This window comes from Ornithodoros turicata, chromosome 1, assembly GCF_037126465.1.
Source record: "Ornithodoros turicata isolate Travis chromosome 1, ASM3712646v1, whole genome shotgun sequence".
NCBI lineage: Eukaryota > Metazoa > Arthropoda > Arachnida > Ixodida > Argasidae > Ornithodoros > Ornithodoros turicata.
In genome coordinates this window covers 61,394,627-61,466,715 of record NC_088201.1, presented here as the reverse complement: position 1 = coordinate 61,466,715, position 72,089 = coordinate 61,394,627, and the positions used below count along the sequence as shown (strand labels likewise).

The 72,089-nt window shown below is 45.5% G+C and overlaps 1 protein-coding gene across 1 annotated transcript; it reads right to left on the bottom strand.

Moving 5' to 3' along the window:
* Positions 1 to 30,311: 30,311 nt before the first annotated feature.
* Positions 30,312 to 48,309, bottom strand: LOC135399320 (uncharacterized). Its single transcript, XM_064631179.1, has 7 exons — positions 48,144 to 48,309; positions 44,919 to 44,995; positions 43,583 to 43,627; positions 40,992 to 41,063; positions 40,147 to 40,191; positions 30,538 to 30,576; positions 30,312 to 30,426 (listed from the first exon to the last, which is right to left on the bottom strand). Exons 1-7 carry the CDS (start codon positions 48,259 to 48,261, stop codon positions 30,334 to 30,336), a joined length of 489 nt encoding a protein of 162 aa, XP_064487249.1. The 5' UTR covers positions 48,262 to 48,309; the 3' UTR covers positions 30,312 to 30,333.
* Positions 48,310 to 72,089: the final 23,780 nt, after the last annotated feature.

Here is a 72,089-nt window from a genome sequence, read left to right as displayed (position 1 = left end):
ACCAGCAGCATAAGCGGCAGACAAAAGGAAACAACGAAACACATACAAAATACATTACAAGGAAGTATATTACTGAAAGTTAGGTAATCGTCCCTACCAATCTAGGAATATGAACATACTGCTGACTACAATATACAATAGCCGATACTTGAAAATTTACATAAGTGTAATTTCATAATTCCCTTGTAAAACAGTTTAATTTGTCGTGATATAGATGTCCTTTCTTTTTAGGCTATATATAGGTTCTTCAGTAAGACCATACCTGTTTAATGTACTCGGGAGTGGATACTCGAGTGACTGGAACCCACAATTTGTTGGTGGCCGCGGAACATACCAATACTCGGGATCCCGAGTGGCCCGGGTGATATTCTTTCTCCTTAATCTAGCACAGCCAGCGAGGGCACTTGTTTTTTTTACGCGACTGAGATGTTGCAGAGACTAAAATCAGATAGTCATAAAGTGACGGAAGAGTCGGAACCTTAAATTTACGAAAGAGGTGAGAACAGTGATCTGTATACTGAAGACCACCGACAGAACGCAAGGCGTTTTTCTGTAGTGTAATTAGGTTCGGAGTGGTTGTCTTGCCGCCGTTTCCCAAATTAAATAGCAATAGCGTAAATGTGAATCAAATAGTGCGTTGTACAACATAAGCTTTTGCTGCGTGGGGAAAAGTTGCATTTTCTCAGTATCCCCATGGCTCTACACAATTTGACACGTACGCTTTCACATTGATAGTTCCACAACATGTGCTCGTGGAAGAAGACACCCAGTGTTTTAACATCGCCCGGCATCGCGGTATCGCCCCCAAAACGAAGAACGGGTACTACGCCCGTCTTGCTGAAGGACACAGGCAGTCCCACGGAACTGTCAATACCAAACATCCCTCACACGCCTTCATTGGGATCGCAATCGTCTATGAACCAAAAAATCTCCAACCCGCTCCGAGAGTACAAAGGAACGAAACACTTTCGTGACGGTGACGGCCATACGCCAGAGCAACTCACAATGCTTGCAGCAACTTGAAATCACCTTAATTTACAGAAGAGCCATCCCTTCCTATCAGACATTGTGTTTTTTACTTGACCTGCCGCAATTGCGTTATCATTACAGCAACCAGCGACATTTACTTTTAAGACCAAGGTCAAGACACTTTGTCTTCATATGTGGAACCCATAGGCCACCTACCTCCCGCTGCGGGCTCATGCGGACACGCGACACCCATTCGACACTGCCGCCCCAGATGAAACGAAATGCGGTGCGGATCACAGCCATCAAGATCTGACGAGGGGGATAGTGACACTGCCTTGGTACCAGTACTTGCTGAGAAACCATGAGGCGGCGAGACGAGCTCGACACGTCATATGGAGCACCAAACCTCAGAGGTCAGCGAGAACAGGGAACGCTGGTGCACCCGCAACCACGAGGACGGCGAGAGTCCACAACTGTTAAACTTGTATCCCAGTATACGAATGTCGTCCTTAAGAGGACATACCACCCACTGTTTTCTATGTGAACTTCGCATAAGTTTTGTGGCCGAACTACGAGACAGATCGGAATGCGGAAAGTTTCACTGGAAAGGTGACGTCAAGATCTCTTAACTCTGGGAACTGAAACATCGCTCGAGCGTTGTAATTTTTTTTTGTAAAAAGAAAAAAAAACGAATTTTGTCACTACAGCTTCAAAAAATCCAAATAAATAAATGAAAGCAAATAAAAACAATCCGCTTCTGAGGTTAACCGGGGACATGTTTCAGGATTCAAATGACCCGTCTTTTGTGTGTTTTTAGCATTCTGTTTTTCCGAAAAAGAATTAAAAGTGAGTACAGGCATGCATCCAAGGCGCGTTTACCACTGATTCCGGAAGGTGGCGCCGTCCGCTCGCAGCGCCGGAACGTACGTCGTCCGTGGTTTCGGTTCGTCCTGAAGTTACCAATTCGTGGCTAAGTTACGCGTTTTTTTCACTTTCTTGTCCTGTTCATTTGCTCTCTGTCCTTGTGTGTTTTCTGCGTGTTCATAGTATTTACCCATTATGGCTCGAAGTCACGTCTACGGACAACGGAAACGTAAGAAGAAGGACTTTGCGAATTTACGTGGTAGATGCAGGCATGTGACGGAACCTGCGGATTTGAGAGATTTCGGTAATGCAGGATGCTCCAGCCGTGCTGTTCCAAGTGGTCGTTGCACTTCGACGACTCCACATCGCGCAGATACCCTTGTAGGCTCAACCTTTGGTGGTAGTGTTCTTCCTCAAACTGTAAGTGATGCCGGTCGGAATGCTTGTTTCGCTTCGAGCACAAGCGAAATTCGTCCTTCAAATTCGTCATTTGCTGATTCAGCTGGGGTAGATAATGTAGTCCCCTGCAGTTCAGGTTGTGACGAGCTTGTCGGTTCAAGAGCAAGTCCCGTTCCAACCACTGCCGACCACCACCCGTTCCAACCACTGATCCAATAACCGTAACGGAAAACCAAAAGCGTGCAGTACCTGGTACATGTACACCCAGTCGAAAGCCTTCTATTGGTCAAAACTGCGGGGTGAACGCTACTATGAGTCCAATAAAGGGCATCACGCAACGCAGAAGAATGGAGGTGCAGGGACCGTCCGGGGGACAGAGCAGGCCTGCAAAGGAGGAATGACAAGGCCCAGAATGGGAGAAATTGGCAGCAATAACACATTAAAAATAATGTTAGAGTCAGTATTCGGTATATAAGCGGCGGTCTATAAGCATTCCGATCCTGCCTTCGTGGCGCGTCCTTGTAGAGCAGGATAATACCGCTATCTAGCATGGAAGGGCACAAGCGGGCGCCCGCCAAACAGCTATAGCAAAGAATAGTCAAAGGACGGGACAATGTCGACCAGAAACATTCATAGAATTCAGCCTGAAGTCCATACGAGCCTTGTCGTCTCTGTATTGGCATCAGAGCGGAAGACCAGCCACACAGACTGGCTCCCTCTAACGTTTCACACGGACTAAACTAAGGCTACGTAGATGCCAACTCTAGAGCAATATGATCTCTAGATTAATATGTGTGCTGGACATCACCATGCAACGAACGAATACTCGCGGAAAGCTGCGAACGTGACAACGGCACACTGTACTTGGCCACCTAAAAATGAAGCACATACGTACCTCTATCATCTTCAAAGAGGACCGAAGATGTCTGCCACCGTCTTGCAAAGTGCACAGCTCCCAGCACAGCCCTCTCTCTACGAAGAGCGCGACGAACCCCTGCTCGAACAAGATTTAGCACTTCTGCTACACTACGGATGCGGCCACCCTGTGCTGCAATGCAGCGAGAAATCCACACCTGGTAGTTAATCTCAACTGCCAGAAGGAGGAACTGTTTCCTATCGCGATGCGGGACGGGAGGCTGAAAGAGCGTTTGAATGACAGCCCACCGAATGCGTGACACACCGAACAGGACTTCAACTTTGTGCCATAGCGTATCGGGCATAAGGCACTGATGAAACGCGTGTTCCGCAGTTTCGTGACAAACACAGCATGGACAGAAAGGAGTGGTGACTCCGTACCGAGCCAGACGGTCCCTGTCGTAAGCGCAATGAATGTACGGTGATCGCAATAGTTTATGCGCCAAATATTTCCAACCCGCTCCGAGAGTACAAAGGAGCGAAACACCTTCGTGACGGTGACGGACATACGCTTCAGCAACTCTCACTACCTGCAGTAACTTGAAAGCACCTAGCTTTACAGAAGAGCCATCCCTTCCTATCAAACATTCTGTTTTTCACTTGACCTGCCACAATGCAGTTATCATTAGAGGAACCAGCGACATTTTAGGAAGCGTTATTGCACTCAAACCACGACCTACTCTATACTAGAGACCTGGACAAATGGCAACCGCCTATGGGAGAGCCGGGTCATGAGTTAGTTACGCTAGTGGCCGCTGCAAGCTACACATAGCATTATTGCGGAAGAGGAAACGACATGTGGACTATCATCATCATTGCCGCCGTCGTTCATCTGCTACTAGGCTGTTGCTAAGCACGCGCTACCCTCTTCCGTACCTCTTCGTCGTTGTCAACACAGCCCATGGGACATTGTCGCGGTTTCGGCAAATCACGTGGTAACGAATAGTGCTAACTAGCGCCAAATCCAATAGCACAGCGGCGATTGCAAGAACTACTACCCCGGTGCTCGGAGCTTTGCGGACGTCCAGGTCTCTAGTATAGTTATGTCGGAAACGACCGCGCAAGGAGCCCGTGGTAGTCACCCGTCGGCGGGACCGTCGTCCCGACCCAACTTCATCCTTCCTTCATGCGATCCCATTATAGGTTACGATAGTATAATAGTAAGTCGGGTCGACCGACTGGCATTGGCATCACGATGCAAGATGGCAGCTGCTTCTAGCAAGTGAAAAGTTAAGTTATTGAGTTCTAGTGAATGCTATAATGGGATTGCCACGTATGTTGACTGTTTCGAACAATGTGTATCATCTACGGGAAGTTGTTGGATGTAACGACGATTGAATTGGGCATTTCACACGCTTCAACGTCCACTTTTGTCGTCGTGATGTTTGGGCATTTGTGCAACATGGGTACGTATCATTTTCTGCATTTTCAGTCAATATGGTACGCACACGGGCAATATGGGGCCCATATTGCCAGGATTTTCCCCGTATAAGCTCAAACTGGGCAATATGGAGCCCATATTGCCAGGATTTTCCCCGTATAAGCTCAAACTTTGCAATATGGGACCCATATTGCCAGGTTTTTCTCCATATTATCTCAAACTGGGCAATATGGGGCCGATATTGCCCAGTTTGAGCCAATATGGAGGAAATCTTGGCGAAACGGGTCCCATATTGGACCCGTATCGCCAATGACCAGCCAATATGGGCCCAATATTGTGTGCTGCTTGGCTATATAAGTAATATAGTTACATGTGCCTGTGTCAAATATTTGTGTGGGATAATGTCATGAAATATACATATAGAAAGCTATTAGCGCCCCTTTAATCCTTCACTATTATTAAATAACTTTGGAAACTGTTCATTTAATATATGGGTCATTCCAAGCCAAATTATCCAAAGGTCCTGCTCGACCTCCCGCACTTCTGGACCAAAAATTATCGTGGATGCCCTATGGTATGAATAGACATTTCCCAAAGTTTTACTGGGGAATATAGAGCCCCTGTCATTTTACGCGGGGTCAGTTTTCGGTAAGCACGAAAACCATAGTATGTTTGAAATAATTGGGCGGGTGCATCGCTCGCATTACACGCATAATTATGGAGCTGAACAGAGGACTGGGTTCGGAAAATGTGCTGAAGAAGCAATTTTTGTGAACTTTCAACTTTTAGTGCCCTAAAACGCCCCGGCTATCGGCGCTTTTTCTTACGATTTTTGATTTTTTAAATATACTATACGTAACAGCTGGAATTCTTGAAAACTTTGTGGCCGTTCACGAGGACCCATTCTACAAGCCAGCTGGTTTTCAAAGCCGTCAGTGCAGTAGTTTTTGCCATGTATACCTTAAACCTGGCGATTTTCGCAAAGTTTGACGCTTTTACGGCCGATTTCGAAAAGGAAGCGGTCGTCATAGAGCAGTCATTTGGTATACATTAGGTAAAGGAAACGCTCAGCCAAAACGTATAAAAAACTAAAGAGGTACTGTTTACTAAGCGCGAGAAAAAATTTTTTTTTCGCTGAACATACTACGCGGAGCCGCACGTACTCTCCGGTGGAGGGAGAGTGTTGGTGAGCATGACGGGCCAGGCGCGCTGCAGTGCGACAGCTCAGATACGCTGCTGCTTTTCCCTCGATGCCTAAAACGATAATTTGGACTTGTGGGCACCGGTCTAGTGCATGCAAACTTACTACCAACGTCGCGACAAGAAAGGAAACTGCGTCCACCGGTATAGCAACGCGAGATGGATACCTTGCCTTACAAACGGGACTGGAACGTAAAGCTGGGTGAAAACATTTTTAATAACACGTTTCTAATCATTTTCAAATGTGTTGTACAAAAACGAAACCTCTGGAAAACAAATGATAGCAACAAACAAATGAAACAAATGAAAATAAATAATGCTCAGCACACTAGCACGGTGAAGGCGCTCAAGATTACGTCCAGTAGTTGATGTTGTAAAGTCGGCTCCGCGTTTCTGGCTATTCTTTCAACACCCGGAATACCCGATGTTGTTGGGAATGGATGTTGTCTTGACGGTGATTTCAGAGCGGCTAACGGGTTTGAAGCAGTGATACCTCCTTGTTTCATGCACGGCCATTGCGCTGTCGTAGCGGTTCTTCAGTGGCCCGTGCTGCCGCACTACCTGTTCCACCGGCATCCATGTATCCATGTATCCATCGATGTAATGACGTCGACATTTGCCTCTGCCCAGCTGTACAGATCCGCGGGTCTCAGTAAGTGACCATCTAAGGGCCTCTGAATGCTGGCTTTAGCAGCAAGCCTCTTCAGAGTCCCAGCTCCATCGCACGGCCCTTCCCCATGTCAGGTCGCATAGAAGTGCCATGATGGTCTTATGCTCTAAATCCGAGTAGTGGTCACAGTGGTTGACCAGAGTCACTAAATAAATTGCACAAGTGTACGAAGTTGGGGTAGTTGGTATCTTGACATATTGTTGAATGCAGCAATAAACAACACAGGGAAGACACGAAGTTGACGCCACGCCTGCTTACTCACAACTGACAGAATATTTATTTCAGGGCGGACAAGGAAAATAATAGCATCTACGATGAACAGGTTTGAAAACCCGAATAAGATCCACTGCTCCCCCCACTGTTACAACACATACTTAACAGATAACCCGTCACTATCTAACCCATTCACACTTGCCACGCATGCCTGTGTTGTTTATTGCTGCATTCAGCAATACGTCACTAAATAAGCTTCGCTTCAGAGTATGGGCACTGAGGTCCAAGAGAGAGCAGGAGCCCCATCTTGTTTCCGCCCCACACCGGTACCATCCCCAGCTGATCAGCTGGGGACCAGCGGATCAAAGACGGCTAACATAATGCTCGCTGTGGGACAGAGAAGTGTGTATGATTATTGTGCGATAATCCATGTATTGTCCACCAGAGCGTCCAGAAGATGTCAAGGTGAGCTCTATGCCGTCAACTGCTGCTCGTAAAGGTAAGGAACATTTCAGCCGCGCACGATCATGTGGGTCAAAGTCGCCATCTTGCCATGTATTTCGGCCCATTCCCCGCGTAAAACAACGGGGATCGCCATCTTGTGGGACGGTTGTTGCCAACATCGAAAAATCTGCCACCTAGATTTGTACCGAAGTAGAAATTATCTGCAAACAATGTGCACCGAGCATGCTATTTCTCAAAATAGCCACTTCAATCCGTATCCAATCCAGCGTGAGTTATGGCTGCCGTCGCTCCTCAGTGGGTGTGTGGATGTGTTCACGGTATTTCCAATCACTGCGGACGCACGATCCTGTCCGTTCTGTGCAGTTGTGTCTGTGGACTGTGATGTTCCTTAAATATTGTGATGCTCGCCAGCCAGCTGAGGCTGCTTTGGATGATGTAGGTGAAGAAGGTGCCCAGCGTAACTCTACGACGCATCTCTCTACGACGACATTGTGCGAAGAAGTGACTACATTTGTACATTCATGCCCGTCGTCCTGCGTATGTTGGCAAAACACTTCTTCATTAGTGCGCAGATTATGTTTTGTGATTGCCAATGAATGGCAGTACTTGAAGTAGGCAGCTTCGTTTTCGCTTTCGCAAGTGAAGAATGTTTTCTGTCACAAGTGCTTTGTGAAACAATTTTCTTCTCCAACGACCCTGAAAGCTATGTTGCGAAGATTTGCCAATGAAAATTGTTTCAAACGCTATTCGTAACTACAAATATTTTTGCGACTGAGTTGTGGAATAATAACACACAGTGTATGATAATGGTAGACTGGATTTATTCGCAAATATATATTTGGTAATCGGTTATATTTGATAAAGCAAGTTGCATAACCACTTCGAATCCCTCGCAAGTACTCCATGAATCAATTTTAACCACCATGTAACTTTTCTCTTAAAAGTCTGGTTTGGAAGTGGAACCGCTTTCATGCACCTCTTTTTGCAACCGTATCGTTCACGTCATCCCCTTCCACACTCAAAGAAAGGGGCTTAAGAACGGTGTGTGTTTATCTGTATCGTAAAAGACCTTTCCCACCATCCAGTCTGGTGACATTCCTATTCACACGTAGCATATACCTTTCAGTTTTCCACATATGCAAGCATATTGACGTAACATGAAAAGAGATTAATTGGTGTTGATTGGTGATTCACATGAATTAACAGAAAGCCTGATTGACTAGATATAACATGAAAAACGGTTAAAACTTGGCCTGGTTGGTGATCACGGGAAGAAAGTTGCAGAATGCCATATTCATATAGTTTACTCTATACCACGAAAGTGTGATAAGGTATATATCGGGGGAATCATCAAGGTGCATAAACAGAGCGAGTGTTTTGGCTGGTTGATAAAGCACTGGGTTTTTTTCATAGATGAGTAGAAATTTTTTCAGTTGTTTTTAATTGAAAGGTGCATGAACACTCGTTTAAAAGAACATTCAACTAATACCTCTAATAGATACGGTGCATTGGGGGACCACTTATTGACATGTGGATGTGACAATGAAAAAATGGCTAGGAAGCAAGCGAGCTGGTGAAGATGATGCATAATGTAAAAACCCCGAGACTAGAGAACAGGAAGGGACAGACACAAACAAACGTGACTTCGTGTTTGACTTGTGTTCGTTTGACTTGACTTCATGTTTGACGTGTGTGACTTGTGTGAAAAGACATCGTGTTTGTGTCTGTCCGTTCGTGTTCCCTAGTCTCTGGGTTTTTACATTATGTGTGGGATGTCAAGCAGAATTCCCAAAAACAAAAATTTTGTTCAGGTGTAAAAAACAAAGTAGCCTTCTCTTTTGAGAGGCGCATGAGATAAAAAAGCAGGTAGTAACTGCGTCAGTAACCCCTGTATTTATCTTTGTGGTGTAAACAGGAAGTCCAACATGAGGGGGAGAGGAGGTCTCATGTATTTAAGGCTTCGTTTCACAAAATAAAAATGCTTTGGTTGGCAGTTCAGTGTGGTGTCCTCATCGTTTTTGGGTTCCGTTCTCGTCTTTTCCTGCGCAGGGGTCTTTATCGTTTTTAACTATATTAGACGTAAGATGTGAAACAGTGATTACGTTCACAAAGCATATGCACAAATGAGGTATACTTTGTTGTAGATCACTGATTATAGATTTCTTAACAAAATTTTTTTGCTTCGCTTTCACATGAGTTGAGGCATTCATACAATTAAGAAATCTGTGCAGCTGTAAAAGATAAGTAAATGGTTCGTATTACACGTTACTAATATCTGCAAAATTCATATTCACCCACCCATATGCTTGTTGCTTTTTCCACACAAACTCTTCCTACTTGATAGAAGTGAAATGTGGAACACCGTCATTGCGTACACAAAATGTGTGCACACATAGTGGCATTACTGTGCTGGACGTAACTACTTATTGCCTTGAAGTAAAATTTGTTTATGTATGGACATGTACAACATATCTGGCATGAGCTCTGTCATGTACCATGCTCGTTACCTGTGTCTGACTGGCACGTCGTTCCGAGGAACTTTGAAATCACGCGCACTGTGCCTTCAGTAAAATATCTCACTTGTGCACTTCCGAAGCGTTGTCTCTATACGAAAATCTAAAATGCACAGATGACAAGTGGTTGCAAAGCAACATATGCGCTTTGCCTGTATGTATGCTCATCACAGTGAAGAAGATTTTCTCCAATAAGGAGGGATAAGCTATATTGAGACTGCTTTCCATGATCAGAAGTATGCTGTTCCCACCGTGATCAACCATCATACCAATATACGCTTGCTGTAGGCTACTCGTTTTGGTGCAGGAAGAGGGTGAGAGTTCGTCACTGCTGTACCTTAGAACTGAGCCGCTTGAGTAATCACGATAGAGGAAAAGAGGAAGCATCATGTCAATGATATGTAACGTTTTGGTAGATGTCTTGTTTTTCTTTTTTTGATATGCCTTCTCTCTGGTCCATGGAGGCTTCACATCAGGATTATGCCATCGAGGTGTGGTCACATTTCGTGGTCTTTGGACGTCTGCATTTATGAATTAGGTTTTACCCTTAGCAGTATTGTAATGTGGAGTGTTGAACGTTCCATCCTCCCCCTCCTTCGCAAGTATATGAAAAAAATTTCAGACAGACTTTGGCTCAACATGTAGTTCCAGATGTGCCTGCATATGATAGATATGTAGCACGCCAAAACCCGCAACCACGAAAGCGAAACTATCATTCTAGCTTGTGCATGCGTTACAATGCAAGCGTTACAACAATCGCTAAGAATGTCGAAAGCAACATGGGTTAGTTATTACTAACTTTTACGTGTTTACTGCATCATTTTTCAAGAAATTCGTTTGTTTAAGCAAATATGACAAAGAGACAACAGCGGCGTTTTTTGCCGCCGTAACTGGCGAACTTCGGGTTTCCGGGTCTGGCAACTGCGCTCCACAAGATGGCAGCCTCCGCTGTTTGACGCTGATTTTACGGCAGTTTGACCCACCTGCGCACGATAGATGGCATCGTGTGCTAAAGTGCGCTTTGCGCGTGGGCAGCCTGGCGCGGAAACAAGATGGCGCACGCTCGCTCTTGGAACTCAGTGTCGGTACCCTGAAGCGTTGCTTATTTAGTGACTCTAAGGTTGACGAAACATTTTTTGTTTTGTTTTTTATTGCGAGCCTGCGCCGTCCGTGAAGTAGTGAATTTTATTTACATGGGGATAGTCTGCTCTTATTCTGCGTGTGAGCTCTGTCTGAAAGGAAAGGTATAGACCGCGGCTGTGTCGTGCCGTAAGCGCAACGAATGTATACGGTGACGCAAGTTCATATCACCAGAGAAGCGGTTGTAAAATAACTTCGGATAAATGGTGGCATGTCCTTGATCCCAATAGAAAGATTGCGGAGCGTCCTGTACGACAAAACTGTAGGTTTCGGCAAAATCTATTAGGATGACACCTTCTTCAGGAGGGAGGGAATCGTTTACATTCCGAAGGAACTCTGATTGTTGCTATGCCGGGTAGTGGTGGTATTTCTGTGATTCCAATTTATGCGCCAAGTGATGGACAAAGTCGTCACGACAGGGTCTTTTCTGTCAGCCACAGAGCAATAAAACGTAGGACGCGTATGCTCACGTGACGTTGGGATTTCCATCCCAGAGAGGGAATTTGTATCTCCCCTAAAGCCATTATCTCCAAAAGGTTCTCACCTTGCCATATCTTTGCCTTTTACACGCGCAATAAGCTGGCGGTGTATGCCAAGCTGACCAACGTGTAGTGCCTGTGGCATGCTGCCACCTGCACCGCAGGCTACTGTCTCCAAAAGCAGGCAACTGTCAATGGAGGACCAGGAAAACAACCCTTTTTCCACTGATAAATTTTCAACTCTGTAGACTACGTATATGATGCACGCAACTATGGGACGTCATCTTGGGTTCCTTGCACATACTGGGGTACTGAGCAAGACCATTCATTTGCGTTGCAGACGTTTTGCTTTTGTACAACTCGTATGCGAATGATAAGAGGAAGGTGTAAGTAAAAGTGTTTTCACGGCGGCTATACGTTTCGGTTGGGGTGTAATGCAAAGTATCCATCTCGCGTTTGGTGGAGGCTGTTTCCTTTCGAGTCGCGACATTGGCAGTAATTTGTGCATGCACTATACCGGCGCGCACAAGTCCAAATTATGGTTGTTTGGCATCGTGCGACAAGCAGGGGCGTACTTGAGCTGTCGCGTTGCAACGCGCCTGGCCCGTGATGCTCACCAACGCTCTCTCTCCGCCGGAGAGTACGCGCGCCTCCACATAGTATGTTCAGCGAAAAAAAAAAAGTATTTTCTCGCGCCTATCAAAAAGTACCTCTTTAGGCCGGTTTCACGTCAGCTCAGGCAGGGAGGTTCCATCGACCTCCTGGATTTTCATTATTTGTTTATATTTAGAAGCTCTTCGTACATGATGACCAACAGCGGTAAAATGAATAATTTCTGCGGAATAGTTTTCGCGCACAAAATCGAGAAAATCCGGACCTGAATTCGAGTGTTTCAGTTTTGCCGTGTTTGCACGCGTATATCTCCCGAGTCTTAAAAGTTACTGCAGTGAAATTTTTTTATGCTTTAGTATGCGTTCAGGCAGCGGTTCCAGCAGTTCCAGCAACTGCAGTTCCAGCAGTCCGAGCGCAAATTTTGGCGCGCAGGGGCAACGCTGTGTGATATAAAAAATGGCGAACATGCTCTCTCGCGCAGTTTTGTTCCAAATTCGACGCGTGATTTCTCTGGCTGTCCTCACTACCATATTTGGTATCACTACACTCACCTTTTAATGCTTTTTTTATCTGATATATATATATCGCGTGTATAACTCCTACAGGTATCTGCTGAAACAGGCAAATGTTAAGGTGTATTTCGAAAAAACAACGATTTTGAGCGTCTGTTTCTCGAAAAGGCACCTTTTTATTTCATTTCATTATTTATTATTACTTATTATTTCATTTATATTTTGCCAGGACATGGCCCGATCGGACAAGGACCTTTCATCTTACGTAAAAAAAAATCTGCTTCAAAAGGCGCAGACTGGCGATTATCGCGTCTGCGTGCCTACGTGTCGGAGCCCGGCTGCCGGTACCGCGGGATGGCGGGCCTCGTGTCGATGCTCCCTTTGTTTGGGCAAGGCTGTCTGGTCTTAGCCCTACCTGAGCTATTCGTCGGCAAACTTTTGACGTCCTGCTGAAGAAATAATTCACGCCTGGGAGTTATTTCCAACAAAGCATCTGAGTGAAATCCGACGTTGCCGTAAAGCCGTATTTCAACGGCTCGGTCAAACTCGATGGTCAGCGAAGGTAAAACCTTACTCTTGCAAACTCCGTACATGGTGATACCAATACCGTAGAAATAAATATCGAGTTAGGTATTGCTTTTTCCAGGGTTCCCGCAAGTTCCTGCGAAGCTTGCTTTACTTCATTTTACGATATTTTTAAGTTATGCAGAGGGGTTTTAGCATAAAACACGTGTTCTGTGCTGAACTTGCAGCAGTACATTTCTTCTGAGAGCTAGGGAAGTGGGCGGGTGGGCATTTGTCATAGTTACATTAGAGACGTTCAGAGCAGAGCCGTACTGGAGACGCACGTAATGCACATCGATTTCGCTCAAAATTGGAGAGTAACCATGCCTAGCGAAATACAAGCGTACCACTGGGGAAAACAGATTTCCATATTCACATTTGCGCTAACAACTGGCACGGAAACGCACAGTTTTGGTGTGGTGAGCAAAGACTTGTGTCACGATTCAGCACAGTCTCTGTTAGCTTTCATAGCTATTGAAGAATGGCTTGACGAGACTATTCCTCTTGCAGCTAATGATTTACGTGTCAGATGGAGCGACGAGCCATTTTAAAAATCGGCGTAGGCTCTATGAGCTCTCCAAATCTACTTTTGCGAGCGCGACATGGCTGTTCAGGAAGAGGCCACGACAAAATTGCGTGTGACAAGATCGGTGGAATAATCAAGCACCATGCGACGACAACTAACTTGCGTTCACTCGAGCAAGACGTCATCTTAGAGTCACAAGACATGATAACGTGCTTGCCAAAACATCTAACGCGCGTCCATTTGCTCCATGTACGGGCTGAGGACGTGGCTTCTTTTCGAATGCAAAAGGAATGGGTAAACGTATACCGCATCAAAGTGGAATACAAGGTTCGCATGCGGGGCAAAGCAAGACATCGGAAAGTCGTGGCCGAGAAACATTCATAGCAAGTATCGTGGACAGTGAATGCAGAAGAGTGACGTTTTCATTGAAAGTGAGTGAAATCATTTGTCGCTGTCATAGCAAAATACTGCTTTTTCGCAGACTTGTAAATATATCGACATAAACTACCACTTTTGATTACACAAGGTTGTCCCTTTCTTGTACGACATCGACAGGAGGCCCGCCATCCCGCGGTACCGGCAGCCGGGCTCCGACACGTACGCACGCAGACTAGGGCCGCGTTTTAACGCGCTAATCGCCAATGTACGCCTTTTGAAGCAGAATGTTTTTACGTAAGATGAAAGGTCTAACATCGGGCCATGTCCTGGCAAATTATAAATTAAATAAAAAGGGGCCTTTTCGAGAAACAGACGCTCAAAAGCCTTGTTTTTTCGAAATATACCTTAACATTTCCCTGTTTCAGCAGATACCTGTAGGGGTATACGCGCGATATATATATCAGATGAAACAGCATTAAAAGCTGAGTGAAGTGATACCAAATATGGTAGTGAGGAATATCTACAGTGAGAGAAATCACGCGTCGAAGTTGGAACAAAACTGCACCAAAGAGCATGTTCACCATCTTTTATGTCACAAAGCGTTGCTCCTGCGCGCCAAAATTTGCGCTCGGACTGCTGGCCTATAGGCATACTAAAGCATAAAAAAATTTCACTGCAGTATCTTTTAAGACTCGGGAGATAACTGAAGCACTCGAATTCAGGGCCGGATTTTCTCGATTTTTTGGCGCGAAAAGTATTACCGCTGTTGGTCTTCATGTACGATGAGCTTCTAAATAAAAAAAATAAAAAAAGAAATGAAAATCCAGGAGGTCGATGGGACCTCCCTGCCTGACCTTTCTTTTCCTGGCCTTCTTTCGTGGCCTGGCTTTCCTTTACCCAATGCATATCAAATGACTGTTCTATGACGACCGCTTCCATGGCCTCAAAATTGGCCGTAAAAACGTCAAACTTTGCGAAAATCGCCAGGTTTAAGGTGTACTTTGGCAAAAACTACTACATTGACGGCTTTGAAAACCAGCCGGGTTGTGCAATGGGTCCTCGGGAACGGCCACAAATTTTTCAAGAATTCCAGCTGTTACGTAAAGTATATTTAAAAAATCACAAATTCGCAAGAAAAAGCGCCGATAGTGCACTAAAAGTTGGAAGTTCCCAAAAATTGCTGCTTCAGCACATTTTTGGAACCCAGTCATCTGTTTCAGCTCCATAATAGACTAGTTCAGAAAATCCCAGAGTGCTTAGCATCACTTTGAACTGTGGGAGTTTACTAATCCGAAAGAAATGGGTGGCCTCCAAACTGTTCGGATTTCTCCCCTACCGGTCCATTGTCCACGACGTGTCAAGGTCAGGGAAAGCGAAATGTGAAGGATTATTCTTTGTTCCTCCCCTCAGTAAGCTCCCAGGATGCAATGCGTGCGCAAAGAGCACTGGGACTTTTTGAACTCGTCTATTATGCGTGTAACGCGAGCGATGCACCCGCGCAATTATTTCAAACATACTATGGTTTTCGTGCTTACCGAAAACTTTGGCCCCGCGTAAAATGACAGGGGCTTAATATTCCCAAGTAAAACTTTGGGAAATGTCTATTCATTCCATAGGGTATCCACGATAATTTTTTGGTCCAGAAGTGCGGGAGGTCGAGCAGGACCTTTGAATCATTTGGCGTGGAATGACCCATATGTTGTCAACAGAGACGACAGTCAACACATGAATAAAGCAATTTATGCAGCCTATAGGCAGCGTATTCACAACACGCCATAGACACGACATGAATAAGAAACCAATATGTAGCTTATAGACAGTCTGTGCACAACACACAACAGACAGAACATTAATAAGAAACCAATACGTTGCCCATAGGCAGCCTATGCACAACACACATACAGGGTGTTTCATTTAACTCGAACCCCACCTTAAGAGTAACGGCTCATTGCGAACCCAACTGCATAGTATTACTAGTAGCCTAAAGTGTTTCAGAGGATTTTTGTACCGCAATTAATTAATTAATTAGTGGAAATTAATTTTATAACTTTCTAGTTACGAGGATTACAACGAAAATGTCAATAGACCTCTACCTGTTTGTAAACAAATGACGTCATAATGTTCGACAGCGCCACGAGTTTGGTAGAGTTGAACTACGTTCAAAGCTAGTGGCGAACAAGGTCGCGCCCGATAGCCACGATCCTGAGGGGATTACGATGGTCTCTGAAAGGGACGCGACCTTCGGTCCTACTTTTCTTTCAGCGAACAATTGCCCATTCGTGGAACCCAGCTCTCCTCTTCTGATCTGTTTTGGTTTCGGTCTGTCCACCAACGTCGTGATGACGTTTGTCGGGTAGAGGTTTATTGTGAAGTTGTAGGCGCAGCCATGAGAAAACGATTCCAGTGGCTTGCAACACTCAAGCTCTAACGACTCGTTTTTTCCCGGGTCTGCAGAAATGTGCCCGGACTTCCGAAACTGGATGGAACATGTTTCCGTCACGCCAAAAGAGCGCTCGATCGCAGCGCCCTCCCACGTCCACTTGACGAAAAAGGAGATATGCGATCCTTGCATGGTGCCGTATCTGCTAGACGACGATGACAACGCGGCGCTTTGTCTTTTTATTGTTTGTTTGATTCCCTCCTGTTTTTTCTTCTTTCGCCGTGATGCAACTGAAAGTACGGGACAAGGAATGTTATCTTTCGACCGAAGCACCTTGATTGTTTGTTCACTTTCGTCTCCGTACACGCACTCCTTGTTGGCTGCTCTGCGGGTCAAATAATGCCCTATTCCAACGAAGAAAGAGCTGACATGGTGCTTACCCTAGGTGCTGCACAAAGCAATAAGAAAAAGGCACTGAAGCCAAGCCCTGCGACGATTGTTCGTCAGTACGAGACGTTAAAAGAATTTGGCAAGTTTTCCCGAAAGTGTCGTAGGTCATCGACACCGTCAGACGGCGTTCGAACCAACATCCTGGCGTTCTTTGAGGCACACCCTCTAGCCAGCATCCGCGAGGCCAACAGTCAGAGTGGCGTTCCGTTGTCGATGGTGTGGAGGGTAGCAAAAGAGGCCTGCCTCCATCCTTACCACGTTGAACTGCATCAACAGTTGCAGCAAAGAGACTTCGAAAACCGGTTGCACTATGACAACTAGCTTTTGCGTACTGTCTGTCAGAACCCGCAATTTTTGAGTAACGTCATCTGGACGGACGAGGCAAACTTCTCCCGGGACGCGCAGGTGAACCTGCACAACGCTCATTATTGGAGTGCCACCAATCCCCATTGGCTTCGCAAGTCCCACCATCAATACAAATTGTCCCTCAATGAAGTATGAAGCATGCTTCAACCTGTGAGAACCAGGCCCAAGGGTCCTTGAGCCAAAACAGAAGAAGCCAAGTCGATTATGAGACCCTACGGCGGCGATGCTCTGGTTGTCCTTCGTGTAGTTGACTAAACAATATGTAGCAGGAGGCGAAGAGACGTCCAGCGGAACAGCGACTGGAACGTCCGGGTCACCAAACGTGGGAGCATGAAGGGAGGAAACCCAGGAGCGGTCCCTCCTGCAGCGGCCCCTCCACAGGGGTGGCACCCAATGTATTGCTCCGTAGACGAAAGCGTGCTGGGCGAACGCACTGCATCCTGGACAGGTCCTGGTCGCACGTCACAGCAAACGTCAAGGCACACGTGACCTCAAAGATGGCGGCGCCCGTGATTGGCGGCCAAACCGTTTGTAAACAATGCGGTTGTTGTTTGTGCGCGACATTTTGGATGTCTTTCGATCACGGTAATTAGTTATAACCGAGATTATTCGATAATCTCGTAGTAAAACGCGCAGTTTTGCACACAGGGCCTCGTACTGTTGACGACTCCCAAAGGTGTGATGATGACCGCGCGTTAACACACACTGAGCCGATGCGATGTATTTAAACGAAGGAGAAATGAGCTACCGTGTTGCGGAAGTAGCACCGCATAATTTACGCTAGAAAAATTCGTTCACCTCTTGGCTTTATGACGACAGAAATATGTCGGTAAGCGGCAAAACGGCATGTAAACAAAGTCACATGACCTCAAAATTACGTTTTCTATCACGTGCGACCAGGACAAGATGGCAGTTATGCCAAAGGCACCCGCTTGAGGGTAGTTACAACAATGGCGGGTTTGTGTCACCCCTGCATTCTGGGATGCTCCTGTCTACCACGTGACCCTCCAGACAGCACGGCGTATGCCATTTCATTGCTCCTGTAATACGGAGCATCGCTAGATACTTGTAGAACAGAGGAGTACATTAAATTGGCACTGTGGTTTAAGTACCCTTTGTAGGCTTAAAGGGACTATGAAATTTCCCGAACCACCATACTTTTTTTCACTGGAAACTGTTCTTCCCGCAGAGAAACTAATATGCCACAAATTTTTCCGGACGAAATCGCTCCACTCTGCGAGGAGCGCGCGCTGGAAATGTCTCTTCCGCGTTCATCCTCTCCTGCGCATATTTCCCTGTCCATGGTGTAACTGTACGGACCGCACTTCGGTTCCCCGTTACGTCACCGGTGTTGCACAATGGCAAGTAATGCCGCGAGCTCGCGCTGTGGCTGCCGCCACTGCCGCCGTCCAATCGCGCATACAAGGTCACAAGGTATCTGGTCGCGTCTGAGGGTTGAAGTTGAAGCATTACGTTTTCTTGGTTGGAGGCGTTCGGATAACATGCTATAATGAACAGCTTTTTGCATGCGAATCGTCTGCTACAGTTGAACTGGCAAGTATGACATGTGAGCTGTACTTTGTTCATCGAATGTATTCGTCGTCTCATCTGCGGCCGTCCACAACAACGAACTGACGCACCTCCGTGGCTTTGAGAGTTTTGCTGACGAGTTACGTGGGCCTCTAGCGATTCACCGCAACATGTATTGGTTGTACCGCCGTCACCAATGGAAAGTGTCTGGTGGTTGCTTTGCGTTGCAGTTATATTTACGTCAGTTGCAGTTATGTTTACATGTTAGCAATCTGACAACAAAGTATGTGCGTCGTGAAGTGAGACTGTGATATTTGGAAGATGCCCCCTTTGTTGCTCGATTTGTTTGCACAAATCATCGTAAAAGACTGGGTGACCTAATGGTCTAATGTTTTGTTTTACTTTGTTTCAACTCATTACATTTACATCATTATTGTTATTATTCACAGGAGCTTCGCGCCTTTAGGCGATTTTGATTTACTCCGCATTTATTGTTCTATGGGTGGCATGTTTCATGCAAGAATTTATTTATGAGCACGTCACGTATCATGTATTCAATGTTGAACACGTCGTAAATCTGAACATTTAGCGTTGCCAACCACCATGCCTACAAAAACTCAGCTGTAGCGTATTCTGTAAGAGTATTCTGACATCGTATTGACTTCTGATAAGTGTTTGTCGTTTAACAAATTTATTGTTCAACCAGGTTTCCAATACTGTGTATTACATCCATAACCCTAAGACTCGGGGACACAATCTCACGACACCAGTTCGCCTGCTTTGTTGCTCTCTTTTATTATTGTGTTACGTAAGCTTGAAGTCAACAGTTGTGTAAATGGAAAAAAGGAAACCCCAGTACTGACGTAGCGTGCCCAGTATTTTGCAATTACAAAAACGACAAGTAATTGGCACTATTTCAAGTTAACTGCTTGTTGGTCTTGTGGCGGAAATCTGCTTTCTTTGTGAAAGAGCTGTTCCATTTGCCACCGGGACAGAGTCCTCGCTGTGCAGGCTCCTCCGAAGGTGTGAACAATATACAGAGCCCGAATGGTAGACAAGACACTGCATTAAAGAGGAATCTGGAAAGAGGGTGCACAGCATTTGTCTGCTCTGAATAGTGGGTTACAATGATCATGCTGTCTCATCTAAGTGGTTTCAGGCTCCGCTGAGGAAGTCACCTGTGAACATGAAAACAGGTCAGTGAAGCGAAAAGAACGGATACGTATGTTCAACATATCACATAAATATTCTGTTGAAATATGGTTTCTAAGATCATGCTAAACGAAGTGTACTTTTATCAACAGTGCATCACCTGAGTTTAGGGACTAGATTCTACTTTCTTTTTTTTTACTCTCTCTGTGCCGTAAGCGGCGGCAAGGTTCAGAGTCACGCAGATGAGAATTAACCCATTCACACAATCCTGAAATCTATGACAGTATTTGAATCACACGGACTGAGAGACCTTTGTCAGCTCCAATAACGAAAACTACTCACACCTTTGCGCCGTTTAGGTGGATGTTCTTTCCCAGGTGTGGACAGGTATTGTGATGGTGCTACACGTTGATTCAGACGACACTAAGCTCGTTATCCAGTACGTTGAAGAGGTTCAGCGTACGCTTCGTAAATTCGATCATGCAAATGTCCGCTACAAATACGAGCAGCTAGTCGATGGCACCGCATCGTTTTTCCATTCCGGCGGTCCGATTGCTTTGTGGCGTCAAAAGCTGTCCGTCTCGTCACTGATAAGCATGAAACATTGGGTACCCTGCGAATATTGACGTAAATTGGGGCAACCAACTATCCAACATCGTCTCGGCATGTCGACGAAAACCACAGGATGCGACGGTCGCGCGAAAGCTGCCGTCATGGAGATTTCCACCATTTCCACTCCCGATGAACGCATACGCAGGATCGTACGGCGCATGCTCCTGGCGGGATTCCTCGGCTCGGCAACACGTCACGATGACGTGTTGCTGAGCCGGCCGTGGTCGCGTCAAGCTGCCCGCTGTGTCTCCGCTCGGCAGCTCGCCACGGCGCGGCGCTAGCTGTCCTCCCTTCGCCGCTCCGTTTAAATTCGCTCCCGAGAAATCCGCTCGCGCGACGAAGGTAAAATTTCGGTTCCAGACTCAGAAAAATGTCCTCTTTCGAACAAAACCAAGAAAAAAATCGTTTCATAGTCCCTTTAAGTAGACTTAAAGGTCAGCTGCGCCGATTTCCCGATGTGGTAAAACAGTTGTGATATTCAGAACGAGCACATCCAACTGCCCCCCAAACGCACCTTCGTTTCTCAATTTTGTCTTCATATTACGAAAATTAATTAATCGAAGAAACCAAACAAGCCATGGGCGCAGCCATTTTTGTGACGTAGATGGGAAAAACCTGCTCCGTCTACGTAGATAGAGAATCGTGCTTCTGATTGGATGAAACCTGAGACTTTCTCCGATTTCCGTGGCGTCTTTTCCCGTTTGCAAAGAAATCCAGTTATGGCCGCCGTCTGCGATGAGCGTTTCGCCCGAGGTAATCCCGAGAACTATTGAACGATGGAAACAACAACTGCGAACTCACCTCAACAACATTTTCGACGTGAAATTGTGATCATGTGCTCGAGAACTTCGCAGTTCAACCGTTCAGCTGCCATTCACGTCGACTCGTTTGCTGCTTTTACTACAAGTGCAGGAATTTGGAGCGATTGAGCAACAACGTGAGACTTGGTGGTCGTTTGAGCATATACCTGCAGAGGACTGGTCTTCAAAGAGAGACCGTATTTCTGCTCATGCACATCGTGCGATTGTCAGGCTTGTTACACGAGATACATATATTGTGCAGCGTCATAGCGTGACCGCAATGAACGACGTAGGAATGTATCGTGACCATTCGAACTGCATTCGTTCAACCATTCGTCAATTATATGAAAGTGGTCATTAGAGTTGCCCCGCACAAAAAGTGTTGGATGTGGTTTTGTGGTGTGTTGCTTATCTCGGAGAGCGTATCGCGGCATGTTGATCGAGAGCCCTTGTACGTATTTTTTGCATGTTTACCTGAGTGTGCGCATTGTTCTATACCACACAGGCCATATTTCATTCATAATAGTTTCGCAAATAAACACGGACGGGTCGATCTCATACTGCTTTTGAGTTAGGCATAGTGTCTTCAAATCAGGGTATACAGGGTGTCCCAGAAAACGTGTCATTGAATTATTAAAAAAAAAAACTACGCCACCTAGAATCATGCGGTCAACAGCATTTGTTCTTATTAGGTTTTTGCCACCTCCTCATATGAACGTCATGTACTCCAAGTTTAATTATGTAAATATTTGCGAACTGAACTCGGAAATTTGCCAAGTAAAGGTCACTTTTTTACCCCACCAATATGAAGAGCGTGCCGAATTCACTCAAATTCACGATAATTCGCAGTGATATTCAAGAGCTATCCCATCGGAAAAAATAGCCGAATATCATGCTTTTCGGAGCACCGGACCATAGCGCGCGATGACTTTTTGAGCGCAATCGCTCTCAGTGCGACGAAAGGAGGTTGCGAAGCCAGCCCACAGAGTGATAGTAGAAAAAGTAACAGTTCCTAAAATTGGGAGAGGGAAAGCATTATCCCAGCGAAAATCGGACGTGATAAGCCGTGCCTGTTTTATCTCTTTCTGCGATGTCGGGGAGGGCTGGGTTTCCAACCTCCTTTCATCGGACTGACAAAGATTGCGCTGAAAAATGCATCGTGCGCTATTCCGTGCGACCTCCGCAGAGCATGATGTTCGGCTATTTTTTCCGATGGGATACCTCCTGAATATCCCTGTCAATTATTATTAATTTGACTAAATTAGACACGCTCTTCACATTGGTGGGGTAAAAAAGTGACCTTTACTAGGCAAATTTCCGACTTAAGCTTGCAAAAATTTACATAATTAAACTTTTCGTTATACGACATTCACATGAGGAGGTGGCAAAAACCGAGTAAGAACAAATGCCGTCGACCGCATGACTCTAGGTGGTGTAGTTTTTTTATTATAATTCAATGACACGTTTTCTGGGACACCCTATATGTATCCTGTTTGCTGGGCCTAACAAATGTTATTAAGGGTAGTGCAACATTTCCCACTCCTTGAACCATGCTAACATTGCCAGAGTAAGGAACATTACGCTGTGCTGTGTATTCCACGCTCAGTTGTCTCGCGACGTAAACCCCCAATTATATTGTGTACTCCACATGTTCAACCAGGCAGCACTTCCCATGCCCTAATTTTTTTTAAACATGTGCTTAAAATAGCACAACTGCCACTCAAGTAAGTTTGCCACCACATTAGTCAGTGACAAAAGGTATATGTACTTTATCACAAATTTGATACCCTTGGTGGAAATGGTTGACGCTGTCCTCTGCCTTGTATAGTCCACTTCGTATCGAAATACACAGAGTCCAAATGAAAAAAATGGCTAGGAAGCAAGCGAGCTGGTGAAGATGATGCATGATGTAAAACGCCAAGACTAGGAACAATTGAGACTTCGTGTTTGTGTCTGTCCCTTCGTGTTGTTTAGTCTCGGGGTTTTACATCATGCAGAGTCCAAATGTGTTCCTTCTCCACAAATGCCCTGTCAAAGCTGAAAGACTCTTATCAAAATGGGCAAGCCCTTGCTTGTCCAGAGAAACAAATATGAAACTGCAGCGCTCAACGAAAATAACTGTATGCCCAGCAACCAAGGCTGGTGATGCCGAAGACCTAATATTTCTAGGTTAAAAGGAGAAAACAAACAAACAAACAAAGAAGAAAAGACCACTGCGGCGTATTAATGTTGCTTCAAAAGTATAACACCACAAAATATGTGAGAGTCAGTTGGTGTATTTAGTTATGTTGGTCACCCTGCACAACCAGGACCTAAGCCTGACCTATGATCTAATAATAATAGTAGTATCTATCTATCACCTATATGGACCTTCAACACTAGTTTGGTTTCACACGTGGCTTCTAGTGAAATTCGAAGGTGCTCTGTAGAGCTGACAGGAGACTTGCAGAGTAGAGAATTTGTTTATTTATATTTTCCAAAGAACACGTAAAAAAACAATGTGCTGTACCAACTGTATTCAAAGAAATACAAATATACTTTGTTTTAGCTATGTGCATGTGCACCACAATAATACTACCACTGCAGGCACTGTCCTGAAATTCTAAGTCACCGTTTGACAGAAAGCAATGACCACGCACAGCCTAAGAATCATATTGAGCTCCTTCCATTATTCTTTTTATTGACAGCACGTTGGCTGCCATCGAGTTCATGAAAGTGACCTTTATCGTTGATAGTGTCCATGATGGCGAGACCTGAAGAGGAGATACAACAAGGGACATACACACACTATGTTGAGACATTGTGTATGTCCCTTCCTATCGCTTGTCTCAGGGTTTTTCGCTATGGACCTTCATGATGTTTCCTTCCGGAAACTTTACATATATTTATGTAGACTTGTGAAGGTACAGCCAGGCGCTGTTAGCAAATCACACAGTACTTTTCTTGAAACAAGAATCCATAGAAGGTACACAGTCATCTTCAGCATTGCACACATCTATGGGACATGTTAATCACTTTGGAATGTCACAGACATGTCATGGAGGCCGGCACATGATTAGTGGTGTTGAACAGACAACTATTTGTCATATTTTAGGCAAAAAATCAGTTTTGGCGCCTGTATGTTGAGACAGATGTATCTCTACATACTTTGCCATGACACAAATATATGAAGCAATAAATGTACTCTCTACTTTATTATGGTTATTAGTCAACACTGCCAAGAATGTGGAAACACAGTCATGTACCACCTACACTGTTCAAAATGACCTTCACACACGACACATTGTTGGTCAACGAGACTCCAGAATGATGTCCTCTCCCTCCCCATTGGCTGAAAAGATTTTTCTTCTACTTTGCGTAAGGGGAAGTTAGTACAAGAAACGCACACGTTCCTTTTTTGAGCAAATCAGTATTCAGAGCGTTACCATACTGTGGTGGGCCTACAGTGCATTACGTGGTACAGCACACACTGTGAAAAATTTCACCGTATAACATGTCCCCCGTTCTAATGACACTCTTCTGCAGTTTTTCAAACTGCCATTTCCCATAGTACTTCATGGTATGACACAGTATTTCTAAATCTTTACTGTAGTTTACCGGTTGTAGCAGAAAGATACCATTGTTTCCGATCACAGGACGCAAGCCATAAGTGCTATACGGCAACAGTACATGCTGCTGTCTAGCAGTTGTTCGTGTCTGGACATGGTATGGTGCATGCAGGGTAAATTTCATGGTTAAAATATCCAAACGTGAGCAACTGTTAGATTACATGATGTAGAATGCTGTATAGTACAGTAAAACCTACAAAGTCGGACACCTCCCTACCTCGGACAACTCCCCATGTCGGACAAGATTTCATTGCACCGGCAGGCTCCCATTGAAACTACATGGGGACAAAATTCTCTACTTCGGACACCTCCCTATCCCGGAAGTGGGACAGGGTTTTCCCTCCTAAGTCAGACAAAATCCTGGCCAAATTACCTCAATCTCGGCCCATCTTTGCACCAAAAAGACCCAAAATGAGCCAATTGCCTTGATTTCCCCCCCTTTTTTCCCCTATACTGGTCTCAGCATTTTGTTGTTTTAGTTTTTTGAGTCCAAAAACAAGTGCTGTCAGTCTACATTGTAATTCTTTGTGTGAGCACTTGTCTTCGGTTTGTCTAGAGCCTTGGAACGCGCACTGCACCAAAGCAATGAAAAGCGGGCTGACGCTTCAGAGACAAGTCCTCGCTGCTCGAAAAGCTCCAGAGTTAATGCCATTGAGTGGAATCTGAACGGAATTGAATCTACCAAAATCAGTTATAATTATCAGTGAAGAGTGGGTAGAGGTACCACTGCCAGGCACCACCACCAGGTACCACTAAGAGCCATAAATTGAATAAGGGGGACATTTCTGGCAACACAGCATTGATCTTTTCCATTTTTTGTTTCCCTCGTATTCTGTAACTCGGACACCTCTAGTATGACACGCTTCAGGTGCAGTGCGGGAGTCCAACATAGGAAGGTTTCACTGTATTTATGGCCCGTGTCATGTGACCAAAAACAATATGTGCTTTTGCTCATGCTGCACAGCAGAGGCGAAATGAGCAATGTGAGGATAACAACATTAAACCCGAGGCACAGAGGAAAAGGCATCACTTTACGATCTCTCTGTCAGTTGTTCCATGTTGTAATGGCGTACCAGCTCGCCTGTACCTGAGAATAGGTTTGATGCATTGTACACGCACCTTAGACATGCAGTGTGTGGTGTGTTGTGATAGTAATACCACTGCCAATTGAAAAATAATGCTCCAGGTGAATTGTTTCGGTACAATCTTGAACTAAGCATACTAAGGGGTAGGGCATCTGCGTGACAGGTTTACCTGGAAGTAAGAATGTAAATGTTAGCTGAAGTCATTGAACACTGCTGCCGATCATACCAACAATAGCACACAAGATGCTCCGATATGTTCTGCAGGAATGTCTCTGTACTCGCAATATTAGTACAGCAGCTACAGAAAGTCATAAAACAAGTTTTTGTATACATGATACCATTTGAATGCAACACAAGCTTCTGCTGCATTTCCAGAACACAACAGCAGACAGATTTACCTTACTTCACCTGAGAAAAAGAATGCACTGTTGCACACATGATGCCGTTTGAATGTAATCCTGAAAAGTCTCGAAAAACGTATTTTATGACCGAAACACATCAACTGGAAAATTTCGATTTACCTTACTCAAAACTGAGAAAAGGTATGTGCTGTTGCACACATGAAACTGCTTGAGCTGCCCTTGAGGGCTCTGGAAGAACACCTTATTTGTGACCAAAATACAACAGCTGAGCCAACATTTTAATTTATACCTTACTCAAAATACACAAGATGTGCTGCCGTGCATATGATACGACGATACCGCTTAAATGTACTCTGAAAGCGCTGGAGTAAGAACACAAACACCTCAGGCGTGGTTGCTCTAAGCTATAGGTGGCGTGCATATGACGTCACACCATAGCTTTACCCGTGCTTTTTCCCTCTTTCTGGTGAACCGGCGCACCCTGCCTATACGCATGCTTCTTTTCACTCTTTCTGGTGATCCGGCTTACGCAAATGCACCCCACCTATAGCGAGCAACAGCAAGGGTATACGAACACAACAAGTCGAGCACAAGTGGTGCAATGCACTTGATTCATCAGAAAATGAAATTTCTCAGTACCAGGTGTCACTGTTCCGTCAACAAAAAACAGATGGACTTTGAAGGGGCGTCTGGTTAGCACTGGTGACAACCTTCACCGACGGTGATAGTTGAGACGTGGAGTGCAAGCTTTTCGGTGGTGCCAGAATGCCTGCGAAATCATTTAACAAATAAGCCTATTCCAAATCTGTACTGAGAATACACCCGCTGGTGCCTAGTCTCTAAAGAATGGAACCGTAACTGACAGATAGCGCATTTTTCTTTTCCATGTGATGGCATTTGCACCGCATGACTGACTTGTCTAACATTACGCGTCTTACCTCTATCTGGTGCCTAGTCCTGCCCCTGCAATCTCCTGCTGCAGATAAGGTTGGCACAGCATCCCGTACAAGACATCTTCAACTTCGTGTGAAACAAGTTGGGCCATAGCCTCCTATATACTGATCATGCCTGCCCGCTGAGCGCGAAACACACGCGGAGGGGCCGTTCAGCTTTGTGGCGCCAGTTTCCCAGCAGGTCCCCCAAGGCGCCTGGTACGACAGGTACGCTATGTGATGCACGCAGCCGTGCACTAGATCCTTCCGATCGCTCAACACGTTTAAAAACGGGACCAAAAAGTGAAACACGACACAGAAAGTTGTTATACGCGTTTTATTTGGACATATAAAGACTAGATTCATTCGCAGAAACAACAAAAACAATTTGCCGCTAAACTTAGCGCGCTGAAGTGATCCGGAACGGCAACAGTGGGGTATCTAGTGGCGGCCTTCTTGGTTGCACGCTTTTCCGAGGTGAGTTTGGGGGACCTGTTTCCCAGGATCGTGATGGTCATACCGATGTGTGTGCTCCCTGGAGAACGGCGCTGCTGTTATGTGATGTAATGCGTGAGCGCTTTGTCGTCTGCTATTCTGCGTTGAAATGTGCGCCACGTGTGTCTCGCGCCTAAAAACCGTTGTTTTTAGGTAACCGCGCAAGAATGCCTAAAGGTACTCTCATTAACGATGAAAGATGAAAGTCACTGAGCAATTTGAGGCTTTGTATGTATTTGTCCTTTCTATGTTGTTCCAGCCTCCATCAGTTCTCTCACGTAGTCTCATTAGATACGGGTTTCTGATATATGGCATTACCTGCCACACGTTCAATTATGTCTGTAACCTCCCGTGCTATTCTCATTACATTTGTGTGCTTCTCCCAGTCCTAGAGACACCCGAAAACGTTTGGGATGGCCGGTGACCGTTCGTGACAAAGCAGACGGAACGGGGACACGGCTTGCACAAAACAAACTTTTGTTTTAAAGTAAAGTGTGCTACGACAACATGTGAAGTAAACTGATGAGTGATTGCTGTATTATCATACACCAGGAGCGAAATAATTTAATGGCTTTGACATGCTACAGCTGAGTGCAGTCCAAAACCTCGAAACATTTATGTCAAACCTGGCCTACACGCATAATAGGGAACTGCAAATACGCTTGAAAGCACAGCACAGCTGTGGCGGCACGGAAAGGCTTCTAAACCACCCTTGCGCGGCTGCCCTTCCGCAGTAGAAGCGATGCGCAAAGGTTGACCAGGTTGGCGACGGAGGGAACTGGGAGAGTGCGATCAACGGCACCGTGTCACGTCTGAGTTACCGACGAAGTTGTCGCACCTCTGCTTTATGAAGGAGCCCGTGTATCCTGAGAAACTGGCGCCCCCACGTAGTGCGATGAACGGCCGTTTCGCGCTCAGTGGGCAGGCATGAGTCGGGCATTGCTTCGGTAACATTCGTATGAGCGAAATGAACAGATCAAATCGCTGCTTTCGAAGGTGGCACCCAGTCGGAGTTGTAAGCGACTGTTGCAGTCAATAGCTTTTTCTGTCGCCTTTCGAAAAGTTGTGGTTCGAAACATTGGAACTTGGAGCAAAACGCTGCACGGCACGCAGCACAGAACACGAAACACACCAGGAAGTCTGTACTGGCCTAGCAAATGCTTTGCAGTCGAAGCGAGCAAAACTCAAGTTCCTTGTGGGTTCAGTGAAGTCCAGAAATATACTGGCTCCGATAATAGCGAACTGTTTATCGCTTCCCCAATGTCAATCTGCGCAGCAGACGGCTCGGCAGAAGAAACCGGCCGGCTTGGCGGAAGAAACCAAGCCAAATGTCATGCCAAGCCGGAGCACGGGCAGACTACGAATGTGTCGTCGACACAGGGTTTGCGGGCCACAAGACGGAATGTCAGTGAAACTAAAAATTCACTTTTTCGAAAAATCGCGAGAAGTTGGGGATAACTATTTTGCACACATAATATGTGTTCCCTGTGAGTACCATTCTATTCTGTAACACTCGAAAATCGGCGTAGCTGAGCTTTAAAAGATTCGCGGCACGTAATCAAAAGAAAAATAACCTTACGAAAATTATGTCATTGCGGTCCACGTGTTCCCAACTGTATTCTTCCAAAATATTGTTTCCCTATCTGGTGCGGTAGTATTATCGAATTGATTTCTAGTTTTGAGAAGTATGACGGCGTATGGTGCGCAACATGCAATGCATCCGGCAACATTGGTCTCTGAAGGTCGATTTCCGTCTCCTCACCACAACTGCTGGCAGACTTCCAACACTGCGTGACGAGCGGAGACGCTCGTGTTGTTGTTAGGAGAGAGACGCCAGCACAGGGGTGACACAAACCCGCCATTGTTGTAACTACCCTCAAGCGGGTGCTTTTGGCAAAACTGCCATCTTGTCCTGATCCCACGTCATAGAAAACGTCATTTTGAGGTCATGTGACTTTGTTTACATGTCGTTTTGACGCTTACCTTATTTCCGTCGCCTTATTATCGTCGCCTTACCTTATTTCCGCCTTTGACGCTTATTTCCGTCGTCATAAAGCCAAGAGATGGACGTATTTTGCCAGCGTAAACTATGCGGTGCTTCTTCCGCAGCATGGTAGCCCATTTTTCCTTATATTAGTACATCGCATCGGCTCAGTGGATCTTAACGCGCGGTCGTCATCAGATCCTTGGAAGTCGTCAACAGCACGAGGTTTTATGTGCAAAACTGCGCGTTTTACTGCGAGATTATCGGAAAAAAATAATTACCGTGATCGAAAGACATCCAAAACGTCGCGCAGAAGCAACAACAACATTGTTTACAAACGGTTTGGCCGCAGATCACGGGCGCCGCCATCTTTAAGGTCACGTGTACCTTGACGTTTGCTGTGACGTGCGACTAGGACCTGTCCAGGATGCATTGCGTTCGCCCAGCACGCTTTCGTCTACGGAGCAATACATTGAATGCCACCCCTGTGGACGCCAACGCTCGATGCTGTCACCTGCTCTTGGAGAAACTGAATTTCGGGAGTTCTGCGGCTTCTGTCAAAAATTCGTGGAAGCGCGGTTCCCCCAGTTCACTGACAGTATTTACATTCTGCATACCCAGCATTTCAGCGATGTTGATTTATAATACGAAATTAAAACATTTTTTAATTCACAGTGGAAATTTAAAGACAGGACAAGCAGTAGAGCTGTCGGGTGCTCGTCGGCTCTACAGGAGGAAACTAATGTGAATATGTCTATGTCTTGCACTCATATTTTATTATACCAGTCTTCTTGCTCTCCCCGATCCGTTGTTTCTATGCTGCTCTTCGTCCGGTTCTGTTTCAGCATGCAGTATGTCGAACATGCAGTCCTGCAATGTACAATGTGTGTAGGCGTTGTTACATGTTGACATTGATGAAAATGTTTCCGATACTGAACTATGTCAGTCGCTACGTAGTTGCTATGGTTCTATGTCACTTACTACGTAGGACCTGAGAATGTCGCGAAGTTCAGACCGCTCCTGCAAGCAAGGAGCAAAATAGATCGGTTATGTGTTTGCCCCGATACGCAGGTTTGAAGTCCGGTTCCATAGTCATCCCAAATGGTACTTCTTGTTTGAAGAAATTCATTAAACGTCTCTCAACACTATTTACAATTCGTTGCGGCCGCTACTTATAGCGACGAGAAAACGCCCAAGGTGCTATGTACACATCCTCAGTCAAAGTGCATGACTATGTATGGCTGTATATACAGGGTGTTTGCTCTAACGTGTCCAGAAATTGTATTTAAAGAGAGCGATAAAAGAGAAACGAGCGCTACTTTTCAGCTGCTTGAATAAGAAACAGGTGGTAGTAGTGAAGCAGTAGCTGTTTCTTACTCAAGTAGCAGAAAAGTACCACTTGCTTTTCTTTTATCCCTCGCTTAATTTAATAATTTCTGGACACGTTAGAGCAAACACTCTATATATGATAACGGTTACCTCTTGCGCACCTTATTGTACGAACGACAATCTTTAATAATGTGTTGTATAGTTTTGACTTGCTTACAGTAATTTCTGTTTCTGAGTGTAAATTCTGTTCTTTTCCAATTTTTTGATATTGCAACTTAGTGAATGCAGATCAGTAGTATAGAGGGGTGTTCAGTTATATCAGTGTCCAGTGAAAGTAGTGTCCAATTAAAACTGTGCCCAGTTAACCCGCGTCTTCCTGTCACCACGAGAGCGCGGACCAGCTCCGGTGGCGCAGCGGTAACGCGAGCGCTTGGAGACTGGGAGGTCCGCGGTTCGAATCCGCGGGCCGGCTGTGCCGTCTGGGGTTTTTCCTGGGTTTCCCTCAGATGTGTAATAGGCGTATGCCGGCACAGTTCCCCTGAAGTCGGCCCATGGACGCAGCTATCCTTCCCCCGAGCGGATTCCGCTCGGTCTTCCACTTCACCCTTTCCTCTCCTCCTGTCCACCACCTTTCCCTTCCCGAGAAACATCCCGCCTAATCAGGCCGGCAGACCTCTCGGGTTCCTCCCAACGACACTCCTCCTCCTCCTCCTCCTCCTCCACGAGAGCGCGCACGCATCCCCGATACGAAGAGCTTATGTTCAGGTACTCCAAACGAAGAGCTTATGTTCAGAGGCTTCCTAATTCGCTACAGAGTGCAACTACAGAGTTTGGAAACTAGAATAGCCACTGCGCTATTCCTAATTCGCTACAGAGTGCAACTACAGAGTTTGGAAACTAGAATAGCCACTGCGCTATTCCTAATTCGCTACAGAGTGCAACTACAGAGTTTGGAAACTAGAATAGCCACTGGCCCCATTTACATGGTCGTGCTAAAAGTGCACAGAGTCAGAGCGCTCCGGAATTGGGATCAGAACGCTTACGCTTACATGGACCGCTCCTGGCAGGTGGGAAAATGTAGTTAACCTGGAAAATGAGGAGGGGGAAGGAGGTAGAAGAGTGCGACGTTCCCGACATACTTGGGAAGTAGCTTAGTTACAAGATACAAGTAACTTGTTTCTGAGAACGTATACAGAGTGCATCACGTAAGACTGATCAGAATTTTTGTAAAACAGCTATGAGAGCAACATAATTTTTTTTTTCAGTTGTGTTCTGTGGCCTTGCAGACATCCTCTCGAAGAAAGTGTGCAACTACAAGGTGACTAATTACCTAAAACTCATTAACTAACTTATCAATCAAGGAATTTCGGGCAAAAGCGAGATGGCATATTGAGAGACTATCGTAGTTCCAAGCCATGTCACGTTTAAAAAGTCCTGAATCCCGCACGTGCGTTAAAATATCCATCCCCGAATTTTGATATGGAAATGAGGTGAAACCGATACTGTGGTGACCGGGAACGCGGGGAGTATGCTCATTTCTCGTCAGAGAGCCACGTCATCTGGATGTGGGGAGATAACTGGAGTAGGTGCCGCTCAGCTGGCCAGATAAACCACTATCCGGCCCTGATAAGCCTCAGTCGGCGTGGGTAGGGCGCTCCTCAGGCGCGCTTTTTCAGTTTTGGCTTATTTGCATACCAAAATTCGGAGATTGAAATTTTAGAGCCCGTGGGTGTTTCAGGATTTTTTAAACATGGAATGGTGTTCAACGAGGATAGTCTCTCAATCTGCTATCTCGCTTTTGCCCCGAAATTGCCTTATTAAAAATTGAACTAATGAATTTCAGGTAATCAGTCATCCGGTAGTTAGATACTCTCTTCCAGAGGATATCCGCCTAGTCGTAGAACTCAACTCGAAAAACATCTATGCTGCTCTCATAGCGTTATTTATAAAAATTCTGGTCTGTCTTACATGACACACACTGTATAGCAACTGTTACAAATTGCTCTTTCTCAAAGAGTAACTGTCACTGAAACTATAGTTGAAGAACTACTAAGTAACTAATTACTTCCCTTCAGAATTACATGTCTCACGATTTTCGAAATTGTTTACATTTGCCTTCACTGATGTTCCTGACTGGTATTCAGTCAGCCCTGAGTAGCTTTCAGTAGCTAATGCCTTGAAAGAACAGATATTGAAAAGGAATGTAGTTGTCACCACTATGCAGAAACGACTGTGTTATGTCGCAACCACTATTTTGTTTGAAAGCCTTGATGCAGAAACAGAAGCATTTGAATTATGGAAAGAAAGTCATTGTAGCATAGTACTTATTTATTTTAACCTCATGGCTGATGTAGTATTTGTTTTAGTAGTACAAGTTTTCTGTGATAACAAAAATATTATGCAACTATAGATAAATAGACAGAATTTTACTTCCCATGATGCAATGCGCATGGAAATCTGTAGAGCGCCACCCACTGGAAGGAACTAGGTGCACACCGAGGTGTTTACATGGGTTATCCTAGCGAACCAACCCAAACTGATCCGAACTGACTCCGAAGTGGACCTAGTCTGCCCGCATTTGAGAGAGCTCTGAACCGTTCATATGAGCGAATTGGGTTCTCGGTTCGGTTCGCCCTAAGCGAGCTTTTGAACAAAGGGCCATTCTCTACACTAGTCCCCGAACTCTGCCATTACACTCTTTAGCGAATTGGGAAGCATTGGGAAACACGAAACCTTCGTTTGGAATATAATAAGATAATTATTTGCGAGAACGTTGATGTGCTTGTATGCGTGCCTTTGCATGGGGAAGGGGTCGCGCAGGTGGACACGGATCGCGTAACGTAGAAGCGTGCGCGCTCTGGCGGAGCAAGAAAGACGCGGACTATCTGGGAACGGGCTAAATTGGACACTACTTGACCTGGACAACCCTCTATACAACTCAGATTCTGTTTGCAACCTCTAAAGAATGTTTTTGTATGTTACGGAGAAGTGCTCTCAAGGGAAGAACTAGATGATGATATTGCAGAACTTCCCTTATCCCAGGATGTTGTGCTTGTGCTAGCTCATCAAGAACCATTTGTCTGTCGCTGTGGCACGCTAGATGATGTCTGAGGCACCTTCATCGAAATATATTCAAAAAGCCTGTGTTTTCAAAATAACTAAGAACGTGTGCTAAATCCTTTGGCTGTCATTCAGCACCCGCTCTTCAGGGAATGCTGTCCACTATCTCTTCATAAACTTCCCTTCATGTCTTGCCACATTTCTCTCAAATTGTGGCTCCTAATTTGGCCCTGTTTCTGAGGCGGATGTTCATTGCTCACGCCCTACGATAGAGTTCATCCCACGGGTGCTCATTGTCTTGAGGGTTGTGCTCTGGACAGGCCAGTTTAAATGTAGGATGCACATCTTAAAAAAATCAATCCTCAACGACATAAGCTCTGTGGCATGCAGCGTTGTCCTGATGGTACACATATGGGCGCTCGCCCGAGTACTCACGCCAAAGCGTTCGGGACAAAACGTAAAGTAGCCTTCACCTATCATGTTTCCATAGAGGTCATGTATTAGGAACCTCAAAACGCGCGTGCTACACCCGCTGACAGCGCTTTACATTCGTACGCTATTGGCGCGTTGCCTTTGTCACAGCGAAGCTTTTAATGTAGTTTCTTTGGGTGAATATTGGGACCTTCGAGGTGCCATTTAGGTTCTAAAGTGAAGAAGGCTTCATTTGCAGTACTGAAGCGGTGAGGTGAAGTCCACCATCATCATATGTTCCATGTATACTGAACACCTACTGCCGTGATGAGTATGAGACCCCTATACGAGTCATTGGAACGTTGTTTAGTATTTGCGAAATGGTCTATAAAATGGAAAAGTTTGCAAAACTGGAGGCGTACTCAAGTAACTGCCTATTTTCCCACTGGATGCGCGGTCTCGTAACTGCTTCAAACGCGCCTACAACGTGCGAGCAATCCCCTTCGATTACCATGTAGAAACAAGTCATTTTGCAGTACGGAGGGTGAATGTTGACGCGGTTGCGCAATGGTGATTTCATGGTAATGCAAATCTCGTCGCTTATAAGAAGATTGCTGAACGCGCTGAGATCTGACTGAACTGACGAACTGAGATCGCTCCCTAAAGGGGTATAGTCACCGCTTCAGGGATGAAACTTATAGGTATACAGTATACATTTTGCCGGTCGATGACAGCTTCCACATCGAGAACATGAGCGACAGATGGACGAGGGAGATAAGTGGGGCTTTCCCCATTGGCGACTGATTGCCGACTTATTAGTGAGTTTTAGTATATCGTACGCTATCGCCTTTGCGTGCGTAAGGGATAGCGATGGTGGTTCTGCGCACGCGCAAAACGTAAACAGAGCGTTGCGCATTGCGCGGAACTACTACGCTATCCCTTACGTACGCAATGACGACAGCGTACGATATACTAAAACTCACTATTAGCGAGTTTCAGTACATCGCTACGAAAACGATACGATGAAGTTATCAAATAGAAACTTAGCGATTTGATGTCACACGCTTCAATGAAGCAGGGCGATTGGCTGATAGTGTTTTCGGTACCGGTATCGTGACCACATTCGGATCTTATTATCTTGTTTATCTTCATCTTCCACGCCTGCAGCCGATGAAATCGTTCTTATTTCGTGAAGATATCTACTGCTTCTGGTTGTACTGGGGCCTTTATTTTGTAAACAGGGAATGTGCGATCACTTTACCAACTTCCTGGACATGCTCTTGCTGGCATACTCTATGTATGTGTTAGAATAGACTAATTTTTACTCTGTGTGTCTATCGCCATCGCAATTTTTACGCTGCGACTCATGCTGCTAGCTAGGTTGGCCGTGGATATGTACACTCTACCCGCCACCTCCATAGCCACTGCCGGGTTAGCTATATTAAGAAAATCAAGCAAATTAATCCAAAAGGAAGTCGCTTTTTTTAATTGTATGTTCTACGTGTGTTGTCCTATTCTTTTTACTTATTTTGCGATTTACCACTTTTACTGCGACGAACTACTGAGACTTTTTACATTTTTAAAATTCCGTGTTAGCGCCGCGAAGCAACTGTGGCTATGAGCGGCGTACAGATGCGGACAGATGACGAGAGGACAGCAAGACGGAGTGGGGGGTCAGCGGGGGTTAGTATGCGTCCGGGGCCGACTTCAGGGGGAACTGTGGCGGCGTTCGTCTGGCAAGTCTTCGGAAAGCCCAGGGAAAACCTCAGACAGCACAGCCGATGACAGGATTCGAACCCGTCTCACCTCCCAGTCTCGGCGTGGAAAGCGATCATACTAACCACTATGCCACGGGAGCTGGTGGGACTTCTTACTTGAAGTGATGTTTAATGGCATGCCCTTTAGCTATGTGTCCTTGCGAGAACTAACCGCATAAAATATGGCTGGTTCCATTGCCGTCAAAATGCCTTTCACCAACAGTGGGGATAAAAAAGGAGAGTGTTGCTTCTCGTACAAGAGATAAAATAGTCTCGCGTCGGCGAACTTGTGTGCCGGTATCGACAAGCGATAACTGTAGGAAGGCGTGATTTCTTCACTTTTACAGGGTTTGCTGGAAAAATAAGACAGTACAACGGTGCTTTCACGACACCCTCTGCACTTACGGAGTTCCTATACAGGGTGTCCCAGAATACGTGTCACTGAATTATAATAAAAAAACTACGCCACCTAGATTTGCCTCGGCATTTGTTCTTATCAGGATTTTGCCACCTCCTGATGCCAATGTCATGTATCGTAAGTTTAATTATGTAAATATTTGCGAACTCAACTCCGAAATTTGCCAACTGAAGGTCACTTTTTTTAGCCCACCAATATGAGCTATATGAGATATATCAAATTCATGATAATTGACACTGATATTCATGAGCTATCCCATCGAAAAAAAAACAAAAAACAGCCGAACATCATGCTTTTCGGAGCGATGACTTTTTGAGCGCAACCGCTCACAGTTCGATGAAAGGAGGTTCCAAAGCCAGCCCACAGAGTGATAGTAGAAAAAGTAGCAGTTCCTAAAATTGGGAAAGGGAAAATTATCCCAGCGAAAGTCGGACGCGATAAGCCATGTATGTGTTATCTCTTTCTGGGATGCCGGGGTGGGCTGGGTTTCCAACCTCCTTTCGTCGGACTGCCAAAGATTGCGCTGAAAAATTCATCGTGGGCTATCCTGTGGGATCTCCGTACAGCATGATGTTCGGCTATTTTTTTCCGATGGGGTAGCTCCTGAATATCCCTGTCAATTATCATTAATTTGAGTAAATTAGACATGCTCTCCACATTGGTGGGGTAAAAAAGTGACCTGTACTTGGCAAATTTCCGACTTAAGCTCGCAAAAATTTACATAATGAAACTTACGTTACACGGCATTCACATCAGGAGGTGGCAAAAACCCAGTCAGAGCAAATGCCGTTGACCGCATGACTCTATGTGGTGTAGTTTTTTTTTATTATAATTCAATGACACGTTTTCTGGGACACCCTCTATAAGGAGGATATAAAAGGCTGTATTTACGCGTTCCAGATCGAACATACAAAACAATTTTCATTTTGGCCTTTGTCATGAAGCAAACAACATTTCCACAGATATCATGCTCAAGAGTATTGAATGCTTTCGCTTGGAATCCGCTGTCGCTTGCGTTACATTCAAACGGACGGGCCTCGGTGGTAGCGTGTTCGCCTCCTGATCCCAAGATCGCGGGTTTGATCCCGGCCGAGGACACCAGCAATTTGGTGGTAGGGTACAACATTCTGAGACACGCCGTCTTCCGCGAGGCATGTTAAGTGCGCGGGTGCCGTGTGATGAGCTTTCATCGTACGCCCTCAGGTGGGCAAAAGCAATCCACCGACCCAACGCTTTGGCGTCGCTCATGATCTCAGTAGTCTCGCGACGTAAACCTCCAATTATTAATTAATTAACATTCAAACGAGTGTCAACCCTTCTAAAAAATGCAAGTAACACTTGCAAGGCAGCGGAAGTGCGGAAGCAATGCAATGGGTTCTAATGTGAATCGACTAGATCACTGCATTCTACCGGGTGTCCCACCGAAATACCCCGGCTGAATTATTCGCGAACAGGTGGCGCCATCGAAGAAATTTCTTTTTCGTAAAGATCCTTGGGACATCGGCTATGAACTGAGTAGTGAGCGGCTCATTTGCATACTCCGACTAATTAAATAAACATCCTATATTGTAAATTTTACTTCGCACGCGTACGAAACCTCTTTTACGCATCGCGACCTTCAGCGAAAAATATTGCAAGAAAAAACCTAGTCGACACTAGTCTTTCCGAGTAATTAATTGGTTTCGGTTTACATATTTCTTCCGCGGAGCATTGCACCAATGCGCTCTTTGGATCAGCTATCCGGCTGTCAATTTCGTGTTCATCCGCCTGGTTGACACACGGGGGTGACAAAAGATAAGGAACGGATGAGTAAAAAAATATAAAAAACGGAAGAGAACGTCGGGTCGGCTAGACGTACAGCGAACAGTCGGCTACTTCCATTTGGCAGTGGTAGGTGTTGGAATTCCCCAACAGCCTTCTGAGGGTACTATCGCGTTGAACACCCATGTGCAGGATGTCGGAGCGAACCGAAAACCAGAACCGAAAAATACGCTATTTTAGTGCGAACCGGAACGGAATCGAAACCGGATACGTTTTTTTTTTTTTTTTTCGCTCAGGTGGGAAACCGAAAAATGTATTTAACGGTTTTCGGTCAAAGAAAAACTTCGCCGGTTTGGACTACGAATAAGCGAATGAAACTGACGTCGTGTGTTCTGAAGTCATGGATACTTTAGGAGGGTTACGGTTGCGGTGGAATGTATGTCTGTATACTATTACCCTTAGGCTCCGTTCGTAACGTTTTATCGTTCGCGCACATAGACTTAGAGGTACATGTGACCTGTTGTGACTCTACCAATGTGCCGTAGTGTTCGTTTTAATTTCTTCCGCCCAAACTCTCCTCATCTAAACAGCGACCCAAGGGGGCTACGTAACGGCTTCTCTATCGGTAATGTCGCGCAACGCGTCCCTTGTTTGAAAGCAGCGAATTTGAATAGATTTACATATCCGCGAGGGCAAGCGCGTGCGAAGTGGAGCCTTTTTTGCGGACAGGACACGAAGAAAAGAAAACGGATCCGTCGAGCGCGTTTGTGAGTGAAGGTGTTTGCGTCGTACTCGTGCGGTGGTGCTTGCTGGCTAGGATGCAGCAACAAACATTCGGATGGGACGCGATCGCACCAATCCAGCAAGAAAGTACTTTACGTATGACATCACGACAAACAAGTCCGTCTGTATCGTGCGCTTCAAGCAAGGAGAAAGCCTATATTTGAGCAGACAGTCACCCACAGGAACCAGGAGCTACCAATTTCACAGCTGCCTGTTAATATTAAAAACAATGTATGCGGAATAAACGGGTTTACATTTTGCTACATTGATTTTTTTTTCTGGGAATGAATATGCCCACCAGAAGCGGAAGCGGTTAAAACCGGTATGAACCGTTATTCTTTTTTTTTTCGGAGCAGAACCGGTACCGGACCGTTTATGATAGGACCGGAACGAAACCCGGAACGAAAAACGTTTCGGTTCGACACCCTGCACATGTGCATGCAGATTTTGCCTCGCAGTCGTCTTTCCAAAACGTCTCTGAGAATGTTTTGAATGCGAGTGACAGGATTTTCAGTAAGGGTGCATGGTATACTAATTGCACTTAGAACTGGGGAAAGGGATATGCAAAATATAAGGCGCCATTTCCCGTACACGCCAACGGCTATGTCGGCTTTCAACACATACACACTGCGGTACAATTCTTGTTTTTCTTACAATACGCACGCTTAACGCAGTATAATGATTGTATATACGTCGTTCACCCAACAACGTGACGTTCAAATTCGAGAAATAACTATAGCAATGAACACTGCGTGTCTGCAAACACGCGTTTGTAGCGCAGCCCTTCGTGCCTGCTGAGTCTAGCTTTTCCTGGTGTAAACTTGTCCTGTAAACTCAGTTGCAATATAATTACGAGTTACGGCTAGTGTATACATCGAGAGGATGGCGCCGTCAACGCACAATAGACCTCTCCCTGTTTGTAAACAAATCACGTCATAGTGTTCTACAGCGCCACCAATTTAGTAGAGTTATAAACTTCAACAACAGTTGTTTTCTAGTGTTTCTGTAAATTATGTGACCGCAGAAAGCTGAAGGTTATCGTGATGCAACGTATCTAAAGGAATGACTCACCAGTGTTAAAATCTTGTCACTCATGCAGTTGATGAATCCTTTAAACTGCAAAACATACCCGTTTCATATCAGTGCGAGTATAACAGGGGCCGTATTTTAGTCTGGAAGGTGAGCAAGGTGGGTCATTTCCTTACTGAATTTAATTAATTAGAAGTTATTCCAAGCTAAACGAAGATAGAATAGGTATCAAAATCGAATAAAGTATAACATATGCTACCCACTGAAATTCAGAAACGCGAGACTCATGAACGCGCAACTAGTGAATTGGAATTTCGAAGCTATAAGTCATACGTGCGTGTGTGTATGTATGTCTCATCTCCTTCATCGCCATCCCACTCATATATTAACCCACATGCACTTAGGTAAAGGGTTTCACAGTTCCTGCGGTGAAACACTAATACCATCGTCATGCATGTAGCTAATCTGATTTCCATTTGCACTGCACTGGTTATTGGGAGACTTGTTTACTTTCTACTCGTGCATTTGTGCTCTGCATCTTCGACTTCCGGATGCAATATTAGTTAAACGTACGCCTAACTTCAACATTAAACGGCATGAAGTTTATACAGACTAAGAACCACAACACACAACTGACAATTTCTGTATTTGTCATTTAGAAGGGCCCCCTAACAATATTGCAACGATCCTTATACAAACACATTTTGCGCACCACCACAACACCATAGCATCTTTTGGTGGATCACAAGACCCTTCTTATGGACAATAAGGTGTGTTTAATGGGCCACCATGAACTCCTGATGGAATTTTAAATAGGGTGTCTTGCAAGTGCAATGCGTTAAATTTTCTTTTATCCACCGGTTCGAAATAGCGCTAGCATCGCTCACCTCGTTCTCTTCGGCGCAGTCGCCGTACGCTTCCTCCTCGTTACACTGGTCATAAAAATCTAGGAAAGTTTCCTATGCAAGACAACAACGGACAAGGATCAAATGTCAACACAATCTGATAGGAAAAGAAGCCTGAGCGTGGGCACACGCAACACAAATTATGAAAACTGCATTGCTTTGCTTTCGAGCTTTTGTATGAGCACGCTCAAACTAATCTCTGTTATTCTTGTGCCACTAAATTTCAAATTGCATAATCTATTACGATCACGCTGATTTGTATGCCAGTTAGCCTGCATTATACGCAGGCACCAGGATAAGAAGAACAGGACAGGGAAGTTTGATCAAGACTGAGAGGACATGCCAAACGACATGAGTCACTGGCATATATATATATCTTGAAAAGTTGGAGTTGGATCGGACGGCTACGTAATTATAGTTGAAATAAATGGGAGACAGAAGACGAAAGTAGGGGAAGTAACAAAAAAAGAGGTTTATTAAAACTTAAAAGTCATAAAAGTTAGGGAGGATGTCTACGTTACGGCGGAAGCTCCGCCTTCTTCGGGACAAAAGAGCTAAATGTGGCCACGAGGCTGATAAGGGGCTTGAGAATGACGTGGTAGGTTGGGGGAAATTCCCGCCACCTGGCGGTTGTCAATTGGGGAAATTCCAGAGCCTTTCTGTGTCAGGTCCAGGAGTGGGGTCATCGTCCTTGTGGGTCAGTGGGGACCTTGATCTGGCTGAAACGAGAAAAGGCAACAGGGTCTTATCTAGGTTGTTAGACTTCTTATTGTTGACAGCATGCCAGGGTCCTCGTTAATGGCCGATCGGAATTTGTAAATTAGGTAAGATTCCCGTTGTTCCCGGGAGCGGTCGGAGGTAAAGTTTTTATTCTCCAGTCGAACTTTACCTCCGACCGCTCCCGGGAACAACGGGAATCTTACCTAATTTACAAATTCCGATCGGCCATTAACGAGGACCCTGGCATGCTGTCAACAATAAGAAGTCTAACAACCTAGATAAGACCCTGTTGCCTTTTCTCGTTTCAGCCAGATCAAGGTCCCCACTGACCCACAAGGACGATGACCCCACTCCTGGACCTGACACAGAAACGCTCTGGAATTTCCCCAATTGACAACCGCCAGGTGGCGGGAATTTCCCCCAACCTACCACGTCATTCTCAAGCCCCTTATCAGCCTCGTGGCCACATTTAGCTCTTTTGTCCCGAAGAAGGCGGAGCTTCCGCCGTAACGTAGACATCCTCCCTAACTTTTATGACTTTTAAGTTTTAATAAACCTCTTTTTTTGTTACTTCCCCTACTTTCGTCTTCTGTCTCCCATTTATTTCAACTATATATATATATATATATATTGCATGACGTACGTAAAGGCGGGTGACCTACTTCAAAGAGGGTAATAAATTATTTGCACATTTTCTATCCCATATGCAGTTTTTTCTTATTGTTGTTTTTAGTAGATACTGACTTTGTTAAAAAACTACAAGAGCAGCACAGATGCCACTTTCGCAAGTCATGGCCTCTAATTCAAAATTTTACCATGAGTTGTAGATAATTAGTAGTTGCTCTCATGCAATGAACGTTAGCTTGACATTATAAGCAACCTGCAATAACTGCATCTGCTTTCATAGCTTATCTGTATCCATTCTATAAAAAACAAACAAAAACAGCCTGTATATTTGCTGTTCTTGCGCCACTAAACATCAAATCATCACCATTATCACCCTGTATATTTTCATCACGTTCCACGCGACCTTCTAGTTCCTCAAACGTTTCCTGCCTGCGTATTGTTAGCGAAGTCTCAGTAATGCTGGAACATTTGTAGAGTGGTGGTTTGAGTTATATAAATAGGGTTTCGAGTTTTAGATTTATCCGAAAACCTACTACTTTGGGGCGTTCCACTAACCGAGGGCTCACCAACAAAATACATGCCCCAACAACTGTTTGACTTCAGGTTTAGGTTCAGGTCAGGAAGGTTAATTTCATTTGCTGTACTGCTGTAACAACTGCTGTACACTGAATATGGTAGTTTAGCGACTAGTTTAGTGGGCAGTTTTATTAACTAAACTACCCACTAAACAAGTCACAAAACTACCATGCTCAGTGTACAGCAGTTGTATGTTGGACTTGATTCCAGAGAGCCGCATAGTTTAGTGACTCTACTCGACAAGAAGGCAATTTGATGTCATTTCCGTCATTTACCAGGTTTACTTGGTCTATACAACCCAATCCAATCCAATGCAATACGTATACGTTTCCGACGCCGTATGACCTGCGAAGAGCAGTCACATACAGCTGAACGAACTGAACGTAACGGCGCAGACGAGCAGGTGCGCTGTAGATAGAAGCAACGCTTCCCTTAGGCTGAGGAACCAAACGCAGTAGATGACAGACGACATTTCTTATACCTCAATTGAGAAAACGTCCGATTTTTAAAGGGAAGAGAAAATTTACCAGACATACAATACCACACAACAAAAACAGTAAGGGGCTGTTTCTCTCCAGATGAACAGCAAGTTTGTCTGGGAGTTCCACCAAAGGTTTCAATTGCATGCTTTTCCACGATGCTTTGCTTACCGTGTAGTTGTCGTTGGCCCAAAAGAGGCTGGTGTTGTCTTTTTTCTGTAGATTAGGAGTGAATTAAAAGAAACACGTAAAATGGTCACCAAAAGCAGCAAGTGAACTGGAATTGACTGAAGCGCTCTGAAGAGACAGGGATGTCACCAGGGCCTCATTTCGTTAAGAATGCTGACGTAGGAACCGCTTTTACAAAAGGAATACCCGACATTACTACCGTCGAGTGTTCCCAATGACTTCCTCTCAAGTAATGTTAAGGAGCTCTCCAGATCTGCCGGTACAAGTACTGCATAACTGCCGATGAAACGAACAACATATCTGCAAATAAGGAAACGAAGACGACCTATGTCTCCAGAGGATCTATTTTTCGCGACACCCATCTGGGCGTCTCATATAATATTACTGTTATAGCGGTGTCATGGAACAAAGGACAAGCGCAGGGACGACCTCAACTTTCAACCTTGTTTTACTTAACATCACGCAGAAATGAAGGAAAATTACATAATACAGTCCTTCCACGTACGCGGCTGTGTAATCACCTTCCCTCCTCCTTATTTGTTCCAGTGTCACCATCCTCACAATAGTATATGTACCAAGCTGCCCAAATGTTGCTGTGTCTCATATAATGCTTCATATTGTGACGATAATGTCAATCACAGTAATCAGCATCATGTGAGACGTCAGACTGATGTGCCCGAAAATCATTTATTGGAGCTCTTGTGGAGAAATCGAGAACCTGCAGGCTACACTAAATTTGCTGTCGAGGGCTTATGACATTCACCCCCTTACAGAACGATTTTCGAATAACCGATGTGAAGAACAGAAGGACTGAAAGGGGGTCTAAGTAATAGCTTTAATCAGAACAAGTGAGTGGGACCACGCATTTCGGTTAACTAAAAGAAGAAGTAAAAAGTGCATGCAGGTCAGCTGGCCACCAGCTCCACATACGAGTTTCAAGATTGTGATGTGTTCTAGATTAATGAAATGATAAGATTTATGTAATGATTATCAAATCGGTAATTAGTTAGTGTATTATGTGAGTTGCTGACTATGGTGCTGAACAATACTAAACGCCGAAAAGAACTTGCATACAATTCTTTGATCATCACTGACCCGCAAAATTTCGAATAGGTATCGCCAAATTTTACAGACTTGCGCAGCCATCAGGAACAGGAAACGTGACAATAACTATTTCTGTTCCGCCGTTACATTCCTTCCCTAAGAGCTACCGCCAAATAGTTGGTACCATACTGGTAGCGAACGTTACTGTATTTTCTGTCAACCCACGGACGCTTTCTAACAATGTCTTTGACAACCCTTGTTATGTAATGCTTACCTGATACGTGACTGAAGACTTTCCGATCTTGAAATACATCTCGTGCTTACACGCTCCGCTCACAGTGCGCATCGGATCTTTGAAGGGGGGTATTAAAGAATAAGTTAAGAGTAATAAATTAAGTCGCATTTTGTACTAAACTGCACAATTTGAAGAGTAAGACTGAAAAAACCTATTTTAAAGCAGAAGCGTAAGTTTGGAAAGGTCCATTCTGTTCAAAAGAAATGTGCTGCACCAGTTCTTTAATAACGCAAAAAGAATGCGAGAGGGTTGCACTCCTTGAACTAGTTCAGGAGGTGCAGGCAATGCAGGCGAAAATGAATGGACTTCTCCACTATTCCAACCGCTATTTAGAAAAGAGACTGTAGATGAAAAGTACTGCGGAAGGACAGTCTGTGTACGAAATATCGACAGCTCCGCACCAGAGGCTTTTTGCTTCACGTTGAGACAAGCTATGTCTTGTCACCGCTGGTCTCCTTGGCAGACTTTCTGTACCGAGAGGACCAATACGCCACGTTCATTGCTGTTCATTGTGTTCAGTATTCGATAAGCAAAACAAATTAAGAACATCAACACAGGCGTTGTTTTGGTAACGTATGTCGGAAATTTTTAGCGCACGTTAAAGAGATTCAGCTGGTCGAAATAATCCGCGGTCCTACCCAGCGGCACGTGCCACACAAATACAGGGTGACTCACCTTACGTGTAAATATACAGGGTGCCCTGTGAGAAAGTCTCATTAAATTTCTAAAAACAGGTTTAACTTCAGAAAATTATCAAACTACTTGGAATACACACACACAGACTTGCCACAGATTCAGGCCGTTTGCATACGCGTCACACATTAATTAAGCTAATTTTGCTAATTGAACTAGCTAGAAGGTCCCAAAGCGGAGTAGTACCCATTTTAATGCGGTGGTGCACTGCTTTAGAAGTCAGTTTTTTTTTTTTAAGAAACTCATTTGAATTTTTATTTAAATAATGAGCGCCGGTATTGAACTTGGACAGATACTTGTAAAAAAGAAAGTCCTTCGATAGGTGCACCGGTTCGCGAATTATTTAGCCCGAGGCTTTAACTGAGACACCCTGTATACACATACACATTCTGGAGAGGTACACCTGTTCTTTTTTCTTTTCTTTCTCTCTTTTTCCTTATGAGGGAGCACTGGGAAGTGAACAATCATAAAAGATAGACCCTAATAATCTATCCTAAGCTATAGATAATAATAATGTTATTTGGTAAGTAATATCCTTAAAAGATGATTTTAATGATAGGGAAAATATGGGATAAAATTTGGTTAAAATACATAGAAAAGATGTAAAAAGAAATAATCAGCACTTCCGTCGGCTAAGCTATACCGTCGAAGAAATATAAATTAACAGATAACCGAGCGAATTAGCGGGACAAAGCCGGGTGGCTGATACAGGTTCATGATTTTCTAATATGACTGATTCTAATATAACCGAGCTATACTGTTTCCCCATCACAGATTTGCAACCTGCTGCACGTGCACATTCCGCAACACTCTGTTCTCTCAAAGTATCTCTCAGAAACACCTGCCTCACGTGACACACCTTCCTTTTCAAAATAGCTAATAATGTCTACTAAATGATTTGGCATTTCATGACGATACGCAGTCTTCGACCAGCACTGGCTCCCTGTCAACATGCACTGCCATCTTGCTCCATTCCTCTGGCAAAACGCTGCTAGCTCAGTCCTGTGTCCCGGGGGAATTTTCATTGCTCGCAGCCTATGATTCATTTCACCCCGCTGGTGCTCGATTGCGTTGAGGTCAGTGCTCTGCTGGACCGGTCAGTTTAAGTGACGAATGCCCATATCATCAAAGCTATCCAACACGAGCTCTCTGATATAGAGCGTTGTTCTCGTGGCATGGTAGCTTGCCGATGTATACATCGGCAAGCTACCATGCCACGAGAACAACGCAGTGCTGCAGTTTCGCGTTGCCCAGAATTTGAAGATAGCCTTCAGCCTTCATTGTTTTGTCCAGAACCACCAACAGTCCCAAGCCGTGCCGTGAGAAGCAGCCCCCCCCCCCCAAACTTCACGCTTGAAGCGATGCACCCCAGTAGGTTCGACCCCAACATTATGCAAAGTTCAGATATGCTCATCTGTCTGAAAAATCGTGAACAAAGCTCCAACGGTCAGACAACCATTGCTCTAGCGACCAAACAAGGCGTTTCTTGCAACCATGAGACGCGACGGCGGTCTTGCGGGGTGGGATGAGGGGCTTCTAACAGAACCGTGATTGCAGAAAACAGATGCATAGTGCTCAGTGACGTCCCACTGGATTCCGTGAAGTTCTCTGTCTGCATCGCTAACGTCGACCATCGTTTCCGAGGCACCGTCCTGGGAGGGATCATCTTGTCAAGGCCGTGTGTGTCGGCCACTGTGTGACAGTTTCAGCGCCAGTCGTCTTACAAATTGCATCGCTCAATTGTTCACCAAGAAATTTGTAACTCACTTGAAACTGGACGCAGGGACTGTTTGATGCGTGACATCCAATAATCGGCACAAACTGAAACTCTGCTAATATTCCACAGGATGCCTTTCGCGCTTGCAGTCGCTCCACACAATGCCGTGAGGGGCATGCAAATTCATTTATCATGAAATGAAGCGAATATCTGGACTGGAACGTCCGGATAGCCTTGAGACCGTAGGTGTTCGAATACTTTTGGTAGGATACACCACACATACGCACACACAATTAATCCCCCATAACGATATTGGATAACTCCAACATGGACTCAGATGCCTTTCGCTGAACCATAGGTCTAATGACGTCCATCACGGTCATCATTCACCAGATTCACCAGATCATCATGATGATGAATGATATGACGTCGAAGTTGAGGTCGAATAATGATTTTGAAGTTGAAGTCGAATGGTTGGGTTAGAAGTTCATGTCGAATGATTGGTTTAGAAGTTGATGTCCAATCGAATGATAGGTTTTGATGCTGCAAACACATTTCGTATTCTATGCGTCTAAAATAATTATTCAACAGTTTACCAAATTACCTACGAGTACAAAATTGTATACAAGACTTCACTGATGTAGTGACGAGAGCTGGAAACATGCACGCTTGTTGCTGTTCCGATGGGTGGTACTGGAGGCGTATATCGCTAACGGAAAACAACAACAACAGAAACCTATCGGAAATTCACAATTCTCGTCCACACTATGTGTATAATTCAGCTGCAAGCTCACCAGTTAAGCATATTTCATAATCATCCTCCTCAAACATGGAGTGGAACCCTTGACCTCCCGCATGGCTCACGTAATGCATGAACACCAAGACAAACACCACGAGAAGAAGCCAACGCATTGTTGGAACGTTTAGCCTATGTTGGAAAGGTGACTATCGCTACGTAGCAGTCGTTACACCACGTGATATGGGCTTTTACGATCTTTTTTTTCTTTCTTTCCTGGCCCCCTTCTGCAGCTAATTATCCAGTGAAACAAATGCTGCGGCCAGCTGTTGCTGTTACGGCTTGGCTATCGCGTGCGTGGACGCCATTAACTGATTTACAGGCTGCTGTGCTCTTGCCACTGGAGAATGAAGGATGTCTACTAGCAGACAGGAGGAAATCCGTGCGTCATAGCCATTTGTTGACTACTGTTCAAACACAGCGAGTAACGGGAACCGTTGCAACCCCCCTTGCATTTCTAACTGTTACCCTGAGATTGAGGAATCTACGTCATCCACACTCGGAACATCAAGATTCAGGAGTACAGCACAGTACGGATCTCAAACACAGCTGCCAGTCACCGGCTCTATATGATAGGTGGTTGTTTCCCTCGGTTTTCATGCTGACTTTGGGTGAATTTGAGAAATGGATGTCGATAAAGTTCTCTCTGAAGGCGAACCCACGACGCCATATTGATCTTCTTGTCTCCTAATCCGTTCCTATATCCTCTCTCCACCTGCCCTCACCTGCGTACCGCTCAAACATCCAGTTGCTTCGCGGTGGTAAAACGGCGCAAAAAAGAAACTCTCCTCGCAGTGTCCTACATGATCGCTATGTATGACCGGTTCGGCGATTTCAAGCGTCCACAGTGTCATGGGCGGTGACCACCCCGTAAAGGCTGGTTCAAATTGCTGCGTTTACAGCGGTTTGCGTTAACGCGCGTTTCCTGAGAGGGCGGACTGGCGCTTCCGCAGACGCCGTCCCGTTCACATTTTTACGTTCTGGCCGTTGCGTCCCTCCAATGAACTATCTCTCCCCTTCTCTGTCCCTCCTCGAAGTAGGGCGCCGCTAGCGTAACAGCGCCTATATAGATGACATGCTTATCGCCAGCGCCGCAGAACAGCAACACTTAGACCACCTTCGGCAAGTCCTCTCTCGTCTGCAGGAGCATGGCATCGTGATAAACGTCCACAAATCAGAATTCGGCAAATCGTCTCTTGAGTTCCTCGGCCACAGAATCACATCGGACGGCATTGTTCCTCTTCCCAGCAAGGTCCAGGCCATCCGAAAGTTCCCTCGCCCCGCCTACAGCAAGCAACTGCGCCGTTTCCTCGGGCTTGTGAATTTTTATCGCCGTTTTGTTCCAGGCTGCGCGGCGCTTGTGCGGCCAGTCAAGAATTTACTGAAATCGTCCCGCTCGCCAGCCGCGCTCTTGTCCTGGTCAGAAGACGCGGCAGAAGCCTTCGACTCTGTCAAGGAAGCACTCGCGAGCGCAACCATGCTGAGCCATCCACCACACAACGCACCAACTTCCCTTCTTGTCGACGCTTCCGACAATGCACTCGGCGCGGCTCTTCAACAGGAAATCTACGGCACCCGATTTCCCCTCGCCTTTTTCTCACGGAAACTTTCCGAGACCGAATCAAAGTACAGCGCTTTCGGGAAAGAACTACTCGCCGCCTACTCCGCAGTCCGTCACTTCAGGCATTTCCTGGAAGGTCGGAGTTTTACTATTTGAACTGACCATAAGCCTCTTGTCGGCGCCTTCACCTCCGCAAGTCGGAACTACACTCAGCGTGAAATCCGGCATTTGGCTTATATCGGGGAATGCTCAACCGACGTTCGGCACATCAGAGGCACCAAGAACGCAGCTGCTGACGCCCTAAGTCGCGTTCACTCTATCGGCAGCCCTCCTGTTCCCTCCGCAGATATAATTGCCCTTGAACAGTCACGAGACCCTGAAATCAATCATCTACGAACACGGCGCTCCACCAGCCTCAAGCTTCAGGACATGCTTTTTCCGGGCCATAGCACACCCATTCTTTGCGACAAAACCTGCGCTGATCTGTGTGCTGTCATACCAGCGACTTTACGGAAATCCGTCTTTGACAGTATTCACGGACTTGCCCACTCAGGAACGCGTGCTTCCATCAAATGCTACGTTCACACTACGATAGTGAACGCCGCGAATGTCGCGAAGACGGAGATGCTGGTGAACTCGTCACGTTCACACAACAATCCGTGAATCTCGCGGACGCCGCGAGGGTGGCGAAAGCCGCAGCACGAGAGTAGAGATTGCTTCTACTTTTGGTGGGAGTGTCGGGAAAGACGCGAGTCAGGATCAGTCAGCGCGCTCCGCGAGCGAGAATGCTGGGGGGGGGGGGGGGGGAGATCGGCGTCGTGGACAACAAACATGGCGGATGCGTAACCTGGTCTACGAAATTCTAATCAAGACTCTAAGGTAGGGCTAAATGTTGTACGACAGCAAACGCAAGAGGAGTGGAAACGTAGATATGAAGACCGCATCATAGCAGCTGTTGAAAGCAGCCGAGGAAGTAAGTGTGTCGACTGTTTTGAGACATGTGTTGATGCACGTCGTCTGCTGCTAAAAGCGGGCATCGCTTTACAGGTTGCTGTATAAAACGCAATAAATACCTATTTGGCAATCGTTATTCTGTAATCGTCAGTTTTTGTAGCGGAGTACGGCGGTGCCAGTAGTGTCTGCATTCCCAGCGTTCGGAACACAGTGTGAACGAGAGGGTCGCGAATGCCGTAAAAGCGGTGAATGTGTTCCCCGCGTTCACGGCTTTCGATGATGTTGTGTGAACGTTGCAAAACTCGTCCTCCAACGCTTCGTGTGGCCCGGAGCACGTCAGGATATTCGCCGCTGGGTACGCTCTTGCGTTCCGTGTCAGCTCTCCAAATGCCATCGGCACACGGTTTCCCCTTTGGCAGCGTTCTTGCCGCCTACCGATCGCTTCACCAAGGTCCACATCGACCTGGTCGGCCCATTACCACCATCCAAAGGAAACCGTTACATACTCACCTGCGTCGACCGGTTTACGCGGTGGCCGGAGGCAACGCCCATACCAGACGCTACTGCTGCCACCGTCGCTACGGCCTTTTTGGCAACTTGGGTCGCCCGTGTTGGCGTTCCGGAGGAAGTCGTTACGGATCGTGGCCCACAGTTTGAGAGCGCTTTGTTCCACGCTTTTACCCGCGCCCTCGGAACTGAAAGGCTTCGAACTTCTGCGTACCACCCCGCCTGCAATGGACTAGTCGAGCGTTTTCACCGCCACATGAAACAAGCTATCATGGCGCAAAACTCTCGATATCACTGGACCGAAACCCTTCCGTTGGTCCTCTTGGGTATCCGATCTGCGGCCAAGTCCGACTTGGGTTGCTCTTCCGCGGAACTCGTCTACGGAGCCCCGCTGCGGTTGCCTGCCGACGTTTTTAAACCCCCTCCCCAGCCCGCTCACCCTTCAACTTTCGTCACACAACTCATGAACGCCTTCGCAACCCTCCAGTTTACCCCAACTCGTGCCTCATCCGCGGCGCCAACTTTCATCCCCACCGAACTGCATTCCACGACACACGTATTTTTACGCACCGATCGCCTCCGTCGCGCCCTCGAACCTCCTTACTCCGACCTTTACAAGGTACTCCAACGGGCTTCTAAGACCTTCCTCCTTGACGTCTGCGGCCGGCCCGAAAGTGTGTCGATCGACCGGTTGAAGCCCGCATTCCTCGACAACATAGCCCCGGCCCACTATCCTGACCCATCTCTACCACCGGACATAGTCACACCTTCCAGGCCTCCAAAGCGTGTCACTTGGGCTCCGATTCCGCTCGTCCCAACACGTTCCTCCGGTACTCTGCAAGTGGGGCTTATGTAGTGCGACGACAACAACGACACTACATGCCTCCCACGCCACGCGCTCTTGCCTCACGCAGGAATAAAATGCTTCTTCTTTCGTTCACCGACAACGACGGTTCTAGCCTCTCCTTATTCTCCAGCGAGAACCCCACACAGGTAACCCGTACCGCATGGAGTTCAATCGAGCTCAACTCTTGCGGCGCGTGTGCACTCCGCTTCGACGTGCTTCGTTGGCATGACAACCGTGCCGCGCCGTGTCCGTAACGCATGAAAATACAACAGTGTGAACCAGGCATTAAAGGGACTATCGCATCCGTCACGGTCGATTCCGAAACTATACGCTCCCCAAGTCCGTGAGGTCAGTCCGCATGACGTCACGGTGACGTTTCTAGGACGCTCCCGGGGGAACCCTGTGCGTGCTGTAAGAGGGTAAACAAAGGCACATCCGATGCACAGAGTGCCCCTAGGAGCGCAAAAAGAGCTCTGGTTTCTGTATTAGAGGCCCCACTTTTCGTTGGGCACAATATTGGTTTATCGACGAAGGGCAAAAGGAAATTTAACGCAATATGTTTGCTGAAGTTTGAACTGTTCGGCTCTTGTTTAAGTTCGCTCGTGCGAGCATGCTGGAAACATTTTGTTCAAATTACGGTCTCGCGGAGTTGATGAACTATCTAGGGCGAACTGCGAGTGTCAGTCGTAGACATGGTAAATTTAGACACGTGGCAGCTACAATGGTGTAAACTACCGTGAACAACACGACGACGACAACCGCTCCTCAGCACACGTACGAACTTTCAACTTCCACTGTCAGGCAACTAGAGGCTGGTGCCGCGGCAGTGGCACCCGCACGGGCTATGATCAGGCTCATTCCTGGTAAAGTGTGATACTCCACTGTCATTAGACGTAAGAACTACTATGAGGCCACTCAAAACAGCACATTAATGACCTGTCGTGGCGCTCTTGGTTTCTGCCACGAAGGCAGAGGTAGTGCACCGTGTTTGAACTGTTTCTGTAGCCACCGTGAAACACTGCACAACACACACGCACACAAACACTCCCGCAGTCGTATAGAATGCCGTTTGGACCCGCCAGCAGCAGCAACAGTTATCGCGTTCTCCCACTGTCAGCGAAGCCGTGTGCGCTTTGGAAATAAATAAGTGACACTACATCCATATGCGACGAAGTACAGTCATAAGTGCAGCAGGTGTAACACCGTATCAAGCAAAGCGGAAAACACACAAAACGTATGGCGGGTTTACTGTCTACCTTTCTCTGGTTCGCACGTGCAGGCGACAGGGGCCTTGACGAATGGGACCGCGGCACGCCGCCAGGCGCCAACAGCTCCCCATTGAGCCCGTAGAGTTAATAAAGAAAGAGCCTAGAAAACGTACTTGGCGCGCCGTCAATGGGATTCTCCTATCCCCGAGCGTGACCGCACGGACACAGCCATCCGTTGGTCATGGACAATGTTAGTGGACGAATTTCTGCCCCCTAACTACAGCGGAGCTGCTCCGTTTGTTTCAAACCCTGAGCAGTCACGTGGGATAACAAACGGGGATACGAGCCGATGGACGTAGGAAGCGAGGCAAGCCGTGTAATTGCGTTGAGTACGTACGAAACTTCGGGATACGCGCAGAGTTTAGTAGTGCTATCGGAATCACAAGGTAAACGTTGCCATATCAAACGTGAATCATATCTTATCTCTGAGATTACCTGCGACACCACCAAGCAGCACAATTTACTGAAAGTTGAGTGCAATAGGGGTGGACGGTATGTGTCTTAATAATGTTCTTTAGTTTCACGAGTCTGTTCAAGGCCTTCCACCTACTCGTCCACCCGTATTGCATTCGACTTTCCCCCAACAACACACTGTCATCCCTGGGATATCCTCAGAGCATCATACATGGACGGGGGTGACATCCCCATCTGATCCTCAAATCATCCTCAACATGTCATTTTGGCACTATATAGCGTCCCCACGGTATCCTCAGAGCATCCACAGACGCTACGTGAGGATAATTTTAGAACAGTGCTAGATCACTTCTAGGATGAACTATTCTTTTATATTTATGTCCCTTTCTCAGTGTCCACACTTATAAAATAGCCCCAACTAGTTGACACATTGAACCCATATCAATGCTTTTTTATTGTACAGAAAGCAGTTCATACTGATTCCATACATCTTCGTTAACTGCCGCAATAAAGTCTGGCTGTTCGTTTCTAGTAGATTCCATAACGGACAATAAGCGCAGCGTTTAAAAAGAAAGCAGAGATAAATATAAAAGACAAAGTCAGCAGAAACCCACTCCGGTAGGTCCTAGAATTCTCTTCCGAAGTAAAGACAGATACTGCTTATTGCTTATTACGCGGCTCTCCGTAAATTCGGTAGTCCTGCTCGCCTGCGACACAAAACGAAGGGTGAGCTCTCTATGTTTCGTTCGATTACGCAAAGAAAAAGTACTCAAAGCGAGATTGAAGTCTTCTGAAGTTCTGAATTACTGCAAAGTCTATGTTTCTTACTCCTTTTGGTTTGAGACATTCAGGTAGGACTTTTGAAAATCAAAAGCAGTGCGACAGAATCGGGCGTTTCTGTTCTTTCCACGAGAAATGCTCCATGTATCAGAGATATTCATCCTAGGCAGAAAATTTTAGGCTGGACCACCCTGTATTTCAGAAAAATGTCATTTGTGTCCAAGGATCGGCCCAAAGACCAAAACAAATGTGTTTAGGGAGTCTGAGCAGGTAAATTAAACAAATATTTCTCGTCCCGCTAGCTAACCACAAGGACGGGCACAGGGCGTACCTAAATGACTCTTCACGGACAGTCCGCGAGTGTCATCCTCAGGACGTTCTGGGGTACACCTCGAAGGACGAGGATACGATGATACTGTGGGGACATACTGAGGACCGTTTCTTGGGGTCAGTACATTGTGCTGCTTGGGCGCCAACCCTTTGGTCTCCACTGACACAGATGAAGATGTTTACCGCCTATGACGTGTTGAAGTGGCGTTTGTATGCTTTGCGAGCGAAATCAATAAATCATTACACATCGTAACGAATGTAGGCATGTATTTTTGAAGACTACAGTAATCCAAAGACGAATACACACAGTAAACCGTCATCTTCATGCTGCTCTGCGAACCAACGGGAACCGGAAATGGCAAAAGCGAAACCACCTGCCATTCCATGCTCTGGTCTGTCGTGTTTCGTGATAATAAAGTGACGAACGAACGACAGCACGCAAGCAAGAGATGTAGTTGGAAAATATTCACTGCTTATTTGTTTAACAAAATACATATGAGATACGCACATAGTTTAATTTTTATTAAATTTAGATAGCAAGTGATGAAGTTAGGAAAACGAGCACGTCAAATTTAACGGAAAGTAGCATCCAACGGAAGGCAACGCCTTCCATGACCAACGGATGGCAGGCCCCTTGTGGTCACGCTTTTTTGAGGGATTCCGGGCCCCCTGATAGAGTCCATAGTTTGAGATAATTCAGGCAACACTGGGCATGAGACCAATGAAAGTCCATCATGATGCCTATAGCAGCCAGCCAATCAGGAGCCACTCCGTTTGGTTTGCCTCTAGGCCGATCCTGGGTATTATCGACTTTTACTGGTGTTCATGCCTGGCGACCGGTATTCCAAAATAACTAAGACACATTTTTGACAGGCGAAATACACATCTATTTGATGCAATGTATTCACTCAAACGTTTGACTCATATAGTCAACGTGGGTACAGGACGTTTCGTTCGTTGAACAGACTGCAACCAAGCCAAGTTGGAACTTGCAAAACACGTAGACAGTTTACATCTGAAAGCGAGTGAGGCCCACGAGTGCGTGCGACTTCACAAATGAGCCTCTTCTTTTCATGCTGGCAATGCACCGAAGGTTACACCGTCACGGGAAACACTTGTGTCGTTCCGAATCCTGCCTTCTTTGTCACTGTATTTGAAAATGCGACAGCTCTCGAAAGTGTTCCTCAGGAACCAGCTCACCACATCATTCCATTTCCGAACCTGCTAGACTGTTCGTAGGATGATACATGTAGCGGGAAACAGTATACATGGGCAGAGTTACTGTAACTAACGAACAAACCCGCGAAGCGAACGCACTTGATCGTTGTGGACAACCGACACCGGCGAGACGCGGAGACGCTGCGACCCTGCTTGCAGGTGCACGCTTGATCGACTGCCCGCGAAAGAGAGATCTGTCAGCTATTTCGAAACTTTGTCAACCAATGCAGGAGCGCGCAACGGCCCCAGGAACACGTTGACATCACTCGCTCATCCTGACTCACTTATTCTGCACCTTCAGCCATCCCTCATGATGCCTGACGCAGTAATACCACGTGACTGTGACGTGGAAATATTTTTCTACTGCCGCGAATACGGGGACCTATTGAGGCCTGACGCCGCCGCGCACGTCATTTTACGACCTCGCCCTCTTCTGCTGAGCAGAAAAGTACTTGCGGAACGTATACTGCCGTTTTACTCCTCGTTCGTCACAAGCACGCCGAAAATCCGACGCGAGTTAGTGGAATAGTTTACGTGCAATTTGATGTGATGCATGGCAAGAGCAAACGACGTCCCACCAGTAGACGCAGCACGCTCTCGTAGCACGCACGGTAGCCTACCGGCATTCCGCCATGTTTGAGGCGTCCTACCCAAGCCTCCTTGAAGTGCCGAACCGACGAGCAATTGTAAATACGCTACCCGACCCAGAGCCATGCACACGACTGTCGTGCAACAGTTCTATCGCGTGTCATGCTTCACAAGTGTGCTGTTCCACTATGTCATTTGCGTGGCGAGACGAGGGTTCAAAAGGAAATGCAAACCAGGTAAGAATGCTTCAAATGCCTGTATCCCTTACTGCATTGAAAGCACGATTGAATGCGGTCATTTCGATTTTGTGATAGAGAATTACGCCAGTCTAGTGCAACGCTGCTTCCTTATCCCATCCCAGGGCCCGCTTGCACGAAACGAACTTAGTGTAAAACTTACGAGTTTCCCACTTAGTGTAGTGCTGGAGCTGTAAGTGGCTTGCACGAAACTTTTAGAACACTAAAGTGGTGGCGCTAGCTCCGCGCAAATTAGGACGCTGGCCAAGGGTCCTAGCCACTGATCTCTATGTATAAAGGCTGGATGGCGCATGGGAGAGGGGCTCGTGGGGGAGAGGCGTGCCTTCGGGCCGCCATGTTGGTGGGCCCTAAAATGCTGTGTGCGCCCATAGAAAACAATGGGAGGCAACAGAGATTGTGAGTATTTATTGCGCTGTTAGCATTGATCGTTGTTTGTCACACAATTTTGTAAGGTGCCAGTATACTGATGTATCCTAACAGTGTTTCACAGGTGTCCTGCCGTTCGATTCTTAATTACGTTATGTTTTGCATTCCGAAACTAGACCGTCACTGCAGTGCAGTGCTGGGGATTGTACTACAGCACGTTTCCCAGCCAATATTTCAATAAGAAACGACTTGAGGTTAACAACAACCATGTGTATAATATCCCGTACTTCGTTCTGGACAAAAATTGTTCCATAAAGAACGGTCCGGGAAAAGATATACTCGCATGGCAGAATGAGATCGTTCTGTAGAATCACAGCCGTTGTTTTAGCCGTGTATGCGTTTAGTATGATTTATATCAAGCATCGCCTTAGAAAGAGTCTTTTAGTAAACGACAGCGGTAGTTTGCCTCGCAAATATGGACACACCGAAGCAGCTCAAATAATTACTTCACGCAATTAGATCACACTCGTTAGGACAGTTAATCAGGTAGTGATGTAAGCTTAATCAATTAAGTTACTTAGAAAGTGGTAACACCTCCTTGAGACACAGGACTTATCTCTTTTTGAAGTACAGCCCTTCTACGTTTGTTTGCTTGATTGTTTGCTTTGTTTGCTTGCTTTGCGTTGATCACTGATGATGAGTAAAGAGAATATACGAGTTCAAGTTTATCCAATATTTTATATCATTCATTACATTATTCAACATTTTATGTCAAGTTTATACAACATCAAGTTTATTCAAGTTCAAGATTTATTTCTTGCACTTATGCGTTTCAGGATACAATGAACGTGCAGGGAGGTCGCAAAAGACTACATTTATTGTTTTGTGACCTTGCTACAATGGCAATATATATTTTAGGAATGACAATGGTCAGGTATACGCTCTCTAAATTTGTAGCACTCAATTTTAGGTTGGAATGAGCAATGAATAGCAACTTCCCTCCTGATATTTTCTCATATATGCTAAATTTTATATTTAATGTGATCGAATATGTGATAATATAATAATAATATATAAGAATATAATATGTGATAAATGAATGTGATCAACAGTAGATGTAAACAACATGAGTAGCCAGAGAAGTGCATTCTCAATAAATAATTTTCTTCTTATAGCGTATATGTGCATGCCTATTAACTGAAGCAATTATCACAGTTCCCTAACAAGTTTTAATTTCTGAGAGTGTACTGTAGAGGCTGCTTAGAACTACAACAGTTCATACAAGGTATTATATACTGTGAATGCCTTTAAAAATCCCATGTGACACTTATGCCTTTACTTTCTGGAGGTGCTGCGGTAGTCAAAGTTTGTGGGCATTACGCTGGTTCTGCACCCTATTTCTTAAGTATGTCGAGGCAGCTGTGAAGTAACCTGCATTGATGATGATTATTCCAATTTTTATGGTGCATCGACAACAAAGGAAAAATAATACATCAGAACATTGGTTTGGGTGGAACCAGTTAAAAATGAATATGTTGTTTTATAAATGCGTTGGACAAATTAAAACATCAGTTTAAAACATGGTTTACAATCCTTGTATCTTCTAAAAATTAAAAAGATTAAAAACTATTCTAAAAAGAATATGGGGAACTCTTCTAAAAGGAATTATAATCTCTAATTATTATATTGCTAGGTGAAGGAGCCTAACGTGTAAGGTGTGTTTCTGATGTGAACATGTAAGAAAATATGCAAAACTGAGAGAGGCTAACCACAGTGCGTGCACTGAGGTTGTTCCTTCCTGTAATGTAGAACCAGTGGATGAGGAACGTGATACTTACCTGTACACCAAGCCGTATCACACTGCACAGATTATTCACTGGGTAGCCCTCATGACGAAACCTGTATTGAGAGACCACTTTTGCCTTAAAAACTGCTTCAAATAGCACGACACGCTACAAATTATTACTATCGTAATAAGCTGACAATACAGCTCAGACACAGGCGTTATTCAAGTCGCGCCACACCACCGTTACGTAGGATTTTTTGTCACAAATCAAACGAAGGCACAAAACAATACCAATACATGAAAAAAGGTGACAATCGTGGTCTCATTATGACGTAATACCGAACTTGTGCGTGAAGGTAATTCAAAGAAATGAATGTGGCACTTGCTTCCGCAGATAACACTGTGTACCATGCTAGCAATGCTTGCAAAAAAGCGCTCGAGTGCTCGCACATATATTGATGACAACACTACTTGTGTAGTGTAACGTGTTCTTTCAAGCATATTATGCCGGGTAAAATGCAAGTGTGCTCGATTGAACGTCGGAAGAGCGATCAAGCAACCTGCATCCAGTGCTCGTTTTGGGCAAAAAAACACTTCATAATGGTCAACTAAATATACAGAATGGACGCCTATTTATTCTTCGATAAAGAGTGACTCACCTGTATAAATTTAGGCCCTGTAACCTTGCCAGTACGGTTGGTACGACCGTAATTGCAAGAACTTGCCATGATCGCTGCGGAGACTGTTGTTGGTACAGTAAGATGGCGGCCGGTTTCTTCACGCTCGCGCTCCCTATCCGCGAAACAGCCTTTTACAATCGAGGTCAGTGGTCCTAGCCTAGGAGCACCCTCTACCGCACTAAATCTTAGGACTAACATGTCAGCCGCTATGAACTGTGAAGCGGGGATTCGTCGTCGGCACCAACTGTATCTCGTAATACAGTACGCATCTTCCTCGCAATACTAACAATGTCTCATTTTTTAATGCTGTGGGTACCGTACGTTTTGTGCTTTTCGTTAGCAACATCTCTCAAAATGATCGCCGCGCGAGGTGCCCCTCACCGGCACTGCCGGTGGAGATAATCCTCCATCATCAAGCAATTCGACACATGCTTTGGGCCACAGGCTTTATTTTATTTAACGAAAGTACGCAACAATTAAGTGACCTAATGCGTTCTTGCAGCTACAATGATATTACAAGTACCTTGGTTCTACGAACTGTTTACCTGCGACGGCAGAAGTAAACGACTTCCCACAATCCAAACATGCCGTGACGCACGACTTCCTGGGATGAACTCCGGAAGTTCTCTTTCTACCAATGAGAGCCCTCCGAAAACTGCTACTGCTCGTAGCCACGATCCACTTTAGAACACTTGACTTAGGGCGTTCGTCGAAGTGTTCGTGCAAGCCGCTTAACTGCAACCCTAAACCTAGTGCACTAATTCATTAGTGCAACACTTGCTAAGTGTTACACTTAGGAAGGTTTCGTCCAAGCGGGCCCAGAAGAAATGTAGACAGTTTAGTACAGCCCATTTGAGAGTTAGATAGTGCACTTTATGCAGCAGAGACATTTGGTAGAAAGCTTACATAACATAAAACTTACATACATATACATATCATAAAAGCTTACTCCGATTCCAGTTTTTGCTATGAAACCCGCTGTGATACTCACTGTTACGCGTTGGCAAAAAACGTAATTTTTCTCAGCCCAGTGATAGTGTTTTCATTATTTGAGCCTCCAATTCAACTGTCACATTAGGTTGTACTGAATTTCATGTGACTGGTTACCAGACAGATAGTCCGCTTGACATATGCACCTGGGACTGTACACTCGGGCTGTCTAAATCGTTTAGTGTGAGGACACTTCATGCTCGGCTAACAGGTCATGAAATAGCCTTACAGTCACCTTCCACAGCTTCTCTGAGACAGAAATAGCTGCTAGTATTTAGAGAAAAGATAAGGTCAATGCTGACACAGCAAAGGTGTGTTCACGGCACCTCAGAGAGACGAATTTTGTTCCAAACGTGTCACGTCCCCTACAAAAAGGAAATTGCGCACTTTCTGCAGAAAGAATGTATACATAGATGGTGATGAAGTAGTAGGGATCGAATGACCACGACTATCCGGAAACACGCAGGGGATGTGGCCACTATTAGATTAGCAATAGACCTCTACCTGAAAGATGAAAGTCACTGAAAAGGTTAGCCTGAGGCCTTGTATGTATTTGTCCCTTCTATGTTGTTCCAGCCTCAGAACATCAATTCTTTCATGTTCAAGACCTCTACCTGTTTGTAAACAAATGACGTCAGAGTGTTCGACAGGGCCACGAATTTGGTAGAGTTGAACTACGTTCAAAGCTAGTGGCGAGCAAGGTCGCGCCCGAAAGCAACGGTCTTGAGGGGATTATGATGGTCTCTGAAAGGGATGCGACCTTCGGTCCTACTTTTCTTTCAATAGGAAGCAGCGAACAATTGAAAATTCATGGAATCCAGCTCTCCCCTTCCGATCTGTTTCGATTTCGGTCTGTCTACCAACGTCATGATGACGTTTGTCGGGTAGAGGTTTATTAGGATTAGGACTGAAGGAACTCTCAAGACGAACAATCAAGTGCGAGTCGAACTCATGTGCTTAACTGCAAAGAATCAATCCCCGAGAAAACAAAAAACAAAAGGCACCCACTGCCATCGGTACAAACAGTGCATGAGCTTCCCAAGGCAGTGAGGATGTGTCAGTTACTGCATTCCTCCCCCGTACTCTGGTTGATAATGATCTGGTGGACGTCTGTTCCTGGTTGCGCGTCGCAACGTGTCACCACTCGTCGGAGGCGGAGTAGAGTCATTGCATTTCCTTGGCTGTGAAGGAGCAGGAAAGGAGTTGGAGGAATCGCAGAGCTGCGCAGGTACCCCGGGGGGGGGGGGGGTCTCCTGTCGCTAATGAGGAGCCCCCACAGTAATTGGGATCATCCAGGGAGTCACCACACTAATTGGGGAGCACCTACCTCGTGTCCACACCATCCTGCATGTTTCCGGATACTCATGGTCATAAAAAGAAAAAATAGATAGAAATAGAGTGGAGAGAAACAATTTATTCAAAAATCAACGATGCCGTGTCGAAGAAACTGCTCCGGAACGCCCGAGTGACCAGCTAGTTGCTTGTTGATGGCCGGTAGTTGCAGAAATCGACGACAGGTGGCGCCACTGTCATAGCTGTATGCGAGAAAGACAGAGAACAACAAAACACTAGCGGCGGGTAAAAATTGCAACAGAAAAGACACTGTTAAACAAGTCTAAACATGTGAGAGCGCATACAAAGCACGGGGGTAAAGGCCTACCCCAAGAGCATGTTGACATCCCTCACTCATCCTGAGAATGTCACTGTAGGACAGAAATGACATCCCGGGAATATCCCCAAAGGATCCTCAATTTGTTAGAAAAGTGTTAGAATGAGACTCCAGAGATGATCCTAGAGACAACATAAATGGGATAGTCTTAGGAGCACTATAGGATCATGTTGTTTCGTCATGTAGCAATAGTGAATATTCTTTCATTTCTCTCATTTAGAAGTGAGCAGACGCTTACAGTGAAAAGCAACTCTCTCTTTTTTTCAGTTTTTCAACCTCGGCCACCAGCTTGTCATTTTTAGTTTCTCCTCTTCGATTGTTTTCGATGATGAAGAATGGGTGTCGCGGTATAAAAAGCAAAAATATAGAAGTTCCTGTGCCACTACGTCTAAGGCGGTCCACTTTGAAAGAAATATGCGGCAGTGGCATTTCCTTTCGCGGATAAATCATACACTATATTGCTTGTCTTGCGAACTGCCGCATGTGCGAGAGTCGTCCTAGCATCTCAGTCAAAACGAAGGGTGAGGTACCTAAGTTTAATTAAAGTTCACGTATGAGCAACACTGCAGTGACGAATTCGTCGGAGTATTAGGTTACAACCAAGGTAACGTCCGTGTTTCCTACTTAGTTGATTTCAAGCATCCATCGAAAGTCAAGCACGCGCTGTAATATGCCATCACTTTTCTGTATCTTCCACGGAAATGCTCCGTGTAGCATCCAGTCAGGGACCTTGCTCGGATATTAATGGCAACAAGATCACAAGGAAAGGCCTAGCAAGCTATATTTCATCGCACATTAAACCTAGTGCATGGAGTATTCATTGATGTCATTCACTTTGTATTCGTACCCCTGTATTTTTGTATTTTCTCTTTGTAGTATGTTTCGTAGGGGGAAATATACATTTATTAAAAGGAAACGTCTGCCAGATACTTTAGAGATGATCACTGCTGGTACGGTTGAATTTGGTTAGGACAAACAAGCCGGAGCACTATTCAATGTGTGGAGGGATTGACATGCACAATGCAGTATTAAACTAATATACTTCTCGTATATATGTCCTCCGGCTGACGGCCGCAGGACGTACGCAAATGACTCTCACTGGATGATCCCATAATGGCACTCTCTGGATCTCCTCTGGACATCCCATCACGGACGAGGACCCGCTACTGCAAATACTGAAGATGCGACAGCACAGAGAAAAGGCTTAAAGGTCAGCTACGCCGATTTCCCGATGTGTTGAAACGGTTGTGATATTCAGAACGAGCACTACCAACTGCCCCCGAAACGCACCTTCGTTTCTCAATTTTGTCTTCCTATTACGAAAATTAATTCATCAAAGAAACCAAAACAAGCCATGGGCGCAGCCATTTTTGTGACGTAGATGGGATAAACCTGCTCCACCTACGTAGATAGAGAATCGTGCGTCTGATTGGATGAAAGCTGAGGCTTTCTCTGACTTCCCAGGCGTCTTCTCCCGTTCGCGAGAAAATCCAGTTATGGCCGCTGGCTACGATGAGCGTTTCGTCCGAGGTAATCCCGAGAACTATTGAACGATGGATACAACAACCGCGAACTCACCTCAACATCATTTTCGGCGTGAAATTGTGATGTGCTCGAGAACATCGTAGTTCAACCGTTCAGCTGCCATTCACGTCAACCCGTTTGCTGCCTTTACTACAAGTGCAGGAATGGGAGCGATTGAGCAACACCGTGAGACTTGGTGATCGTTTGAGCATATACGTGCAGAGGACTGGTCTTCAAAGAAAGAAGGACGTATTTCTGCCCATGCGCATCGTGCGATTGTCAGGCTTGTTACACGAGATACATATATTGTGCAGCATCATAGCGCGACTGCAATGAACGACGTAGGAATGTATCGTGACCACTCGAACTGCATTCGTTGAACCATTCGTCGGTTATATGAAAGTGCTCATTAGAGTTGCCCCGCACAAAAAGTGTTGGATGTAGTTTTGTAGTGTGTTGTTTATCTCGTAGAGCGCCTCGCGGCAGGTCGAGAGCGCTTATACGTATTTTTTGCATGTTTACTTGAGTGTGCGCATTGTTCTATACCACACAGGCCATATTTCATTCATAATAGTTTCGCAAATAAACACGTACGGGTCGATCTCATATTGCTTTTGAGTTAGGCAGATCTGGGTATGTGTATCCTGTTTGCTGGGCCCAACAGATGTTATTAAGGGTAGTGCAACATTTCTCACTTCTTGAACCATGCTAACATTGCCAGAATAAGGAACATTACACTGTGCTGTGTATTCCACACTCAGTTGTCTCGCGACGTAAACCCCCAATTATTATATTGGGTACTCCACATGTTCAACCAGTCAGCACTTCCCATGTCCTATTTTTTTTAAACATGTGCTTAAAATTGCACGACTGCCACTCAAGTAACTTTGCCACCAAATTAGTCAGTGACAAAAGGTATATGTATTTTATCACAAATTTAATAACCTTAGTGGAAATGGCTGATGTTGTCCTCTGCCTTGTACGGTGCACTTCATAGCAAAATACACAATAGTCCAAATGTTTTCCTTGTCCCCAAATGCCCTGTCAAAGCTGAAAGACTCTTATCAAAATGGGGAAGCGGGCTTGCTTGTCCAGAGAAACAAATATGAAACTGCAGTGCTCAACGTAAATAACTGCATGCTCAGCAACTAAGGCTGGTGATGCCGAAGACCTAATATTTCTAGGTTAAAAGGAACAAAGGAGAAAAGACCTCTGCAGCGTATTAATGTTGTTTCAAAAGTATAACAGCACAAAATTTGTTATGTTGGTCACCTCCTGCACCAATTTTTAATAAGATTCAAATGCGTTGCTACCAATCAGGACCTAAGCCTGACCTATGATCTCATAATAATAATAATATCTATCTATGACCTATATGGACCTTCACCACTAGTTTGGTCTAGGTTTCACACGTGGCTTCTAGTGAAATTCCAAGCTGCTCTGTAGAGCTGACAGGAGACTTGCAGAGTAGAGAATTTTTTATTTATATTTTCCAAAGAACATGTAAAAAACAATGTGCTGTACCAACTGTATTCAAAGAAATACAAATATACTTTGTTTTAGCTATGTGCATATTAGCAGATTACAGGTGACCGATGACACACAATGGGCGTCAAGGGTGAGAACACAAGAATACTACCACTACAGGCACTGTCCTGAAATTCTAAGTCACCATTTGTCAGAAAGCAATGACCACGCACAGCCTAAGGATCATATTGAGCTCCTTCCATTATTCTTTTTATTGACAGCATGTTGGCTGCCATCCAGTCCATGAAACTGACCCTTATCGTTGAAAGAACGGTTCAACAGCAAGCGAGCTGGTGATAGTGTCCATGATGGCGAGACCTGAAGAGGAGATACAAGAAGGGACATAAACACGCTATGGTGAGACATTGTGTATGTCCCTTCCTATCCCTCGTCTCAGGGTTTTTCGCTATTTTTTATATAGAATTGTGAAGGTACAGCCAGGCGCTGTTAGCAAATCACACAGTACTTTTCTTGAATCAAGAATCCACAGAAGGTACACAGTCATCTTCAGCATTGCCTGCAGTGCATTACGTGGTACAGCACACACTGTAAAAAATTTCACCGTATAACATGTCCCCCATTCTAATGACAGTCTTCTCCAGTTTTTCAAACTGCCATTTCCCATAGTGTTTTATGGTATGACACAGTATTTCTAAATCTTAACTGTAGTTTACTGGTTGTAGCAGAAAAAAGACACCACTGTTTCCGATCACAGGACGCAAGCCATAAGTGCTATACGGAAACAGTACATGCTGCTCTCTAGCAGTTGTTCGTGTTTGGACATGGTATGGTGCATGCAGGGTAAATTCCATGGTTAAAATATCCAAACGTGAACAACTGTTAGATTACGTGATGTAGAATGCTCTATAGTACAGTATCTTTGCACCAAAAAGACCCAAAATGAGCCAGTGGTCTTGACTTTTGCCCCTTTTTTCCCCTATACTGGTCTCAGCATTTTGTTGCTTTAGTTTTTAGAGTCCAAAAACAAGTGCTGTCAGTCTACATTGTAATTCTTTATGTGAGCACTTGTCTTCAGTTTGTCTAGAGCTTTTGAACGAGCACTGCACCAAAGCTATGAGAAGTGGGCTGACGCTACAGAGACAAGTCCTTGCTGCTCGAAAAGCTCCAGAGGTAATGCCATTGAGTAGAATCTGAACGGAATTGAATATACTAAAATCAGTAATAATTATCAGTGAAGAGTGGCTAGAGGTACCACTACCAGGCACCATCACCAGGTACCACTAAGGACCTGAAATTGAAGAAGGGGGACATTTCTCACAGCTGTGATCTCTTCAATTTTTTGTTGCCGTCATATTCTGTAACTCGGACACCTCTATAAGTAGGATACGCTTCGGCTGCACCGCGGGTGTCCAACATAGGAAGGTTTCACTGTATTTATGTTCTGTGTCATGTGACCACAAACAATATATGCTTTTGCTCATGCTGCACAGCACAGGCGAATTGAGCTGCATGTGAGGATAATAACATGAAACCCGAGGCGCGGAGGAAAAGGCATGACTTTACGGTCTCTGTGTCAGTTGTTTCATGTTGTAATTGCGTACCAGCTGGCCTGTACCTGAGAATAGGTTTGATGCATTGTACACGCACCATAGACATGCAGTATGTGGTGTGTTGTGATAGTAATGCCACTGCCAATTGAAGAATAATGCTCCAGGTGGATTGTTTCGGTACAATTTTGAACTATGCATACCAAGGGGTAGGGCATCTGCGTGACAGGTTTACCTAGAAGTAAGAATGTAAATGTTAGCTGAAGCCATTGAATAATTAACATTATCAATATACTGCTGCAGATGATACAAACAATAGCACACAAGATGCTCCGATATGTTCTGCAGGAATGTCTCTGTACTCACAATATTAGTACAGCAGCTACAGAAAGGCATAGAACAAGTTTTTGTATACATGATACCACTTGAATGCAACACAAGCTTCTCGTGCACTGCCAGAACACCACGGCGGACAGATTTACCTTACTTCACCTGAGAAAAAGTATGTACTGTTGCACACATGATGTTGTTTGAAGGTCTCGAAAAACATAGTTTATGACCGAAAGACATCAACTGGAAGATTTCGGTTTGCCTTAGTCAAAACTGAGAAAAAGTACGTGCTGTTGCACACATGAAACTGCTTGAACTGCCCTTGAGCGCTCTGTAAGAACACCTTATTTGTGACCAAAATACAACAGCTGATACAACATTGAATTTATACACAAAGTACACAAGATACACAAAATACACACGATGTGCTGCCGTGCATATGATACGATGATACTGCTTAAATGTACTCTGAAAGCGCTGGCATCTCAGGCATGGTTGCTCTAAGCTAGCGAGCAACAGCAAGGGTATACGAACACAAGAAGTCGAGCACAAGTGATGGAATGAACTTGATTAATCAGAAAATGAAATGTCTCAGTACCAGGTGTCACTGTTCCGTCAACAAAAACAGATGAACTTTGAAGGGGCGTCTGGTTGGCACTGGTGACAGCCTTCAGCTTCAAACCCAGACGGTGATAGTTGAGAGGTGGAGTGCAAGCTTTTCGGTGGTGCCAGAATGCCTGCGAAATCATTTAACAAATAAGGCAATTCCAAATCTGTACTGAGAATACACCCGCTGGGGCGTAATCTCTAAAGGATGAAGCAGTAACTGACAGATAGCGTATTTTTCTCTTCTGCGTGATGCAATTTGCACCGCATGACTGACTTGTCTAACATTACGCGTCTTACCTTTATCTGCTGCCTAGTCCTGCCCCTGCAATCTCCTGCTGCACATAAGGTTGGCACAGCATCCCGGACGAGACATCTTCGGCTTCTTGCGAAACAAGTTGCGCTTTCCGTAACATTCATATGAGCCAGATGAACAGATCAAATCGCTGCCTTCGAAGGTGGCACCCAGTCGGAGTTGTAACCGATTGTTGCAGTCAATAGATTTCTCTTTCGCCTTTCGGAAAATTGTGGTTTGAAACATTGGAACTGCGTGCTGAAGTGTTCTTGCGGACGGGAGCAAAACGCTCACGCATTCTCGGCACGCAGCACAGAACACAAATCACACCAGGAAGTCGGTACTGGCCTAGCAAATGATTTGCAGTCGTAGGAAGCAAAACTCACGTTCCTCGTGGGTTTAGTGAAGCGGATAGCAAGCCCCCACGAGGGAGGCTCACCTTCCGTATCCCATAATAATAATCAGAAGAAGAAGTCCAGAAATATACTGGGTCCCTAATAGCGAACTGTTTATCACTTCCCCAATGTGAATCTGCGCAGCAGACGGCTCGGCAGAAGAAACTGGCCGGCTTGGCGGAAGAAACCAAGCAAAAAGTCATGCCAAGCCGGAGCGCGGGCAGACCACGAATGTGTCGTCGACACAGGGTTTGCGGGCCACAAGACGGGATGTCAGTGAAACTAAAAATTCACTTTTTCGGAAAACCGCGAGGAGTTTGGGATAACTATTTTGCATACATAATCAGTGTTCCCATATGAACACATCGTGTGAGTACCATTCCATTCTGTGACACTCGAAAATCGGCATAGCTGAGCTTTAAGGGGATCAATTAGGTCTAACCACATCGTCACCAACAACAGCTAATACAAGATGACAACCACAAAATGCTTGGCGTACACCACTAAACATATGTCACACATCCGCAGCGCTCAGGCCATGACATCAACGAAAGACAAAAAACAGTCGCAACGGTCGCTGCTCTGTCTGACGAGTGTCGTGATGATATTCGAACCCCCTTGTGTTCAATACGGTGTGGAATTGGTACTTCGTACCATCTCTTTTATCCGGTCAACGGGGTAAACAATACCGTGGTCGTTTTCTATTCACTATTTGCAAAAGGCACACTTGGAACTCTACATCAATTCTGTGTCTTTGACCGCGCGCATCATTCGCGACGACGGAGGAGAAATGGACGAGAAAGATCTCGTTTTCCCAATAAACCATCTGTTGAGCGGCATGTTTAAGACTGTCACTGTTTGTGTCAACAACAAGCTCGTCAGTTCCAACGAGTTGTACATTTTGGAGGAGCAGCTGGACTCTTTGTCGAGGACAAACAAACATTTAGAAAACGATTCCGAGGTCTCGTCTCGTAGTCCCAAACAACGCCTGATGGTACCTGGCGTCGAAATACGCATCATTTCCCTTTTAGACAACGACGAATTTAAACTCATATCGGCCACCAACGACAAGGAAATGTATGAGCTACACCTGAAAAGGGTGACTCTGGCACCTTCGCTGCTTTTGGAATATGAGCGGCGGCTTCAGACCACACCTGCTATCTACGTCTTACGCGGATTGGAAACCAAAGTGCGAAGTTGGAGTGCCGGGAGCTTAAACGCTCACTTTGAAAATATTTACCCCGAAAGGGTGCCTTCCAAATTATGCATCACTCTGCCCGCCACGTCCGACTTTCTCGGCGACATCCAATTGAACCCCTACAAATTCCGTCATTGCGATCTGTCTCATTCGATGCTCTCCGTGGACGGCCAGCAAGTGCGAGCCGAATACGACTTTAAGAACGACCTGGTCAAAATTCCCTACTTTAGCTTCTTGCAAGAGCTGGGTGAAAAACATTTCAAGTACAGCTACTATCGATGTAAAATGAACGGATTCCTTCTGTACTTCAACTTGGACGTGGACAAGTGTTCTTCCCCTTTGCACTTCAATGAGAGGCAAAAAGGGAACATGCATTTGCAATTACGCTTCGCTAAAGCCCTGCCACACGCGGTCACCGTCCTCTTGATTTCCGAGCGTCCCAAGCTCGTGTATCAACAAGGACCGTACCGTCACCTTCCCATAGAAAAAAATGTACGAGAGCGATTCTTGGAACTCGTGTCCCTGAACCCCGTCGCTTTCTCCATGCTGAGAGGCATTTACACTTCCAACGAAGCATTCGTTTTATGCAAGCCCGGCTCATCAATCATTAATACGGAATTGCGAAGAAAGAGCGGCCAGCACAGGGAGCTCTACCTGAAAAACTACGACTGGAGTGCTGTGTTTTTCGACAGTTGCGGACTTCCCCCCATCGAAGCAAACCTTCGAAGGACCTTACTAGTGGGCGAATATAACAACAAGTGTATTCAATCGCCTTATTGCGGGATTTTTTGTATCTCTGTAGTGACGCGCATGTCGAAATACTTCAGCTTGAAAAATTGTGTATCCATGTTTTTCCTGCAACCTCAAAGCGAATGACGAAACAATAAAACGACTCCTCGAGAGCAAACTTACTTCGTAAAATAGTCTATTTTTTTCATGACATACATAAGACGCTTGCGAGACGATTTTCCAGCGTGCTGACCTGACGTTCTTTGCCGGTCACCGCGACGTCCAGGGAAATGTAGAGAAGCCAGTAGCAATGGACGATGGATCGGTTGAAACCCGCGTTGATGAGACCCGGGTCAACTGCCTCTCCTCATTTGTACTTTTCCAACAGCTCCAGCTTGTTGGAAAATCCATGAAATGCTTCATTTAATTTACAATCTTCCCACTGGTAGTGAACACACGTAAGGGTATCATCTTGAGAACCGAATATAATCACGTAATCGTAGCAAGTCCCGATACATTCGCGTTTGCAAAACGCGCATGTATAACCGAGCAGCGGTTGCAAACCTCTGCTCAGGCATGGTGACTGAGACGGAATGACAGTATAGAACCTGTTTTAATTTATCGTGAGACGTTACATGAGTTAGCCTCCAACTTTGGTTTCGCAATCGGGAAGACAGCCAAATACGGACGAAGGCTCAAGTCTAGCCAATGGCTGGGTTCCTCGACCAGAGTCCACCACAACAACAGGTTCTCAGCTGATCGCAGATCCTCAAAAAGAACGTCTTCGGAGGAGGCTTGAAGGTTAGGACCAGGGGCAGATCTCCTGTCAGTAGCCATTCGTAATCTGCATAGATTGAAAGGAGCGTGAGAAACACGCGTTTTTTAAACACAGACACACACGCACAGTCTTCTTGTGTCACAGAGTGGCACTGATGGTCCATCTACTTCATCTTCCTTTAATAGTCGAAGTCCTTCGGAATACACGTCGAACGGTACCGTCTGACAGCCGAGAAACGGGCATATCAATCAGTCCGTCCAATGCTTTTGCTCTGAAAAAAAAAAAGGGATTGGTTATAGAACGGATAAAAAATTAGGGAAAAGCGTACCTTTAGACCACATCCACCACAGTTGGTGCAGAAGAAGCGGGTGCTGCCAATCTCCCGAAATACGTGAGGTGGGAAAAAACCGACTCCACGTGCCGCAAAAGTGTTGTAAACTGTAAACTAAACTCTTCAAACATTTCGACGATGACGTTATGGGTATTACGAGGATCCACCAAGGTGAGCATGTTGGAAGTTGGACGATGACGATCAAACTATCGCTTCGACATTTATAATAAAGGTTTTCCTCTCACTCACTATAACATCCTTGAACATGTTTGGACATGTTTGGCCGTGTTTTGACACGAACCCCGCAGACGCGCGAACCGTCGTACAGAAGTCCTCCCTGGACGCACCAGTTCCTCTCTGTCTCTCTGACGTGTTTGAACAAGTTTGGACGTGTCTAGACACGAACCCCGCGATAAGAAAACGTCACAGGCTACCAGCATGAATTATTCTAGTGGTTAGCATGTCACGTCCAGTATGGAAGGTTCCAGGGTTCGAATCCCACTCTGGG

What these genes read in the sequence shown, in the direction of transcription:
- LOC135399320 (XM_064631179.1), bottom strand. Translation starts at nt 48,261, where the DNA reads ATGCGTTGGCTTCTTCTCGTGGTGTTTGTCTTGGTGTTCATGCATTAC. An exon ending in TTATGAAATATGCTTAACTG is followed by an intron (nt 44,996 to 48,143) that starts GTGAGCTTGCAG and finishes CCCCCTTCAAAG; the next exon opens with ATCCGATGCGCACTGTGAGC. An exon ending in ACTGCGCCGAAGAGAACGAG is followed by an intron (nt 40,192 to 40,991) that starts GTGAGCGATGCT and finishes TATGTTTTGCAG; the next exon opens with TTTAAAGGATTCATCAACTG.